Source organism: Taudactylus pleione, unplaced genomic scaffold, assembly GCF_031769625.1.
Source record: "Taudactylus pleione unplaced genomic scaffold, aTauple2 ptg000179l, whole genome shotgun sequence".
Taxonomy (NCBI): domain Eukaryota; kingdom Metazoa; phylum Chordata; class Amphibia; order Anura; family Myobatrachidae; genus Taudactylus; species Taudactylus pleione.
The window spans coordinates 24908492-24980580 of NW_028284581.1; the positions used below are offsets into that span (position 1 = coordinate 24908492).

Consider the following 72089-nt stretch of genomic DNA (forward strand, 5'->3'; position numbering starts at 1 on the left):
AGATGCTGGGGATAAATGAAGAGGAAGATACAAGTGAGAATGATAATAAACAGGAATATTGACAGGTCCAACCAGCGCCCCCTGCCCTGCGGTGCCCTGTGCCATGGCACTGGTCGCACTACCCTAGTTACGGCCCTGATTATTACTATATATATGCGATACAGAGGTGTAAAAAAAAGTTCTGAAGATCTACACTTATGGCTTATGTGTATGTACTGTAGTAAGAGAGCTCATGTGAAATGTTTTATAACTAACATGTTACAGCTGCAATATCACACATTCCTTCTTGGAAATTAGCAGCAAGACCTGCTCAGAATTCAGATCTGAACTCCTAATCAGCTTTTCCTAGCTAAGCTGTTTAGCCACTTATTTTGTGAGGTATTTCACGCTGTGGTTGATCTTAATCCTGTGTTTTATTAGTTTTTGTTTAACCTGTTAAACCATCTACGTTCAGAGAATTTATTTAATTTTTAGTTGTTATTTAAAAGCAAGTACATTGCTCATAAAATCATAGATGACAACCTTTACTGTACCAGGGTGATATTGCAGTCTGGATTGAAACTCCCCACACCCCATATAAGTTGTCCATTAGCCAGATATCCTTCTATCAAAATATTCATGCTAATTTGGATGGAATTTGTGTCCAATTGAAAGCACAAAATAATCTCCGAAATAAGGCGCATTTCTGGCATATCGCAAGATGCATAGAATTTCGCAAAGGTAGCATACTTACCTACTTAGTGATAGTAGTAAATGCTAAAATTACAGTACAAAAGTCATATACAATATAGGGGTGTGCACCGGCCACTTTTCGTGTTTTGTGTTTTGGTTTTGGATCTGGATCTTTCTTCGTGTTTTGGATCTGGATTGGTTTTGCCAAAACCACCCTTCCGTGTTTTGGGTTCTGGGTTTTGTGTTTTGGATCTGTATTTTTTTGAAAAAAAGCATAAAAACAGCTAAAATCACAGAATTTGTAGGTTTTTCTGCTCCTATGCTATTATTAACCTCAATAACCTTAATTTCCACTCATTTTCAGTCTATTCTGAATACCTCACACCTCACAATAGTGTTTTTATGTCCAAAAGGTTGCACCGAGGTAGCTGGATGACTATGCTAAGCGACACGAGTGGGCGGCACAAACACGTGACCCATCTAGGCGTGAAACTGCAGTGGCAGACAGGATGGCATTGAAAAACTAGGCCCCAAACTGTACATAATGCAAAGAAAAAAAAGAGGTGCAAGATGGAATTGTCCTTGGGCCCTCCCACCCACCCTTATGTTGTATAAACAGGACATGCACACTTTAACAAACCAATCATTTCAGCGCCAGGGTCTGCCACACAACTGTGGCTGAAATGATTGGTTCGTTTGGGCCCCCACAAAACAAGCTGGCAATTAATCTGTCCCTGCACAAACTGGCTCTACGGAGGCAAGATGTCATCCTCATCCTCCTCATCCACCGGTTCCTCACCCTCTTCAGTGTGTACATCCTCATCCTCACAGAGTATTAATTCGTCCCTGCTGGAACCACAGGTCCCTCTGTACGTTCTGGAGGCTGGTCTCCCTGGAAGAGTTGATAATTCATTTTATGAACATCATCTTCTCCACATTTTGTGGAAGCAACCTCCTACGCCTTTCGATGACAAGGTTCCCGGCTGCACTAAACACTCTTTCGGAGTACACACTGGAGGGGGGGCAACTCAGGTAAAATAGAGCCAGTTTGTACAGGGACCTCCAAATTGCTTCTTTTTCCTGCCAGTACAGGTACGGACTGTCTGACATGCCTACTTGGATGCTGTCACCGATGTAATCCTTTAACAGACAGACGCACGCTTGTCGCTGCTGCTTTGAGGATTCAAGTGCGGCTACAGCCCACACAATTCACAAAGACAGAAAAAAGAAGAAGAATATTTTTATTGTTTGTGTAGCACACTTTGAGGGTGTCACCACCCTTTAACAGACAGACGCACGCTTGTCGCTGCTGCTTTGAGGATGCAAGTGCGGCTACAGCCCACACAATTCACTAAGACAGAAAAAAGAAGAAGAATATTTTTATTGTTTGTGTAGCACACTTTGAGGGTGTCACCACCCTTTAACAGACAGACGCACGCTTGTCGCTGCTGCTTTAAGGATGCAGGTGCGGCTACAGCCCACACATTTCACAAAGACCGAAAAAAAAAGAACAATATTTTAATTGTTTGTGTAGCACACTTTGAGGGTGTCACCACCCTTTAACAGACAGACGCACGCTTGTCGCTGCTGCTTTAAGGATGCAGGTGCGGCTACAGCCCACACAATTCACAAAGACAGAAAAAAGAAGAATATTTTTATTGTTTGTGTAGCACACTTTGAGGGTGTCACCACCCTTTAACAGACAGACGCATGCTTGTCGCTGCTGCTTTGAGGATGCAAGTGCGGCTACATCGCACACAAGTCACAAAACATTAAAAAAATAGTTTTTTATTTTTTGGAGCACTTTGAGAGTTACACCACCCTTTAACAGACAGACGCACGCTTGTCGCTGCTGCTTTAAGGATGCAGGTGCGGCTACAGCCCACACATTTCACAAAGACCGGAAAAAAAAGAACAATATTTTAATTGTTTGTGTAGAACACTTTGAGGGTGTCACCACCCTTTAACAGACAGACGCACGCTTGTCACTGCTGCTTTAAGGATGCAGGTGCGGCTACAGCCCACACAATTCACATAGACAGAAAAAAGAAGAATATTTTGATTGTTTGTGTAGCACACTTTGAGGGTGTCACCACCCTTTAACAGACAGACGCATGCTTGTCGCTGCTGCTTTAAGGATGCAGGTGCGGCTACAGCCCACACATTTCACAAAGACCGAAAAAAAAAGAACAATATTTTAATTGTTTGTGTAGCACACTTTGAGGGTGTCACCACCCTTTAACAGACAGACGCACGCTTGTCGCTGCTGCTTTAAGGATGCAGGTGCGGCTACAGCCCACACAATTCACAAAGACAGAAAAAAGAACAATATTTTAATTGTTTGTGTAGCACACTTTGAGGGTGTCACCACCCTTTAACAGACAGACGCACGCTTGTCGCTGCTGCTTTAAGGATGCAGGTGCGGCTACAGCCCACACAATTCACAAAGACAGAAAAAAGAAGAATATTTTTATTGTTTGTGTAGCACACTTTGAGGGTGTCACCACCCTTTAACAGACAGACGCACGCTTGTCGCTGCTGCTTTAAGGATGCAGGTGCGGCTACAGCCCACACATTTCACAAAGACCGAAAAAAAAAGAACAATATTTTAATTGTTTGTGTAGCACACTTTGAGGGTGTCACCACCCTTTAACAGACAGACGCACGCTTGTCGCTGCTGCTTTAAGGATGCAGGTGCGGCTACAGCCCACACAATTCACAAAGACAGAAAAAAGAAGAATATTTTTATTGTTTGTGTAGCACACTTTGAGGGTGTCACCACCCTTTAACAGACAGACGCACGCTTGTCGCTGCTGCTTTAAGGATGCAGGTGCGGCTACAGCCCACACAATTCACAAAGACAGAAAAAAGAAGAATATTTTTATTGTTTGTGTAGCACACTTTGAGGGTGTCACCACCCTTTAACAGACAGACGCACGCTTGTCGCTGCTGCTTTGAGGATGCAGGTGGAATCTAGACGGGATTTGGAACCGAGGACACACTACCTCCATCAATTGTCTAAATCCCACTGCACTAATGTCGGATACCGGACGCACGTCTAACACCAACATAGCAGTCAAGGCCTCAGTTATACGTTTTGCTTCAGGATGACTGCTGTCGTACTTCATCCTCATCGCTAGGGACTGTTGGAGGGTCAATTGTTTAGTAAAAGTAGTGATGTTCCTACTTCCTCTCTGGGATGATGAACAACTCCCAGCAGCAGCAACAGCACTAGGAGGAAGTGGTTCTTGATCTTTCCCTATTTTATTTTTATCGGAGAAAGTTTGGTCCTCCATTTATGTTATATTGATATATATACGTGCGGCTAAAGCGCACACAAACACAGAAAATATTTTTTTATTTTTGCTGGAGAGTAGTGCACTTTGTGGGTTACACCACCCTTTAAGAAATGAGCCAGCCGGCTCTTTACTTATGGGACACAGGCGCACGCTTGGCGCTGCTCCTTTGTTGATGCACGTGCAGCCACAGTGCACACAATTCGCAAACACAGAAAATATATATTTTTTTGGTTTGGAGTGTACTTTGGGGGTTACAGAACCCTTTAATGGTCAAGCCAGCCGGCCCTTTACTTATGACACAGGCGCACGCTTGGCACTACTTTGTTGATGCACGTGCGGCTACTGCGCACACAATTCACAAACACAGAAAATAATTTTTTTTTTGGTTTGGACTGGAGTGTACTTTGGGGGTTACAGCACCCTTTAACGGTCAAGCCAGCCGGCCCTTTACTTATGACACAGGCGCACGCTTGGCACTACTTTGTTGATGCACATGCGGCTACTGCGCACACAATTCACAAACACAGAAAATAATTTTTTTTTTGGTTTGGACTGGAGTGTACTTTGGGGGTTACAGCACCCTTTAACGGTCAAGCCAGCCGGCCCTTTACTTATGACACAGGCGCACGCTTGGCACTACTTTGTTGATGCACGTGCGGCTACTGCGCACACAATTCACAAACACAGAAAATAATTTTTTTTTTGGTTTGGACTGGAGTGTACTTTCGGGGGTTACAGCACCCTTAACGGTCAAGCCAGCCGGCCCTTTACTTATGACACAGGCGCACGCTTGGCACTACTTTGTTGATGCACGTGCGGCTACTGCGCACACAATTCACAAACACAGAAAATAATTTTTTTTTTGGTTTGGACTGGAGTGTACTTTCGGGGGTTACAGCACCCTTAACGGTCAAGCCAGCCGGCCCATTACTTATGACACAGGCGCACGCTTGGCACTACTTTGTTGATGCACGTGCGGCTACTGCGCACACAATTCACAAACACAGAAAACAATTTATTTTTTGGTTTGGACTGGAGTGTACTTTCGGGGGTTACAGCACCCTTAACGGTCAAGCCAGCCGGCCCTTTACTTATGACACAGGCGCACGCTTGGCACTACTTTGTTGATGCACGTGCGGCTACTGCGCACACAATTCACAAACACAGAAAATAATTTTTTTTTTGGTTTGGACTGGAGTGTACATTTGGGGGTTACAGCACCCTTTAACGGTCAAGCCAGCCAGCCCTTTACTTATGACACAGGCGCACGCTTGGCACTACTTTGTTGATGCACGTGCGGCTACTGCGCACACAATTCACAAACACAGAAAATATATTATTTTTTTAGCACTTGGGGGGAGCACCCCTGATGGACAGAGCACCCCCTGGACAACACTACAGCACCCCTTTAGGACTGGGACACTGCACAGGACTTTGGAGTCGACACAGCCCCTATGGAGAACTGACTGCACAACACAGTCCAGCCAGCTCCTATGGACTTTGAAGTAGTGGACACAGCCCCTATTAACAACAGCAGCACAGCACAACACAGCCAGCCCCTATGGACTTTGAAGTAGTGGACAACAGCAGCACTACACTACACTACACTACACTACACAGCCCTAACTCCCACCCTCCCTCTTCACTGTCCACAGCCGAGTGAGAAAATGGCGCCGACGCGGGTACCTTATATAGGATCCAAAACCCGCGAGACTCGGAAGGCGGGATGATGACGTTTTGCCTCGATTTCAGATCCGAGTCAGGCGGGAAAAGTCGAGCCTGATTCAGATCGGACTCGGATCGGGGGGGCTCGGGGGGGTTTGGATTTCAGAAATCCGAACCCGCTCACCCCTAATACAATATAGAGGTGGCGTCATGAGGGTGTGTGGGCCGCACCCGAATGCCATCCTCAGAAGGGTGACACCAAAGAGCCGGCTCCTCTGCAGTGACAGGAGCCGAGTGCTGCAGTGTGACATTTTCCTGCAGTACCCATCTCCTGTAATAGAAGAGGAGCTGACAATGCAGACTGCCCAGTCTCCGGAGGCAGCCCAGCATCTCCGGTGATGCTGGGCTGCCCCCGAGTGATGTTACCAGGATCCCCTGAGAGGCCACGCCCCTTTATTTAGGCCACACACCCTTTTGGCCAGGCGCACAGAGGTATCCTGAGAGCGCACTGGGTGTCACCAGACCCAGTGATGCCTCTAATATAGTACACACAAGGGCAGTGTTATTAATAAATAAGTCACATTTACCATGTAAAAATAAATTAGAAAAAAACTAAATTCAAATATTAAGTTCAAATCAATAAACACATCTGTCTCTTACCCCTTTGAAAGCTCAAATGGGGATCTGCTTTAAATCTGTGGCCCAATTGCAAATATCACTGTATTAATGCAAATATATTATAGTAGTCCCATACTATAGTATTAACATAAATTGGAGGGTTCAGGCACATTCAGCCATTTAGAAGTGACTGCTGACCTTTATTATCATCAGTTTGCATGCAGAACTAATGGACGAGCACCCACAGGTGATCCGCCTTCAAAGAGAAGTAAATGTGTCTTTCTTGTTACCAGCACGGGATGCATTTTGCATGAATATACCTTTACTGCAGAGGTTCCCAAACTCTGCCGTTACAGTCCACATGTTAAGGATATCCATGCTTGAGTACAGGTGACTTAATTAGTCAGTCAATTTGATTTAACCATCTGGACTTAAGCATGGATTTCCTTAAAAACTGGAATGTAATGGCGAAGTTCGGGAGCTTCTGCCTCACTTTTCTTAGGCAAAGTCTACACGTCCTTTCCATCCCCTGTTCCACCATCATCAGACCCTCCAACATGACCCGTTATATTAGGTAGAAAATGCTCTGCTCCTGGACTTCTGTGACACCCATGAAACAGTCACCTTTAGGACTGTGAGGGGTTAATTCAACCTGGGGTCAGGAAGGAGTTAATACAGACTCCCTCCAGCACATGTGATAGCGGGCACTGATTGGAGGAGCCCGTCCAGTCTCTTTAAGAGAGGGGCGTGGCCAGGTATGCGCGCCAGGGAGAGAAGTGTGTGTGTGAGCAGCACGTGGTGAAGGAGCAGAGACCGCCGAGCTGTTAGGCGTCGGGAAGTGTGACGTGCAGCACAAGGACAGAAGGCAGAGACCACCATGCTGCAAGGCACCAGTGAAGTGTGGAGCAGCCAAGCCGGGAGAGCGGATGCAAATGACCTGCCGAAGGTAGAATGGGTCAGGTGAGCCACGGCAGTGGGAAGTTGGGACCAAGGGCAGCATCGGGCAGCAGTTGAAAAGATATATAGCCCTGTACCCAAAGTAACTGCAGGTGTGGTGAGTTGGAAACTGATTGCACCACAGGCAAAGCAACACTGACCTTTAGTACTAGTGGATTTATCCATAACTCTTTGCAAAACAGCTGAATCTTAAGGTGTCCATACATCTACGATGGATCGCCGCGATGCAGGGATGCGATCGTAAATTTCCGATCGCCCACCATCGATGTTCTGCGATCCATCGCCGGATCGCAGATGTTAAATGTCCGAGATTTGACTATTGCAATCATTTTTGATCGCGATCATCAAATCGACAAAATCCAACATGTTGGATTTTTGCGATGCCGAGTTGCAGCATCGCGGGATCGCGGCAATCCATCGCAGATGTATGGGGCCCATTAGTGTTATCATCACTTCCATTGTACACAAGCTACCTGCCTCACTGGCCAAACTTTACTATTGTTAACCTTGCATGTTTTCCGGATCACGCAAGGACTGTTTTATTCACAGCACCAGTAATTCTTTGATACTTGAGAGTTGAAGTATACTCATACTTGCCAACTCTCCCTCATTGTCAGGGAGACTCCCTGAAATAGTAGCAATCTCCCTGTCTCCATGAAGAGTCTAGTAATCTCCCTGATTGCACCTTACCCCCATTACGAAGCTGTTATATTACAAAAAACAGAGATGTATACATTCAAATGGGATCATTAGTATAATTTCCCTGCTTTGGTTATAAGGCACAATGATCCCTATGGCTATATGCATTTTCTGAAAAGTATCAGTGTGTTTCCATCAACAAGTAGATCTTACTAACTGCTTTGGGGCTCATTTACATTTGGATGTAAGTCAGGTTTATGACACGCCCCTCAGTTGTAGCAGTACACGCCCACTTTACCACCACACTCATAGGTGCTGCTTTCAGAATCTCCCTGAAATGTTTTATTCAAAAGTAGGCAAGTATGAGTATACTACTTAATGGAGATAATATAACCCCCTGATTGCCAGTGAATTAAGGGCCTGATTTAGACCCGCTCGCGAGCGCAGGACGCTCGCAAGCGGGTCGATGGTGCCCTACTGCGCATGCGCACGACGGAGGGAGCTCTGTCGTGCGCATGCATGAGACCCGGCTAGCGACGGGGTAGCCATCGCTCCGGGTCTCGCACCAAAGGGGGCGTGCTGTCGATGTTGATTGACAGCATGCTCCCTTTGGTGGGTGTGCCGGGGGCGTTGCTGCCAGACGGAGGCGTTCCCATGGGAACGCCTACCGTCTGAAGCCGGCCCCACTGACATCAGTAGTGATGTCAGTGGGAGTGATTTTGGCTCTGATAGAGCCAAAATCACTCCAGGGCTTGCGGCAGCGAGACCCTACTGCAGGGTCTCCGTCGCCAGCCCGATGGTCTTGACCATCGCGACCATCATCATGGACGCTCGCTATAGCTGTGGGTGGTCACCCACAGCTATGCGAGCGTCCAAGAGGCCGCTCCATTTTCAGGTAGGAGGGCCCTGATTCAGAGCGAGCTCTCTGGTCAGAGCGTCCGGCTCTGAATCAGGCCCTAAGTGTGCCTATAGAGAGGAAAGTTGTATCAGCATCCTGTGGCTGAATTGCTGTACTGCGTGCAGGACTTCCATGTACATATTCCCGATTCTTTACTACCAGATTTGATACTAACAAAAGCCACACTTAGGGGCATATTCAATTGTGTGCGAGAATACCAAAAAACCCGCACCTGCTAGGTTTTTCCTGCAGGTGTGGGTTTTTCGCTATTCTATTAGGTGCGTGGTTTTTTAAAAAACAAGCACCGGGAGGTTTTTTTTCACGCACCTCCTGAGCAAGCGTGATTTTCCCTAAAATCGATGATTTAAGGAAAAATCACAGGGACTTGCTCTGATACCCCTGCGGCACCCCCCAGAGGACTAATTAAGCAATTGGAAGTATCCAATTAGCTTAATTAGTCCTTAATTACTCACCTTCCTCGGCGCTGTCTTCTGCATCTTCTTCTGCATCCAGCGTCAGGAGCCGACTCTTCTTCAGCAGGGTGAGTATGTCAGTGTGTGTGCTGTATGTAAGTGTGTATAGGTGAGTGTGTCTGTGTGCATGAGTGTGTGTGTGTGGCCCCCCGGAATGGGCGCTGGGAGAACTACATCTCCCAGCAGCCCTTGTTCCTCCCATCTGCCCCCGGGACTCCCAGCAGCCCCCTCTCCAGTAAGAAGAGAGAGGAGATGCCACTGGGAGCCGCGGAGACCCGGGCAGGTAAGTGACCTTTTTTTAAAAAAAAAAAAAAAATTTACGCGGCGCGGGGTTTTCATCAATGAAAACCCCACGGCCACTGTTTTTTTTTTATTGAATCCCGAGGATATCGGGAGCGCGCATACCTGCGGGATTCAGAAAATTAGCCGTGAGGGGCGCGAGGTTTTAGCCTCGCTAAACCTCGCGCCCAATTGAATATACCCCTTAGTGGGACTAGTACCATGGTAAAAGCAAACTGATCTATAAGAGCTCCACCGGCTGCAGCAGCGAAGACTGGTAGGATAGGCTCTGATTCAGACCCGCACGCTGCCGCTGGCACCTCGCAGGGTCTGTGGGCGTTTTCTCTTTTTTTTTCTCTGGCCTCCCACAGCTTGTGCGAGCGGCTAGGAGGCCGTCACGATAATTACGACCATCGGCCTTGCGACGAGACCCTGTGGTAGGGTCTCGGCTACCACAAGGCCGAGTGGACTTCCTGCTCTAATAGAGCAGAAAGTCCACTACTGACATCAGTAGTGATGTGAGTAAGGCCTCCCAACAAATGCCAGGTGTTCCTAAGGGAACATCTGTGTTTGTGCAGCCACCCCCCCTCCCCGCCTACAAAACGGGACGAGCTGTCACTCACCATCGACAGCTGCCGTCTTGTAGCAAGCCCATAGCGACTGAGCTGCAGTCGCTGGACGGGGCTCGCGCATGAGCACGCCTAACGCGGCACATGCGCAGTGGGGTAACATCGAGCCACTTGCGAGCAGCTCTGAATCAGGCCCATAGTGTAACGTGCTTAAACTCATATGAACATTTGGGTTATTAGCAAGTTCAGTACAGTCATTATTGCAGAACTGATTTCTTGTAGTGTGTAGCTGTGTGAAATAGGGCTATTTAATGAGTACTGCATTCAACTGTGAATAATAATGTGAAAGTTGCCTTATATTGTATAGTCAACTGCCTTAGTAACATTATGCAAATTTCTGTATTATCATGCAAGTATTTTGCTTAATATGCGTAATCTGTGTTTTCCCCACTGAAATTGCATTAAGGAGGTTGCCTCATTGGGTGAGGCGTGTTATTTATGAAAGTTCCCTGCTGACCCTCTAATAAACCTGTGTTCACCAAAGACAAACTGCCTTGTCACCTTTTCATGTGCTTCCATTAAGGTGCCCATACATCTGCGACGGATCGTCGCGATGCAGGGCTGTGATTGGAAATTTCCGATCACCCACCATCGATGTTCTGCGATCCATCACCGGATCGCAGACATTTCACATGTTAAATGTCCGTGATTTGACAATTGCGATCATTTGTTGATCGTAATCGTCAAATCGCCGAAAATCCAACATGTTGGATTTCTGCGATCCTGCGATGCCGGGTTGCAGCATCGCGGGATCACGGCAATCCGTCGCAGATGTATGGGGCCCATTACTCTCACCTCTCCGCAAGTTGAATGAAGACCGAACCATAACACACAAGGTAAACTCTTTACTTTAATTGCAAGTTGGGGTTGCCACACTTCCTTAATTTATGATTGCAGCTACCTGTGTTAAAACACATTTCTCATCAATTATCTAGTTCAACACAGGTGACTGCAATTATAAATTTGGTAGGAAGTCCAGGAGTAGAGCATTTTCTACCTGGTGGAAGGGGTCATGTTGGAGGGTAGGCATCATAAGTGCAACTAATCGCAAGTGCAAAATGCATTTTAGTTAGAATAGTGGTTCTTAAACTCAGTCCTAGGACCCCACACAGTGCACAGTTCCGAGGTCACCCAGCTGGTGCACAGGTGTATCCATTACTCACTGACACATTTAAAAGATCCACAGGTGGAGCTAATTATTTCACTCGTGATTCTGTGAGGAGACCAGGAAAACAAGACCTGTTTGGGGTACTGAGGACCGAGTTTGAGAGCCTGTGAGTTAGAACATTAAAGAATTTTTGTTGTGCATATGTTGTAAAAAAAAAATACAAATTCTGAGGGAAAAATGTGCAAATTATATATGCATCGAATGGCACAAATCCACTAGGCGGTATTAATGAGCGAATGCACGATTACGATGTCGTAATCGTGCAATTGCTCATTAATCGTGCACTATAATGTCGGTCGTTTCCGACATCAATAATCGCCTGAACATGCTGGTCAATCTGCCGATAACGACAGAGTGGCCATGTTCGGGGATGAGGGAGGGTGCCTAAACTGATGGACTAATCGTTCAGTGAAGGCACTGCAGGGGATGGGGAACGACTATACGATTACGATATTTCCCTGGTCGCCTAGTGGCTGTGCGACTTAACTCTACATGTTCTTGCTTATATCAGTATAGAGCTGAAGATGGCATTAATAATCTGCAAAATGTATGTTGTACTTGGGTCCAGGCCTCAGTAGGGGCCCAGGAGTGGAGGGGAGGCATTATCCCACCCTTCAACGATAGCATGATCAAAGCACCCAAAGCAGTGGTAAGCACCATAGTAATGTATCCAGCACCCAGGCTTGCCCAAAGCCTCAGCAGCTCTTTACATACTCATGTAATAAAGGATATTCTATCCTCATTATGCCTATTTAGTAACATTATTTTTACTAAAATAAAGTGAAAAAGGGTGTTTTCCCACCCTTTTCACATTATTTTAGTATCACCTAAATTTACTAAAGGGCAATTGGAGTAGAATTTTACGAATTCTACTCCAAATCCTAATTATCACATATTTTTAGTAAGCAGATCACATTTCCCATAATTGTAATGGGAAATGTGATCTGGCCACTTACTAAAAATATATTGTGAAAAAATTCCGAGGGAAGCCCTGTGATAATAATGCCACCTGGAGATGGTGTTTTCCATGGTTTCCTCTGGTTCCCCGACTCTTGCTCTGCTCTAACAGGCAGGGCAGAGCCGAGAGCCGGCCCCAATGATCAGCTATGTTGTCTAAACAGACCACACGCTGATCACTGCAACAAAAAAAAAAACTTACCTGAGTCCAGGGCAGGTGATTTGAGCTCCGGTCAGCTGGTCTCCTGGCTCCTGCACTGCTACCCTGCTCCCCTGCTCAGCTGCTGCATTAAACAGCTGACCGTGTCACAATGCAGGATGGGAGACCAGCTGACCGGAGCCCTGGAGGGAGGACATCAACGGAGCAGCGATGACCTGACCGGAGGTAAGTGAAAGTAAGGGGGTGGGTGTAGCGGCGCATGCACAGCACCTTCTCACTGTGTTTTTTCCAAAAATTCAGTGAAAAGATTACGGTGGGGATTCGGAGGGATAGAGCTTTATCGCAAGCTCTGTCCCTACGAGGGATTTTTAATAAATTCCTTTGATATTTCCTGAATTCACAATGCGAATTCGGTCAGAAATATCACACTATAAAATCTGCATTTTAAATGCGGATTGTTGTAAATAGGGCACTATATGTTTTTCTGGGGCCAGAGTCTAGTCCAGTGTTTTCCAACTCCAGTCCTCAGAGACTTTAACAGTGTATGTCATATGCTGGCCATACACGGTGCGATGCACCGTGTAGTGCGACTGCCGATCCGTCAGCAGACAGATCGCGCTGTCACTGCCGGCATTCGTGCGGTCCCCGCAGACCGCACGATATGCCGGCTCCTGCCTCCACCATTTGAATGGGATCGTATATCACATCCCAGGTCAGATGGTTTTGCAGGAAGACCTGGGGATGCCATGTACGACCCCATGGGATCGCGCAGCACGATATCCGGTATGATATTGTGCCCATACACGGCACGATATAGCACCTAAATAGTGCCGATCCGTCGGATCGGCGCGTATATCGTGCCGTGTATGGCCACCTTTACAGATCTCATCAGTATCACAATTGAAATTATGAACACCACCTGTGGATCTTTTTTTTTATTCAAAGCATGTTATTGAAATACCTAAAAAAAAAAAAAATTACATAAATGTATTTAACATTACAAGCAAAAAGATCTCTCTGAATATAAGGAACATTTTTTTTACAATATATGAGGCATCATTACCATCAGGTCTCCTGTTCTGTATTAATGGTTGTCGACTGGATCAACTTACAGGTGTTGCAGCTAACTTCCAAAGACCACCATTCCAGGTAAGTGTACTGTCAAACCACCTCTTCTGTGAACTTAACTCCTGGCATGATTGACTTGCTGCTGATATTTCCAGCTTCAGTTTTCGGATGACTGATAACATGGTTTAGTGTAGCAATAGGGGAAAATCCACTGATTAATTCACTGTGCTGGGTAGATCGAAGCACTCTACCTTTTCAATGAAGCTGAATCTGTTGAAGTTCACATTTCTCTGCATGTATCCATTGCAGTTTCATCAGAGGGAAGGATCTCCAATGAGTAGAATTATTTCAGTTTGAAAGTCAAGTAATGGTAGGAAATGTCACAATGGTTTCAAATGCACATGGTGAATAGCTACATCTACATCTGGTATAGGAATTTCAGATCTATAATCTGGGATCTGGTTTCATTTGATAATAGTTCAGAAGAAAAGGCACGTTTGTCTGTCTATAGACTCAACTTAGTAGGCGGTTGCACTCCTTCCCATTGTCTCAATGATCCCTACACAAGTCTTTAGGGACACAAAAGGAAAAATTACAAGTGCACAACTCCAACATTACTAATTACATATATACATTTTGCAATAAATAGAGGTTTTAGCATAATCATGGCCAAGGTTATGGGCCTACCCACCACGTACAGGTAACCTCTTAGGGTAGGTCCCTAACATACTGGGACTAAAGTCCAGGGTGTGGAACACCCCCAAATTAGCCCAGCTGAGCCACCCCAGGGCATCACTCTAGTGAGAAAGGTTAAGTGTACAAGAGTGTTAGATAGATAGGAGCAGCTACTGCATATGTCAGAAGTGAGGTGAAAAATACATGTGTGAAAATGTTACATATGTCTAACCTTCACTAGAGCCTGCTAAAGTTCATTTGGGGAGTGACACGCACGGAAGATCCAGAGCAACTGCATATTCTATCCCACGGCAGGTAAACTCTCTGGAACTTTACAGACCCAAAAGAACAGGTATTTACATTCCGCTGTACACACCAGGCTATACCTTGTGGATGCTCATCTAGATAGACATTTGTGCAAACTACTACGCCGCTAAGAAGTCCTAAGAATCAATTTTATATACGTGCACACACAAATATTACATTGAGTTACCACTTACTACAAATAGGGGAAGTAAAACGCTTAGGCAGGTTCCCTTAATACTATAATATTACCTTCATTGAGCTTGAAGCTACAGAAGAGATTAATCTCTCCAAGTAGAATTTTATGTTTTATGTTGTTATATGTACGTGCCTTGTTGTATACCAGTATTAGATCACTTTTTCTATTAAGTAATTTTTATAATTGGCCTTTGCATAATTTATCTATACTGTAGTGCTTACAGCAATACCTTACTGGGACTACCTATGCACATTGGAATTGACCTCTGGAAAACAGTGGATGAGGTTTTACTACAGGGACATCGCAATACTGGTGAGGACATATTACTTACAATTGGATCGTTTCCACCCTCCACCTATAATTACGGGACATTTTCCTCCAGCGGTGCCCCAGTTTTTGTGGATTATGCCCCCACGCCAAAAGGAGCTATAGGTACCAAACTATCCTGTCCCAATCCAGCCCAGTGTTATTAATCGGAACAAGCAACAGTGACTTTTATTTCTGCAAATAACATGCACTTGTTTTTCCACCCTTTGGTTCTGAAAGTTCACAGCCGATACCATTTTATATCTGTAAAAAATGTTTGTGTTTGTATGTATATAATTTTTTTTTTTTCAAAATCTCTTTATTGAGTTTTCAAAAGTGATATACACAGATTTTTTCAAAAACGTAAATCATCTCTTCTACTAAGTAACTCTTGACAGATATACCATGAAAGAGTAAATTGGTTACAAAAATTTTGGCATATTGTGAGTAAAGAAACACGTTTAACTTTATATATAAAGAAAAAAAAATAGCAATATAGATTGGTACGTGCCTTATAAAAGAGATATTATGGAAATAGAGTGACCAATCTGTTATTATCAGAGTAATACTAATAGGGAGATATTTAACATTAAACATTAGATAATAGACATAGGGGAAACACAATAGGGAGGGAAAGGGGAAGGAAAATAGTAATACGTGTACAGAATTTCTAGGTTTTGAGATGTATTCAGTGATCATCAACCAGACTTTTAGTCTTATGAGAGTGGAGGCTTAAAATCAAACTAACAACTGGTTCTTCGGTGTCCCCCAGTAGAGAGCAAACTGTGCGGAAACATGTGATCTCGGGTTCCCAATAATTCAGAAGGTCATACATAAATATATATTCAAACAATACAGATATATATCTACCTTGTTTTTTTTTTGATAATAAATTGACCCAAAGTTTATGATAACTTCTTAAGGAGGAACCAATCAGTTTTTTCAAAAATTTTATTTGTGTCTGCACCTCAAGATCTAAAGATTCCACAAATCTCCCCCATTTGCGGTAGAATTTAATCACTCCCGTTTCTATATTTGGGAGAGTAGAATATCTGTCGTAATACTTTAATTTTAGCAGTAAATCTCTTACTTCTTGGATAGTGGGCTTAGAATGTGTGGTCCAGTGTCTTAAGATGACCTTCTTAGCCACAGTAATAGGTACAGTGAGGAAAGGGGTTAGTGATTGAATGTCGGGATTAGTCTCCCATCCAGCAAAGTTTGCAAATAGTAGGGCTAATGCATCTAGAGTGAGGTTAAGATGTAATTTATTGTTTAACTCTATCATTAGATTATTCCAAAACTTCTTAATCACTCCGCATTCCCACATGCAGTGAATAAAGGTGGCATTTGAATGTTTGCATTTACTGCAGGACCCTGATTCTGAGACCCCCATGTGCTTATGTTGAGAGGGGGCAATATATGCTCTGTTTAGGGTTTTGAGATGTACTTCTTGTAATAGGGAAGAACCTAAGGTGCGCATGGTGGATTCAAAATTATAGAATAGTTCTTTCTCTGTATTTATAGAGGGGAAGTCTGCTTGCCAGGATTTCAACGTTTTTGACCAAATTGCTTTGTCTTTCGGTGAGATTAATTCCCTATATAGAAATTTTGTTCTATAGGAGGATTTTGAGACCCGGGAAACTAGCAACATCAGAAGATCTTGTGAATGATTTAACATCATGGGAGGCGGCAATGAATGTATGTATATCATTTTTAAAATATATAATTTTTATTAAATACTTTTTGAACTAAAATTATTATGTATGTATGTATTATGATTTAAACGGATTGGTGCATCCGGCAAGATATTAATTGTAACCTCAGCGCTGCTATTCTATATATCTTAATTTCCCGAGATTGTTTACCTCTATTAAATCTGACCTCAGTAACTGGAATAAGTTATTTAGTTCCTGGATTGGTCGTATGGCTTCAATAAAAATTACTGTATTACCCTGACTATTGTACTTATGGCAGACGCTCCCAATACATATTCCCACTAGGATACCAAGAAATCTTCAGATAGAGATCTCACACTTTATCTGGGCAGGTAAACTACCCATGGTTAAAATGCGTCTATTACAAAAGCATTGTTCTTCTGGTGGTCTAGGTGCCCCTGACCTCATCAAATACTATTGAGCGACTCAACTTACCCCATGCATTCTTTGGCATGCTCCCCCAAATCAAAGAATTTGGACACATATTGAAGCAAATACCCTTTCAATATACTCCCCTTATAGCCTTCTCTGGTGTTCTCCCTGCCATTGTCCACCCACTATTACAATTCTCCATACTGTACGTTTCACTCTTTCTACTTGGGATGTTTGTTCTTGACTATACAATCTCTGCTCTTCTCACCCGCTGTTAGGGCCTGATTCAGAGCCGCTCGTAAGCGGCCGATCGTTCGCTCCGAGCAGTTTGCCCAACTGCGCATGCGTACGGATCGTTATACGCATGCGCGAACCAGTCAATGCGGTCGAAATTCATGTGTGAATGCCTGATAATTTGAGTGACAGGAGTAGGCCTATGTGGGTGGTAACGGGGGAAGGTGCTTGAAAACGGGGAGTGGAGATCCGAACGCAGGCGTGCTTAAAGGTCAAAACGGGCATTTTATGGGTGTGCATAATTAAAACAGCAGCGTCATTGACCACGTCACTGGGTTATTTTATAGCCAGAACTGCTCGCAAAATTGTGGTAGCAAAAACCAACCCCAAGAATAGCGAGCAGTTCATACCCTGGTCGATGTACTCGATTAATCTAATAAATAGCGGACATGACGTAGGATGCGAGCGGCCAGGGGGCGTATTTTTTCAAAAAACGACCGCAAGTTTTGTTCGCTCATTCAGACCTAGAGGCGTGAACAGACCGCAAAGAGCGAATGGTTGATTTGAATAGCCACCCCTATTTTCTGGACGAGGGAGTGCTAATTGCGTCCGGCTCTGAATCAGGCCCTTAGTCCCTCTATGGAATAACCCAGATTCCCTCCTGGAATGAATCATCGTTCATTTCACTTTTGGACCAAACCCAACATTCTTTTTCCATTGGATTGGTCTCCTCTACAAACTTTCCCAGAATTGTTTGATCTTCAATCCCAATTTTCTCTTCCTCATAAGGTATTTTACCAATTTCTTCAAATTCGTCACTTCTGTCAGACTACGAAAAAGTCAAATCCAGATGTAGATAAAACTCCCATAGAATCCCTTTGCCAACACCATCATGCCACTAGAGGTCTCATTTCTACAATATATCAAATACTTCTGTCGCATAATCAACCTCAGCAGGAAGCCCATGAGATAGCTTGGGAGAGAGATGTAGGCGAGACTCTGACCCCCAATGAGTGGTCTGACATTAGAGCTGCAATTTCCAAAAGTTCAATCTCAGTAAGAATCAAGGAGAACTCCTATAAATTATATTTTCGATGGTATTTAGTTCCTACCCTTTTACCCTCAATATATCCTACTTCCTCTGCGCTTTGTTGGAGGCTGTCAGGACAATCAGGAACCCTGTTTCATATTTGGTGGTCATGTCCTCATGTGCAACAATTTTGGCAAGATATTCACAAACTGATTAGAGAGGTGACCGGTATTCAAATCCCAAACACCCCTCTATATACCCTTCTTTCTTGCCCCATCCCGAGTGCTACAAGTACTTAGTAGTTGATTAAACATATTTTGAACACCGCTAAGTGTATGATAGCAGCCCAATGGAAGTCTGCTACAGCCCCCTCTCCAATTGCTACCATTAATGCTATTTGGACTACTTATAGGATGGAACATATTTCCTCAACTTGAAATGACACCCCTGACCACTTCATAAAAGTCTGGACCCCATGGACCTCTTTTTATAAGGCTGAACCTCCACTTACAACCATTTAATCCTACTCCCAGATATAGGCTTTCTTTTCTTCTTCTCTTCCTAATAGATTTATTCAGGTTTGACTGGCGCAACCCTTCTTTCCTTATCCACTCCCCTTTTCTTTTCCTTTCTTCCCTCTCTCTTTCTACCTCTCACATTCCTTTATTTACTCTGATGTTTTTTTGTAAATTGCATTTTTCGCACTTATTGTAATATATTAAGACCTATTTGTTGTCTTTTCAGGCACTTTGCTTGATGCTCATATATACGCTATCTCAATATTTATTGTTTTATTTTATGTACGACTTAAATGTAACCTAAAAATCCTTCATAAAAAGATTTAAAAAAAAAAAAAACAGAAAAAAGAAGTGTAGTACAAGATATTATAAAAGTAGGTGTAGTACACTAGTAGAACCACAAGGTGGTGGAGTTGTTATACAATAGACAAACAGAATAGTATACCGAATGTATTCAGTAAGTTCCTGACGTAGATTATGTTATGATACAAAATAAGTATGCATGGATGTGCTTAGAGTGAATGAATATTAATTAGGTATTGTCAGGATTCTGCCTGGGATTGGCTGTTACTTACCACAGCCATCTTGGCTGAATCACCTGATAGATCCTTATCCAGTTGTAGCTGGGGGTATAAACAGGACTCCAGGCTGGGCCAGATTAACAATGGGGCGGATGGAGCTACAGCTCCAGGCCTCCAAATAAAAATAGGCCCATCATCATGACAGCATGATGTTGACTGACCATCTGCAAAAATTGTATTTCTATTTACCTCACAAAATACAGCATTTTTTTCTTTTACATATTTACGGAGACATTGGTGTTGAGATTGTAGAGGGTGTATATTCCCATGTGGCTCTGGCCACACCACACAGCCCTGGTCACACCTCATCTGCTTCTCTTAATAGGCCCTTGATCATTTTCAGCTCCAGGCCCATGTGGCCCTCAATCCGGCCCTGACTCCAGGTGAACAGGTAATTGCCTGATCAATTTCGCTAATCCCAGATGGTTGCTGTTTGCTTCGTTCCAGGCTTCACATGCAATCTTCCAGAGACTCTCCCAAGTGGTATTTCCTGTGTATATTCTGGACATATTCTAGTGATTATTTACAAGTGCTATATCCTTGTGCATCAGTGCGACAGAACATCGTTACCTGTGTGCTATTTACAAGTGTCATATTTTGGTGCAGCAGTGAGTCAGTACACCTTGTCTGTCTGCAACTCCAAGTGCCACCTCTTGTTGCACCGGTGCGTCAGAAGTTGCACATTGTGTATTTTGTGCTCAACTCTGTGTACAGACACGTCATCCAAACTGGTGCAATCATCACTCTCCTTCAGTGACAACAGTATAGCCTTAATTTCCCTCATATTAGCAGCAGATCCTCACTTCCCTTCAGTGTTATCTACACAGCCTACTCCTCAGTGGGATTCTCTTTCTCTGATCTCTCACAGTGCCTCTTCAGGAAGCTTTCCTAGTGTGCTTCTTTGTACAATTTCTACAGAGATTATTTAAGCAGTGGGCCATAGCGGTGTGTCTTTATCTATTCCCACTCGCATCGGATCCCTGACCAGGGGACAGCGATCTGCTTGCCCATATCCTGCTTGGAAGCGTCACTGGTGAACACCTCCCAGCAGGTTAGACACCGCACCCTTGGTCTGGGGGTAAGTGGATAAAATCACCTGGTAGGGGAGAAAGGATTAGTGTGAGGTAACAGATACTGGGATATAGTGGGAGGATAACTGCGGTCACCGAAGAGCACTTCTTCAATTATAAAGGATCTGTCCGCAGTCCTGAGCTTAATAGACAGAGTAGTAAGGTTAGTCCATCTCTGATATGAAACAGATGTTTGTGGATGCTGCTTGCCTCTTCTCCAAAGTTTCAGCTGGCTCGTCTGCTGCGCTGTGGAACTAGGGATCGGCTTTAGAGTGTCTGAGTCAGATGGTCCAGCTTGTTTCTGCACAGCTTTGGGCCGGTGAGATGTGCAGGGTTGACGCAGATGAGGCATCTCAGGTCCAGATAAATGCAGAAGACCCCAGGTCTAACTGAATGTAGCGGCTCCTGGCAGACAGATTTCGGTGAGTACGGAGGGACACTTCACTGGCAGATCCCAGTCTACAGGACGTAGTCACCGTTAAGGGTTCAGCTGTGTTTAATGGTGAACGGTATAGTGGCTGTGTGCCTCTGGGAGTCGCGCGTCTTTAAAGGTCACCGGCAGGTCGCGTAGCTTTAGCCCAGATCGCGGTATATACTTGAAGCACAGCCCCGTCATGCAGGTGTATCCAGGGATCGGTGCTTTGCTGTTTTCACTGTGTTTTGTTTGCCTCAGAGGGTAAGGGAGGAAAGAGAAGGCACCAGAAAAAAGTATCCAGAGGTTAGGCCGTGACATGGCGTCAGTTTGCCATTAGGCCTCAAATTTTGCAGGCTGGATTCCGGTGGAAGTACAAGTCGGCGCACCTAGATATTGAGCTCAAAGGAGAGAGTTGTTTTTCCTCTAAGTGATGCTGTATATTTAGTCTCTGTGAGGACGGTTTTACTCAAAGATGAGCTTAGATTCAGCAGGGGGGGGGAGACGGAGGGGAAATAAAATGTGGCCATCACGATGCTCCACCCACCGGATGTCTCCAGAAGTAGTTTTGATATAAAATATGAGTATTAAATACATTTGTATAAGAATGTCAATAGATATCATTTATGCTGCATAAACATGGTCAGATTTTCTTAAAGATCTGAACGATAACGATTGTAAAAATAGTTCAATCGTTCATATTGTTGACATGTTGGGTATGCATCGACCAACTATGCACGTTCCCGCAAGTTAGGTAACGATATCTGACATCGACTGTGTTTACTGCAAGATTTGGACGATTTCATTCATTTTAATTAATGTCATAAATCGTTCATCATTGATAAAATCATTCAAATCGTTGATGAAATCGTTCGTTATTGTTCAACAAAATCGATGATCTGACAAATCTTACCGTGTGTATGCACCATTAGAGTGGTCTAGGTTGCTGCATCCAAACTCTAATTATGCCACTAAAGGTCCCCATACATCAGAGATTGATTGCAGCAATCGTGCAATCTGTAATCGATTGAAAAAAAGAAAGATTTTTATACACAATTGATTGCAAATTGCATGATTGCTGCAATCAATTGCTGATGTATGGGGGCCTTTAGACTATAATGTAGATAACTAAGATAAACAAAGCTCCATGTTGAATCTAGCTCCGATTCAGTTTTGGTTGAATTGTTATTTGATATATGAAAAATGTAAACTTCATTGCTGCTTGTGAGTAGACTGTCTGAAACCAATGATTATTAATTGGCTGGTATCTATTGGTTTAATTGAGATTTCTATAAATAACCTTAAATATGATGGAACACCTAAGGGAAATATATGATATATAAAAAGAAATGAAATAATTCTTTAAACTGGTTTAGAGAGACTATTCTGACTCAGTAACCAGGCTGTAAGTGTAAGGCCCCTGAGATAATCCCTCTGTGTATATCTGTATTGAACCAGTACTTACACCAAGAGACTTTGGCCCTGATTCAGACCCACTTGCAAGCGGCTGTCCGCTCGCAAGTGGGTCGATGTTGTGCACTGCGCATGCGCACAACGGCGGGAGCTCCGTCGTGCGCATGCGCCAGACGCGACGAGCGAAGGAAAGTCCTTCGCTCGTTGTGTCTGATCAAAGGGGGCGTGCTGTCGATGTTGATTGACAGCACGCCCCCTTTGGTGGGCGTGCCGGAGGCGTGCCTCCCTGACGGGGGCGTTCCCAAGGGAACGCATACCGTCAGAAGCCGGCCCACTGACATCACTAGTGATGTCAGTGGGAATGATTTTGGCTCTGATAGAGCCAAAATCACTCCGGGCCTTGCGGTTGAAAACCTCAACCGCAGGCTCCGGCTCGCAGTTTCGATGGTCGCGATGGTCAAGACCATCGCGGCCATCAAACTGCACGCTCGTATAGGCTGTGGGTGGTGACCCACAGCTATACAAGCGTCCAGGGGGACGCTCCATAGTTATGGAGGACGGCCCTCATTCAGAGCGTGCGCTCTGCTCAGAGCGTACGGCTCTGAATGAGGGCCCTTGTCAGACAGTGTCAACTCAACTAGTAAGGCACGTATGAAGAATCCAGATGAGGGTTTATTTCAAGCTGATATTCTTGTAATTATGCATAACATAGTAGGTGAAAAGATGATAATTTGCCAGAACTCAACAAGAAGCAACTGAAAGCTAAAATGGCAGACACACACAGCTACAGACAGGAAGAAAGGAGGGGTAATGACATCAGATCTTATCTACAGAAAACCAGGAAGGACAAGTTTAACAAGATGCAAAGCCTTGCAATGGTAACATGACAATAACTAACAGCATATGAAACACATATACAGTATATCGTGGGACATGACAAAGACCAACACGCAGCTAAAGACTAGACCAGTGGTGGCCAACCAGTCGGAGGCAAAGAGCCAAAATAATATATGTAGTCAATAGAAAGAGCCGATAGCATGCGCGTGCCTACGGTGCGTGGGCAAAAAAAGGGGCATGGCCTGTCCCAAGGCCACGCCCCATTTTGGGGCGCACACCTTTGGTATGACATTTGCAGGAGCATGACCTTGTCACACCCCCATTTTTAGTCATGCTGGGGGTGAGCCCAGGACATTAAAAATAAACATTTTATATAATCTTCCCAATTTACATTTTTCACTGTTGAAGTGAAAGAAAAAGCCAGAGCAACATAGGAAACATTGAAATAGCCATGTTCACATAAAATACATATTGAAATCCAGAACCACATACAATACATTGAGAATGCCAGTGCCCATTATGCTGTGCCCCCTGTAGTTGTGCCCCATATGCAATGCCCCCAGTAGTTGTGCCCCTTCTGCAATGCCCCCTGTAGCTGTGCCCATTAAGCAATGCCCCCAGTAGTTGAGGCCCTTATGCAATGCCCCTGTAGCTGTGCCAATTATGCAATCCCCCCTTTAGCTGTGCCCATTATGCAATCCCCCCTTTAGCTGTGCCCATTAAGCAATGCCTCCAGTAGTTGTGGCCCTTATGCAATGCCCCCTGTACTGTGTCCATTATGCAATGCCCCCCAGTAGTTGCCCCTTCTGCAATTCCCCCTGTATCCGTGCCGCCAGCACTAGCTATGAAGAAACTTACCTCTGTGCTGGCACCGCTCCACGATGTCAGGGCTCCCAAGTCCCGATGTTCCGTCGCTGTTTCTGCCGCCGCGCCGTCGCTGCTGCTTCTTCTTCTGCCGCCTGGTGGATCTAACTGGATCCAGCAGACACGCGGGCTCCTCACATCACGGGTGATGTCGACGTCACCCGCGCACTGCATTACTGGGAGCGCTGACCTCTGAAGCAATCAGAGGCTTCTTTAGCCTCTGATGGCTTTAGAGACCAGCGTTCCCAGTAACAATGGGGGTCTGCCGAGCCACGAGCCGCATTAGAAGCTCAGAAGAGCCTCATGCGACTCGACAGCCGGGGGTTGGCCACCGCTGGTTCACAGCACGGGTTGAAGGACCCATATAGACGGCTGATGAGTGTTGGAGCTTGCCATGGTGGTGCAGCATATATCATGTGGTACCCAGTCCACAGCGTATAACTACATGGTACGAGCAATACATGCAAAGTGCCTTATGTTTTACACTTTTCTCTTTAATTTAATTAGATCATTGTCTCTGCATGTCCCGTTTTTAGTATGGTACGTTAAGCAAATATTTATCAAAGCGGTTCACTGCAACAAGAGAATATTATAAATGTGGATTTTCCACCAATTATATTTCATTTTGACTATAATCAAAGCAGAGCAAACCCCCACTCCTCTCCGTTTTCTGCCCTTACCGGATAGATGACCATCTCACTCTCCTCTCCCTCAGGGACAGAAGCAGCTTTTGTCAATCTCTGTCACTGCACCAGTACTGAGGCAAATCTGTGCCCACCAAGAACTGCTGCTAATATGCAGCTCCTCCTCCTCAGCTCTTCACACAGGTATTCCACACGCGCACACACACAGGTATACCACACGCACGCACGCACGCACACACACACACACACACACACACACACACACACACACACACACACACACACACACACGTATACCACACGCACACACACAGGTATACCACACGCACACACACACAGGTATACCACACTCACACACACACAGGTATACCACACTCACACACACACAGGTATACCACACTCACACACAGGTATACCACACTCACACACACGCGAATCATCATGTGGAATCCTATTTGGTTAGGGAAGGGGAGTAGGGGAGGCAGCAGAGGCTGAGCTTGGGAGCTACACTGCTGCAGTGTAAGCTAGCAGTTTAGCTCTCTCAGGTTGGCAGCTGCAGGCGTTAACGGGCATGTAAATCTGGCGTTCCTGCAGTGCAGACAGTGAGAATTACAGGCGATCTGCTAATGAGTGGTCCAGTGCACACCTGGACCACCCCTTAGTTTCGTCTATGGGACCAACTGGAAGGGCCTCTCAAATATGCTAAAGGTAATGCCAGAACGTGTGGCTTTACAGTAGCCCTGAGCAGAGGCCTATCAAATATGACAAGCCTCATTTTACAAGTCCCTATACATTGCGCACAGTAGTAGTGCCCCCTATGCAATGCCCACAGTAGTAGTGCCCCCTATGCAATGCCCACAGTAGTAGTGCCCCCATGCAATGCCCACAGTAGTAGTGTCTCCTTACATATGACACACACAGCAGCACTTCTGCCCCGCTTCTGCCGCTGACATCTCTTCCAACACCCACTCTGGGAGTATAGAAAAAGGCAATTGGTGACATATCTCCCCAGGAAATCTTTCAGGATATTTCCCCATCACATTAGCAAAGAGATGGGACTTAAAGCCATTTACCTCTATTCTTAGGGACTATAACATTAAATACAGGTAGGACTACCCATTCTCCATCTTGATAACCAGGGTGTGTCTTTTATACATGAACCAACTTCATATTTTTAGAACCAAAAAGGTCACAGAATAACCTGGCTGGATAAAAGAAAAGGAAGCTACAAGTGAGAATGATTACAAACAGAAAATTGACGGGCCCAAGCAGTGCCCCCTGTCCTTTGGTGCCCTGTGCCGTGGCGCATGCCACATTACTCTAGTTACGGCCCTGGTAACCATGGAGAACAGTTAGGACGGGATGCATCAATGAGAAAAATGTGGTCAAACCCCGAAAATACGGGTTTGACTGCATTTCTCATATGCACCAAGCCCCGGAGTGCGATGCGCTCCAGGGCTTGGTTGCGGCGGTATCTTCCTGATGGCATTACCCATAGAAGCCTATGAGCTTCTGTTGGTAATGAGTTGAGAGAGGAATCCAATTGAATCCCTCCCAGCACCCTCCGCGGCGAGTGCGATGCATCCTGCCCTTAGGGGCCCATTTATCAAAGATAATTTGAGGTAAATTCCCCGAAAACACCTGTTTTCGGGGGTTTACCTCAAATACTAAGTATCCCCCCGGATGTATAAAGGAGGGAATGCAGCAGGTATCTCCGATACCTGCTGCGATCCCTCCATTGCCGCCAGCAGCCGCCTCCCCCATAGGTTTCTATAGAGAATGCGATGCTGCCAAATGTATCAATATCGGAATGCGAAGCATTCCCAATATTGATCCAGCAGCTAACGCCATCTGAAGATAGCGTTAGCCGTTGTAGTCTATAGGGACTTACCGCATTTCAGCCAGCGGAGGGATCTCCCAAATCCCCCCGCCGGCAATGGGCGCCGTTCATGTGCAGATCGCGGGATTGCGCATGCGCAGCAGTCCCGCATGCACTCTGGCCACATCGCAGGGACGGGCTCCTTTCGGAGCCAGTCTCCCTGCATGTGCCGGTACATACATTCAGCCGGTATGATTGCATTTTGCAATGCGATCATGGGCGGTACTGGATGCCCTGATCACATTGCATAATGCAATCATTAATAAATGGGCCCTTAGTGTCCTCTTTCTCTCCAGCACTCTTCCTGGGGTTTCAGGTGCCATGAGTTCTTATAATTGTGGGAGCTATTCTGCAGCCTCTTGCTAAATGGTGGGTCAGAGTAAAAATGCCTATCTCCTCTGCGCTAGTCATATTGTCCATCTTGCTGACTCGGACTGTTTTGAATACTGTTGATTTATGTTCATCAGACCTTGGCCTTCACTTATTTATTCTGTAGCCCTCCTGCTGTTCCATCCACTGTCAGCACTTTCACATCAATAATATTTGATTGAAATTTTTTAGTGGGGGTACAGAAAGAAAAAAAAAGGTGAGGGGAGGGGGGCATGGCCGAAGCAAGCAGCCGGAGCTACTGACATGGACTACTCCCATTATTCTAGCTGCCACCAATCCTACTCTAGAATTGACTATATACTTATTGGCCATCGCCACCTCCATCTGGCCCAGGCTACCTCGATAGGAGTAACTACATGGTCAGATCATGCCCCTATTAGTGTTGACCTCTCTCTCGCTCCTTCTAGCCCTATCTTTAGAGCATGGCGTTTCAATGAATCATTGCTGACTGACGACTATTGTAGAGTGCAGCTTTTAGAGGCACTAGACGTCTATATTGAATGTAATGATAATCCTGATACCTCTAATCTTACCATATGCAGGGGCTGGTTGGCAACTTTCAGCCTGGGGGGCAAACACAAGCAAGTGGCCTCTGCTTTTCTATCAGCACACTGTGAAACATTCCAGAACTTGGCCCAGATAGGGTAATGCCATCTACATATGGCATTATCCTATAGTAGCCCATGGGGTACAATTTAGCAAATTCTTCTAGAGCGCGGTGCTCCGGATCTGATGGCTGCGCATGCACAGTGTTGTGCGCCGTGGACCTGAACCAAGAAGCAGTGTGATAGTATTACACTATGACACTGCTTCCAGCTCTTTAACAGGACAGGCTCTTATCGGAGCCCATCTCTTGGCAAGAGAAGTTTAGTAAATGTATGTGAAAATATTAATATACACATTACAAATTTGGCCAAAAAATATTTATCACATCCAATTTAAAAATGTGGATTGTGATAAATATGCCCCTTAGTAATAGAAAATTGTGCTTACCCGCTCTCCTTAGGTTCAGTTTTGTGGCGTTGAACGCGATTGATCCTCCATCCATCCACACTAAGGGCCATAAACAATTAGCTGCGAAAAAAGTGAAAACTTAACGTCGGAGAAGTTTTTGCACAATTCACGTGCATTGGTGCAATATATTTGCGTCTTTTTTTCTATGCGTGCTCCCATTTTTCGCACTACAAAGACATGAAAATGCATTTGCACGACAAACTAGCGAAAAGTACAGATGAATTTGGGGAAATCTGTATGTACCCCATAAAAATCCTAAATGACATAGGAAATCAATATATAAGTGTATTAGTCACCCTAAGAAAAGTATTTGGAGTTCTTAAACTGAGTTAAATGGCTGTTTTATGCATATTTGTATAACATTGGAAAAATAACACAAGTTTTTTGGGCCAAAATAAATGCTGCACTTAAATTAGGTATACATGAAAATGGGTGCAAGTATATTTTGCGTCCTAAAGGTGCGTGGAAAAATACACCTGGTGCAGCCACCTACAATGTTTAAAATACATGTCCCATCCATAGAGCCCCCCAAAATATCTGACCTTTTACTTGAAATCCATTTTCCAACACTTTTAATATTTCACCCCAAAATGATGTCATTATTGGCCAAATTAAGCCAATTAAAAATATATTTTTGCCTAAGTTGCCATTAGGGACATAGGGGTCCCCACATTTTTAACCAAAAACAGGAATTTTGCACATTTTTTCACCTGCCCTGAACCCTGAGAGGGTGAAAAGTTTTTTTTTTTTGTCTATGGAGTTTTTGCACATGAAAAAAACTTTGGCAATAGGATTACACGATACGCACTTTTGTGCAAAAACTTTGTACCTGTGAACACTTATCACCAAAACATGGCTTTTCGTGGCTAATTGGATATGGACTTAATTCTGAATGCAGCCACCAGCCATGCTGTAAGGGGAAAAGGGCACACATGCGGGGAGGGAGCATAGGCACATGTGAGTAAAGAGGGCAGAGGCACAGATGGGAAGGGTTGTGTAGCAGAAATTTTTTTCAGACAATAATGAGAGAGACTGAAGGGGAAAAGGGGACAGTGGGAGAGACGGGAGAGGGAAAGCGGACAGTGATTGACACTGCAGGGGAGAATGGGTCAGTGAGAGACGGCAAGGGAAAAAGGTGTGGGGTCTATTTACTAAGCAGTGTTAGGAGACAGAGTCAAAAGTGATAAGGTGACGGCCAATCAGCTCCCAACTGCCATCTCACAGGCTGTGTTTGAAAAATGACAGTTAGGAGCTGATTGGCTGGCACCTTATCACTTTTCACTCTTTCTCCTAACACTGCTTAGTAAATAGACCCCACAGTGAGAGACGGCAGGGCATAAGGGGACGGGGGAGATACTTCAGGGGAGAAAGGGACAGTGAGACAGATTGCAGGGTAGAATTAGCCAGTGAGAAAGATTGCGGGAAAGAAGGGGACAGTGAGAGAGAGAGACTGCAGGGGCGAAAGGAACTGCAGGGGAGAAAGGGACAATGAAAGAGACTGCAGGGGAGAAGGGGACAGTGAGAGACTGCAGGGGAGAAGGTGATAGTGAGACAGATTACAGAGAGAGAGAGAGAGAGAGAGAGAGAGAGAGACTGCAGGGGAGAAGGGGACAGCGAGACAGATTGCAGGGGAGAAAGGGACAGTGAGAGAGACTGCAGGGGAGACAGGGACAGAGAGAGACTGCAAAGGAAAAGGAGTACCTCTGTGGTGTGGTGTGCTCCGCAACTACAAGGCCAGCCTTCTTCTGTGCCATGCCAATGAAAGCAGGGATTTGGAGGAAGGAAGAGAAGAGAGGAAGAGAGCTGGGAGCCGGGATACTGCAGAGCCGAGGAAGTGATGCTGATCTGGTGGGGTGGGCTGAGGGAAACATGTCTGAGAGGAGTTTCCCAGGGCAGGTTCCTCCATCATAATCCAGCCCTTTCTGTAATGATCCCAGCTACTGCAGACTAGCTTCACTGTGCCACAGCCTGACACTGACAGCCAGACGGGGCAACTTTCCTGGCTGTCAGGCATAGTACACAGACAGTGCTGCTGCGGCCCTAGTTCTGCACAATTGTACTGGCCTGGGTGGCAGATGGCACCCTGCCCCCCCAGCCCAGCCCACCACTGACCATATGGGAGGCACATAAGTGTGTCCTGAGGGGAAAATGTATCCAATTAGGCTCTTTTTTAAAGAAACGTGTTGGCCAAATAAACTCCCTGTTGCAAACAATTCATAAGCTGGAATCTGTTAGAGACACCCTTTTCCTTACTGGAACTGGAGGAAGTCATCAAGACTACCCCTTCTGGTAAGAGCCCTGGCCCCGATGGCTTTACCATTAATTACTATAAAGCCTTCCGGGACAAACTAGCCCCCCTGCTCCTGAAAGCTTTTAACAATATCTCAGACAATTCACCCTTTTCTAAACAATCTATGGTATGAATTCCTAATGATCTATACACCCTAAATGTCGCTATTTAGCGTTATAAGTCGCACAAGAAATAATTGCTTTCCAGACTTTGATTGTGGTTCCAAAGCACAAAAAGATATTATTCAACAAAAAGCATATAGTTACACTCTGTGATCTAAATACAATTAGCGCAAACAAATTATACAATCACTAGGTACAGTCGAATACATACGCATGCGCTCTGGATCCAGATTTCCGGCATCAAAGGTGAAGCCTCCGTCAATAGCAAGAAAATGATGACTAACAGATTCAGAGTGCCTGTATATGTACCCTCACAGAGGTAGGCAATACAATAGAACAAGTTGGCATAATCCCATTGGTTCTTCTTCCTGGTTCTTCTGTTACGATACAGTTCATAGGTCAGTTTGCATTGTAATAGTTCAGCTTCCAACAGTTCTTTGTGTCCGTTTTCCCACCAAAGAACAAGTCTAAACTGGCTACATTACAGAGTACAGTTCAATGCCTCTCTCTCTATGATCCATAATTCCCAGATGCATGTTGCGATTTCCTTGCCGATGGAACCGGAGATCTGCAAACAAACAGTGGATCAGAATGGCACCAAACACAGTCTGTTTATCATGTACTAAACCCTAGATATCAAAATACCTGCATTTCACAATAGATTTGATAACATATAAAAACCTTTAATATCAACCTTAATGCTAGGGAACCTTTCTATGTAAGTGTGCAATACATAAGTGTAAGGATATTAAGAAAAGACGCTAGTTAGCGTTGTGTGTCTACGTGTTTGTGGAGTGCACCGTGGCACGTGTTTTGCATATTATATGTTTTAGTAAATGTATGTATTTATATAATGAGGACTTTTAATAGTGTTCTATTGCATGGGAATCACACAACGCTAAATAATAACATCGCCAAATGTACTGGTATTATGTGAGATTTGCTAAAATGGCGTTGGGCAGCCATTCGCAAAATGGCGTCTTGTTGCCATTCGCAAAATGGCATCGTGCAGATTTTAATTTTAACAGATACTGTCTCAGCCAATTATCCGGCTTAGACAGTCCACCCTTTGATAGCCAACAACATGCTATCACACTCTGATTTTAAAATTTTAATTTAGGCTTACACTATGAGATATTATTTTATGTTATATTATGGGATGGCACAATGTGGTTCTTAAACCATCAATAATGTGTCTCTGGGAGGGACATAAAACTACCCTTATATGCACACCGCGGATCTTGGGAGATCATGGGAAAGATGTGGGGATGCACCTAACCTATAAAGGAAGTCTTGAAGGTGATAGGGACTTACATTATTTAGGATGTTTAAAATAACATTTAATAATACATTTCATGCATGGCTAAAAATTATACATCATCTGATGGTACACTCTAGTTCAGGGTTGTAATGCAGTCCTACATTTACCTCAGTATTCATATTGTTACTACTAACCACCATCATAATTTCATTCCTTCGATTTACCTTATCTTCACATTTTCCATATTTCAACACAGTAAGAACACATTTGACACATAAGCCAATTACTATGATGACAGCCAATATGAGGATCAGGAGTTTACCTATGCTAGCAACTATTTCCTGGACCCACTCTCCTAGACCGGAGAACCATTTCACTGGGTTCAACCAAGAAACTCAGTCCTCTACTTTCTCCTCTACTTCAGCCACTGAAGCATTATGGTTCTTCTGAAATTCCCATTTTAACTGCAGAATTTCGTCCATCTTCCGGTCTATCACCTCCTTGGGGTCATTTGTATTATTCGTGATGTACGTGCAACACTTTTTACCAAATTGGGTGGCTAAGGTCACACAGTACCCTCCAATGACAGCTGTTGAATAATTTAATACTAATGTGTGTTGCACCAGTTCTTTCTTGTAGGCCTGTAACTCCTTACCTGTCTACCTAAACGTGTCATCATACATCTCGGTGATATTATCTATTAATTTAGCAAGGTCTTGAATATCTCTGAAATTGAGTGTACCTCGGGCGATCCTGGTGGGATCCAATGTGACTAAAACTTGAAAGCCAGTTGTCTCACTAATCAATTGTGTGGCTTTATGTACATCACCAGGTATCATATTTCTTTTGTCTCTGTGTTCATACTGTGTACTGTGTGTGAAGATATGGTGATGGTGTGTTTTTATGAATACCAAGCATTTCACCATGTGTAAGGGTCATAACCTCTGGGAGTACTCTTCCCAGATAACACAAACCTTCGGAACTCGGAGAGAGACACTTATATGCTTTCCTTCCACATAGAAAATATACATAATCGGGGAGAACATAAGGAATAAAATGCATCATGATAATCCAACACATTTCCCTAACAAATGATTCTATTTCAGGTTCTCCCATCAGGCCAGTACATGTTTCTGGTTGTATAACCCTGGCACAGTACCCTTCTGGTATTCTACCAACCATTTCTTTGATGTCACTTAGTGTGTACCGATACCAGAAGTGTCTCCCATTTGACCTAATTGTGCTTAACAGTTCAAAATTTATAGGCTCATAATCTGCTCTTAGTGAGAAGGTCATCGTCTGGTTATTCCTAGTCACCTCCCAACTTCCTGGTTTATTGGAGTTGGTGATGTTCAAACATAAAAGTGATTTATCTACTTGGTACTGGTGGAGTTTAAAATGAGGTGGCTTGGTGTTAAGAAATTTTCCATCCAGCGTCTTCCCTTGTTGTAATTCTAAAACCTCAGAGATATTTAATGGAAACTGCACTAACACTTTATTATGCTGACCCTGAGGCACATGAGAACACACCCAACAGTCAGTCTGGTTTAAAACTTTGCCCACCATAGTATGATAATCCTCTAAAGGATACCCACCCCAATACTGGTTATACTTGGTTGGCACTGCTGTATGCAATTCTCATCAACTAAGGACCCACAAACTCACAAATACAATAATCCTCAGACAATAGACCTTCACATGGTCTCCGAGTTTCCAGAATAACAGATCTCTTAATTACTGTACTGGATTTGGTCAGATACCGCCCTTGTGACTGTATTGCTCTTTTTCCCAACTCCACTCCATCGATATCACCCTCAGCTCCACTCTCTGTCCTCTGTTACAGAAACCAGAGATCCAGAAACAACTCAGGATGATGAAAACACAAAGATAACCACAGCAGACCACTCCATTGCTGAAAACAATGATTTACAATATTCTTTAGCTCAGGTATCTCACTGTAACCTTTAACCCTCCCGGCACAGACTCGCAATTGACAGGTCTACGTTATCGGTCTCAATTCCGCCTTATCTCTTCACTGGTTGGTTGACCTTCTTACAGTCAGTGGAATGGACCCAGGTATCTCTCTCCCACTTTCAAGGATGTTGTACTCGTCAGCAACACTTGATACGGACCTTCCCACCAATCGGTCAAACAACCTGAACACAAGAAATTTTTGATCATAACAAATTCTCCAGGTTCAACATCATGACAGTTTGTTTCTGGCATATCATGTGACAACAATTTCAGTTTCTGCTGTTGCTGCTTTAACTGTTACGCATTGTTATAAGATACCTTACAGTAACCTCGTTGTTACTTTTCAAATCTTCCTGCGGACTTACAATCAAATGAGGTTGCCTACCAAACAGTATTTCAAAGGGGGGACAGATTGAGAGGGGATCTAGGGGTTGTTCTGATACTATGAATGACAAGTGGTAGTGCTTCTGGCCACCCCAGTCCAGTTTCTGCCATGATTAAATTATTTTTAATAGTAAAGTTCATCCTCTCCACCTTGGCACTGGCTTGCAGTCGGTAGGGGGTGTGAAGTCGTGTAATTGTAGCATTACTGCCTCACAGCACTGAGGTCATGGGGTCAATTCCCACTACGGCCCTAACTGTGTGGAGTTTGTATATTCTCCCTGTGCTTGCGTGGGTTTCCTCCGAGGTTCTACGGTTTCCTCCCACACTCCAAAAATATACTGGTAGGTTAATTGGCTCCCAACAAAAATTAACCCTAGCGTGTATGTGTGTTAGCATGTGATAGGGAATATAGAGTGTAAGCTCCACTGGGGCAGGGACTGATGTGAATGGCCAAATATTCTCTGTAAAGCGCTGCAGAATATGTGTGCGCTATAAAAGTAACTGGTAATAAATAAAAATAAATAAATAATAATTAATACCCATCAGCTTACACATGTTTTGGAAGACATCACCTGTGAAATGAGTACCCCTATCACTCTCAATAATCCTAGGGATACCGTATCTGCATACAAACTCCTGAACAATCTTCTTAGCAGTAAACGCAGCAGTATTAGTGGCAGCTGGGTATGCCTCAACCCAATTAGAAAACACATCAGTGCACACTAATGCATACTTAAGATTACTGCAGGGTGGTAATTGGATTAAATCAATTTGTATTACCTGAAAAGGTCCATCGGTTGAAGGAGTGTGGGATGGCTCGGTAGGGATTGTATTCCCAATGTTTTTTCTCAAGATGATCAAACAGGACATTGCTCTCTTCTCCGCTTGGGAAGCAAAACCTGGTGCACACCAGTATGCTTTCACCAACTTGCGCATACCTTGTTTTCCCAAGTGAGTCAGACCGTGCGCTGCCTCAGCCAGGCTTGGGTAGTATGCCTTGGGAGCCAAAGGCTTACCTTGTCCATCTCTCCAGAGTCCAGAGGACTCTTGCCCACATCCCTTGATCCCTTGGACCTCCAGACTGCCTTTTCCTGAATGAAACACAAATTTTGCATCCCAATTAATTTCTGCATATCTATCATTTGAAACATCATTTGGTTAATTGGCATGTTCACTTTTAACCCTGCTGCCCATTTGGCAGCTTTGTTTGCCCTGTTATTGCCCAGTGACACTGGATCGTCCTCGCATGTATGGGCTTTACACTTAATTACGGCCACTGCCTTAGGCAGTTGGATCGCTGTCAATAGTCCTTTTATATGTCTGGAATGTGCGACTGGTGTGCCTGATGCGGTCATAAAATTTCTCAGACACCATAGAGCACCAAAATCATGTACTACCCCGAAGGTGTACCTAGAGTCAGTGTAGATATTTGCATTTTTGTCATTTGCTAATTCACATGCTGTTCTTAGTGCCACCAGCTCTGCCACTTGGGCCGAGTGAGGTGGACCAAGAGGTTCAGCTCCTATGATGTCCTCATCATTTACAACAGCATAACCTGTACATAACTCTCCAGTGTCAGTCTGTCTATGACAACTCCCATCCATGTAAAATGTCACATCTACCTTTTCTAAAGGTGTATCCCGTATGTCAGGTCTTGCAGTAAAGGTCTGATTTAAATATTCCATATAATCATGTGCATCGGTATACCTGCAGAACTCACCTTTCACCAGCGACTCACCTCTCACCACCCTTTGTGCATCCTGAGGCACATATGGCAAATATGTTGCTGGGTTTAACATACTGCACAGTTTAATGGTGATGTTTGCAGGTGCTATTAGGGCTAGCTCCCATTTGGTGAACCTAGCTGAGGAGACATGTCTGGTTTGGGCAGAAGTTAGCAAAGCAGATACAGCATGAGGTTTATAGACAATCATATCATGGCCTAATACTACATCCTCACTCTTACTGACCAATAGAGCAGTTGCTGCTACACTTCTTAAACACGTTGGGAGTGATCTTGCCACAGTGTCCAATTGTGCACTGTAGTATGCTACGGGCCTACTGGTATCACTATGTTTTTGTGTGAGGAGCTTCCATACAGTACAAATCAAACAGTTTTTCATAATCAGGTATTCCTAATGAAGATGCTCTTGTCAGACTATTCTTAAGGTTAAGGAAAGCCTGCTCTGTTTCCTCTGTGTACACGACACGATCAGGCTTTGAGGAAGAGACTAAGGGCTTTATTCAGAGGCGGCTGTACGGTCTACGACCGCACGGCCACCTCGATGTTTGTCCAGTGCGCATGCGCACGAGGGAGCTGGCTTGTTCGTGCGCATGCATGAGACCCGCTACGACCGACAGCGCCGGTCGTAGCGTGTCTCTTTCCAAAGGGGGCGAGCTGTCGATGTTGATTGACAGCTTGCCCCATTTGGAAGGCGGGCCGGGGGGGTGGCAGCCCAAATGGAGGCGTTCCCATGGAAACGCCTGCCGTTTGGGGGAGGCCCCACTGACATCACTAGTGATGTCAGTGGAGAGCTTCCGGCTCCGACATCAGGGGTACAATAAAGGACACATCCCATTTTATATAACAAATTCCTTCCCAGTAGGTTAGTAGGGGCCGCTGCTGCCAGGAAGAAAGAATGCCTGGTATGCAATGGTCTGATAGTAACCTCTGCAGGTTTGATTAAAGGATAATGTTGCACTTTACCTGTTACACCCATTGCTGGTACTGTTTCGCTGGTCACTTGTAAATTGGATGGAGATTTTATCACTGATCTGGTCGCCCCTGTTTCTACAAGAAAAGAATGTTTAGTACCAGCTACATCGATTAACATTACAGGTTCTTCTCTAACATCCCCAGTTAACCTGACTGACTGTAGACTACAGGTGTGACCTGACCCCTAGAGCTGACTATCTTCTTCCAGCAAAGCATTCACTGCTGCAACGTGAGCAGGTGATGGCTGGAATTGTCCTGTCTGTTGTGGGTGCCCCTTCTGTAGGTATGTTGGTGTTCCCTGGTTTGGTGATTCCCATTTCTTAGCCTTACAGAACTTACTTACATGGCCCTCCTGGATAAACGTATAACACCTTCGTAGTTGACGTGTTGTGAAAGGTTGTTGTTGTGTGGGTTGGGGAATGAGGAAAGATTGTGGTTGTGTATAGGGATAAGGGTTTGGAGGTTGTATGGGATGAGTGTATTGTGGCTGGGTGTGATAAGAATGCTGCGGTGTTATTTGCATTTCTTCCAGAGCTTGGATACTAACAGCCATTAGTTTCTTGCTCTGCATTTCTCTCTTCAAGATGTTTTTATCATGTTCAATTGTAGATTTCCTGAGTGTGTCCACTGTAACTCCCCTCCACCCAGGAAGTGAGGTCTGAACCCTGGATTTTAGAGTGTCCTTAAGACCATCCATTAGCACTGTGATTGTCTTTTCCCTTTTATGTCCTCTATACCTGTGTATTGGGTAATAGTCTGCAGCGCTCTGGTAAAATAATCTGCTACAGACTCACTCTCTTTCTTCTTAATCGTGAAGATTTTACTCCAGTTAACAATTAAAGGAAAAAAATACAGCCAATTGGGTAACAATGTGGGTTATATTGTCCTGATTACCTGCATCTGTTAATACACAGGCCGTGATAAACTGTGTTTTGTGGAAGGCATGCCCGTAATACCACTCTCCAATCTTTATTGGTTGGCTCATGAGCATTACCTAAATACTTTACAAATCTCTGGCACTTTGCTAGTTCTTTCCTAGGGTCAGGGAAATCTGTCATTATGGAACGTAGTTCTGCTCTCTTCCATGGACAATGCATTGTTACATCCCTTGTATCTACTACACCATGCGTGTCCGGATTTCCATTGGGAACAGTTATTGTCCGGACGGGATGGATGCCTGCCATAATGCTACCTTTGGCCTGATTACTTAGTCGAGGGTTCAGCCTACTACTACTGGTATTAGTAGTCTCCGCTACTGTTAAAGCGGGGGTTAATACTTCCTACACTGGTGGGGCTACCTCCATTTCTGGTACTATCGGGGCAGCTACCTGTGCTTGCTGTGGTGGTACATTTAACATTTGTGCAACATGGGAGAGAGCGGACATCACAACAGGTTCATCATCTACATCATAAACCTGTTCCTTATAGTTACTTAGAAGAGGGTACAAATTACTTGTTACATTTTTATGAGTTTTTACATCGACTACCTACACCCCCATCCGCATAGGCCGGTGGTGGTGTGCGTGCACTACTGACATTACCTTCTGCAATGCTACCTTGCTGTGCATGTGTGCTACTTTGCGGTGTGCACGCAACGCTATTTGCGTGCGAGCTCCCTTGCATTGTGCACGAGACGCTAGTTTGCGTCGCATGCACACCGCTAAGCCACACATTCCCCTCGTGCTGCCACAACTTCAAGCAATCATTAAACTTTACTCTTTTCTTCAGAGACTTCACTAAACATATACTGTCTCTGAGATTGTTCAGAACCTCCGAATTGAAGCTACCAATCTTAGGAAAAGGTGTTCTGCATTTCTTGGTCATTTTGACCCATATGTCGCAATACGCTACTGGCCCAGTAGTTTTTACTGCCCCGTCAGGTACCTACTGAGTTTATACCGAGGTTTAACGGACAGTAACCTCCACTTACACTTAGGCTTAACAAACAGTAGCCTCTACTCTGCAATCACACGTTTCAATTATACACTCCTATTCTACGCAGAAAATGAAAACCTTTTTCCCTTAATATGGCAGTATAATTCAAAGGTTTTAACAAGCAATCACGCTATACATACAATGACCATTGAACATGTGGCAGCAATACAGGAAATACGCGTACGCTATTGTGCGACTTCCCCTTTTAACACTAACCTTTATCAACGAAGGAAAACAAACTTTTTCCTTCCTTGTCCCTGGATTCTAATCAGCGCTCCTTGAACTAACACAATAACGGATAGCGGTCTCTCAGCAACAAAGTGGTAGCAGGTATTCTAAGGCACAATGCATTCTTTTCTGCGTGTGGCGTCTCCACCCTTTGCTGAGAGATCGATAACCGTGTGTTACCATGTGAAATGGTAGCGTGATCTCACTCTACGAGCCCCCAACTATGAATTCCTAATGATCTATACATCCTAAATGTCGCTATTTAGCGTTATAAGTCGCACAAGAAATAATTGCTTACCAGACTTTGATTGTGGTTCCAAAGCACAAAAAGATATTATTCAACAAAAAGCATATAGTTACTTGCTGTGATCTAAATACAATTAGCGCAAACAAATTATACAATCACTAGGTACAGTCAAATACATACGCATGCGCTCTGGATCCAGATTTCCGGCATCAAAGGTGAAGCCTCCGTCAATAGCAAGAAAATGATGACTAACTAACAGATTCAGGGGCCTATTCATTAAACGTAAAAATTCAATGGAGATAATTAGCTTTAGAACTCTCATGGAGTTCTAGCTAACTATAGGTGGAATTCATCATTCCACCTCTCCATAAGTATCTATTCCGAAAAGCTGTCATTTTTGCGATGACAGCTTTTCGGGAAATAGATACTTTTCCCTCTCTACACTACCTTATTGCGTCTGGAAACAGTGCTGCGCATGCGCTGTTACATCTGTAAAACCAGCGCATGCGCAGCACTGCCTACAGATGCGGTAAGTTTCGTACCCCCCCTCCGACCCTCCCCACCCCCCTCCCCCCACCTTCCCCCCCGCCCCCCCCCCCGACTTACCTGTCCGCGCAGCAGCCTCCGGCTCCGTCCTGCTGGTCTGTCATGTGGTTTCCCTGCAGACCACATGACAGATTAGAAAAAAATAATAATTTTTTTTTTCTTTTTCTAAACTTTCTTGTGCTCTGCTGGGGAGCACACATGACAGACCAGCCTCCGGAGCCTGAGGGCGGAGCAGAGCGCCGGAGGGACTCGTCGGGGGACCTGCACACGCTGATACAGGTTAGTGGATTCTGCTATTCGCCACCTCACAGTGGCGAATAGTAACTGCATCAAATTCCGAAAATTTATAATTTTCGGAATTTGATGAATACCATAATTTCCACATCCCCATACTAATGTATGGGGAGTGTGGAAATTAACGCAGGGGGACTTAGCAAGGAGATATCTGTGATATCTCCTGTGTTAAGTCTGTTCATGAATACCAAAATAACGTTATTTAAGGAAAATGTCCTTAAAAACGTTATTTTAGTGTTGATGAATAGGCCCCTCAGAGTGCCTGTATATGTACCCTCACAGAGATAGGCAATACAATAGAACAAGTTGGCATAATACCATTGGTTCTTCTTCCTGGTTCTTCTGTTACGATACAGTTCATAGGTCAGTTTGCATTGTAATAGTTCAGCCTCCAACAGTTCTTTGTGTCTGTTTTCCCGCCAAAGAACAATGGCACCAAACACGGTCTGTTTATCATGTACTAAACTCTAGATCTCAAAATACCTGCATTTCACAATAGATTTGATAACATATAAAAACCTTTAATATCAACCTTAATGCTAGGGAACCTTTCTATGTAAGTGTGCAATACATAAGTGTAAGGATATTAAGAAAAGACGCTAGTTAGCGTTGTGCGTCTACGTGTTTGTGTGGCACGTGTTTTGCAGGGTTGATCATATTATATGTTTTAGTAAATGTATTTATATAATGAGGACTTTTAATAGTGTTCTATTGCGTGGGAATCGCACGACGCTAAATAACAACATCGCCATATGTACTGATATTGTGTGAGATTCGCTAAAATGGCGTCTTGTTGCCATTCGCAAAATGGCGTTGTGCAAATTTTAATTTTAAGATTCTGTCTCAGCCAATTATCCGGCTTTGACAGTGGAGGCACATATCACAGTAATTCTTAAAGAAGGTAAGGACCCCTCTCTCTGTCCCAGCTATCGACCAATTTCCCTTCTTAACGTTGACGTCAAACTAATTCGCAAAGCTTCTTGCACACAGACTAAAACATTCCCTACCTTCTCTTGTTCATAGCGACCAGGTGGGGTTTGTCCTGGGACATGAGGCCAGAGATAACACCTCCAAACTAATAGCTCTTATCCACCATATTTCCTCAACGCATACCCCAGCTATTTGTCTACCGACACCGAGAAGGCGTTCATTCACGTTGATTGAGACTTTATGACAGGAGTTTTGAGGCAATTGGGATTGGGCCCTGTTTGTCTTCAACGTATCCTTGCCTTATATAGGTCTCCATCTGCGAGAATCAGAATTAATGGCTCCCTCTCAAATTCTTTCCCCATAGCAAATGGAACCAGACAGGGCTGCCCTTTATCTCCCCTGATTTTTTTGCTTTGTATGGAGGCCCTGGCACGATCCATATCTCTTAACTCAGATATATCGGGTTTCAGGGTGGGCAGAGAGGAATATAAATTGGCTCTATTTGCCGACGATTTATAGGCCACAATTACGAACTCTCTAGTTTCACTTCCAAATTTATTAGAGGAGTTTAAGACCTTTGGGGACCTTTCTAACTTTAAAATTAACTACTCGAAATCAGTTGCTTTAAACATTACTGCCCCTTCCCAGATGGTAGCTGGTCTTAAATTATCATTCCCCTTTGCTTGGCATACAACTCATTTAAAATATCTCGGTGTTACCTTAACTAGAAACCTTACACACCTATTTGTCTAATAGGGGGACAAAATTAGATTCAAACTCCGCTCAGACTTGCAGATATGGAAAACCAAATCTTTGTCATGGTTTTAAAGACTAGGTGTGTTGAAGATTAACTTCTTACCTAGGATCCTATACCTCCTACAAATTCTCCCAATCAAACTATCACCTAAGTGGATACTAGATGTCCAAACTCCAATTAGAGATTTCATATGGAAGGGAAGTAGACCCCGTTTGAGGTTGGATCTTATGTCCCATCACAAAGATAGAGGCGGCATTTCCCTATCAAATATTAAAAGATATCATCAAGCATGCCTCCTACACCACATTTTAGAATGGACTAGATCTGACTCCCCTAAACAATGGATACGTATAGAACAACAGGCACTTGAGATCCCCCTGTCGATAGCTCCGTGGCTTCCGGTCCTCCCCAATCTCATGCACCCCTCCTGTTGGTGGAACATGAGGAGATCCCCATCGATATTCACTACTAATTCCCCTCTAACATCGTTCCTCTATAATGATAGTTTCCCTCCGGGGATGGACCATATTGCCTTCCATTCTTGGTTGAGGGCAGGCCTTTTCAGAGTTGGACAATTGGTTAGCAATGGTAGCATATTATCCTTTGCAGAGGTATGTGAGAGATGGAAGCTGCAGGCTAATGAATACTGATGCTATTTCCAGGTTCGTCACTTCTTACACTCCTTGGGAACACCCAAGACTTTAAGTAGGAATTATACTCCTTTTGAGCGGCTGTGCACAAGTCCCACTCCCCCCACCCATACTATTTCATTACTCTACAGCTCTCTCTCCTCAGATGCTGGCATCTCCCTCCCCAGCTTTACTGAGCATTGGAACCGTTACCTCGGTTCCAGTCTAGATTAAACTCAATGGAGAAAAATATTTGCACTAGCACACACTTGCTCCAAGAGTATCACCATTGTTGAGACTCAGTACAAGCTCATCTCAATATGGTACAGATGCCCAGATATTCTTTCTAAAATGGGGATTGGGGTGCCCAATATATGTTGGCGCTGCTCGAATGCCCCGGGTAACCCTTTTCATATCTGGTTATAATGCCCACTTCTCCGGCCCTATTGGTCAGAAGTGATTCGCCTCTCGGCCATAATTCTTGGTGAACCAGTTCCCACAGACCCTCTGTTTTGGTTATTCCATCTGTCGTCCAGGACCCTCTCAAGGTACAAAAGGTCTTTATTATGTCACTTGAATAACGCTGCAAAGGCTGTTATTCCGGTGAGATGGCGCTCCTCTTCTCCTCCCGTGGTGACTGACTGGTTCACGAGAATACATTTATATATGGAGATGGACGATTTGATAACCTCCGCTGATTGCGATTACGAACCCTTTAGGGGATACCTGGTTTCGCTGGATGGACTTTAAGGACTCTGTGTCCTATAAAACCATTCTCTCTAGCCCACCTATACCTGTGTAAGTTATATCTAACGCCCTGCCTGGGCCCTATGTGACCTAGCGGAGCCAATATACATCTTTAAAATTGTTGTGGCCTTGTTGTTGATCTACGTTCCAATTATGCAGCAACTTTCTCTTTCCTCTCCTCTTCCATATTCTCCCTCTCTTTTTCTTTCTCTCTACATATATCTTTAATTCTTTGACTCCTTCTTTTTTCTTTTTGTATAATTTAGTATCTTCCCTTCCCCCTTTTTACCTACTGTAATTGTCTTGTCTCTCCCCTAAATGTCATAGTATCTAATTCATGTCTTAATACGCAATATCTTTATTTTTATTATAGAGGTTTTTTATATTATGATCAGGAAATTTTGTCCTCTTAAGATCTGACTGAAACCTCATTTTGCAGGTACATTTTGTATTACCAATTTTGAAATTGTTCTTTTTTTTTTTCTTTTTTATGTCTGTAATGATTTGGTACTATTATCTAATAAAAACAATTTGATATAAAAAGGGTAGGGGACAATTGGGGAAAAATACAAAGCACAACTTTAAACAATGTAAATAATACAAATCTATAAAACAATATACAGGTCTAGACTAATCAATAAATAAGAAGAAACACAAATACTACCTTGGCATAACTTCCAAAAATGAATTAGAAATTGAAGGTTCATTCAGGGTAAATTGTAAAGGGTCCGACAAGGGCGGGTTGGTCAAAAAGACAGCACCCTCTCCATCAGTTACGTATTCATGCCAATCCATCCACTTCATTATCGAAAAGGAAGCAGAAGTAGAGTATGGCATACATTCTGTTTCCATCAATAAATAAAAATGGACCTTATGGAACACCTTAATAACTAGGAGGAAGAGGCTGTTTCCAGCATTGGGCAAGCGCAGCGCGGGCTGAAGTACAAATTTGACCAAGTATATATCGTTGATGTGATGGAATGGAAGCAGGGTATATATGTAATAATGTCAAAAATGGGGAGGGAGATAGAGATAACCCTAAAACCTTCTGAATTAAAGAAAATACATCTAGCCAGTAAGTACGTAGGAGAGGACGAGGACAAGTCCAAAATACATGATAAATAAAGCCCACTTCACCACAATTGCACCAATAAGAATGTAGTTTAGTAACTTGACATGCATTTCAGTATGGTTCAAACAGCAGGACATTTGGAAAGAAGTAGAATAGATAAACTCCCATTGAGAATCAGAAATAGAGTGACCTAAGTCTTTCTCCCATCTTATCTGTGCTGCGGATTTAAGAGAAGGACATAGCCCAATGAGAAATTTACACCAAAATGAAACCACCTCTAGACCCGCACTTTTACAATTGATAGAAAAGTGCTTGGGGAGGAGGACGAATCAAGCCACCCGAACCAGGTAGTTTCTGAAACCAATGGCGGATTTGCATATAATGGAATGACGGGATTGCAGATGGGAAAACTAGATAGACTACCTTCCATAAGATCTCCCAATTTACATATACCATGGCTTAACCAAACCGACACAGTAAGAGTATGAATTAATTTAGCTATTGCTGTGATTGAAAGTCCCTGGGACAGAAGTGAAAATCAGGTATCCGAGCAGTTAATTTATGCCAAATATATAGTTAGGCCTTTATAGAAGGCAACAATGAAGAACCAGATGGGCACATAGATCTGGGGGTCCAAAGTAAATCCACTAAAGGAAATTTCGAATAGCTATGATGTTCTAGGAGACGCAGCAATTAACAGAGGGAGAATGAAACCAGTCTTGAAGAGTAAGTAGTAAGCAAGCTTCTTGACACAAAACTAAATCTGGTAGACCTAAACCCCCACGTTCCCTAGAGAGAATCATTCGAGAACGAGCTAGTTTGCAAGGGTGATTCCAAGATAACGAGACATTAAGAGATGACATGTATCTAAATTTTTACTAGGAAACAGAAAAGGGATCGTACAAAACATATACATTCATTTCGGTAATAAAGACATTTAAAAGCAGCCAAGTGTCCAAGCCAAGAAATCTCATAAGACGTACAAGATTTAAAAAAATTGGACAGGCAATCAATTAGGGCGGGCATATTAACATCAAAAACCGATGCAGAGGAAGGTGGGATATGCATTCCAAGATAGTGAATAGAGGATGTACACCCTAAGGTAGAATGGAGAGATGAAATATTGGAAGGTATAAGATTAATAGGTAAAGCATCAGACTTAGACGTATTGAGCTTATAGTAGGAAGCAGCACTATATGCATCCAACACTGAATGGAGATGCGGCAACGAATGGAAAGGGTCTGTAACAAAATGGGGGATGTCGTCTGCGATTAGACAAAGTTTATGTGACGTAGCCTCAACCTTAACACCAGGAAACGCAGCATCTGCTCTTAATTTACCGCAAGCAGTGCAATGGCCAAAACATATATCAAGGGGGAAATCTTGTTGCGCACCATTAGTTATAGGGAATGTATCCGACAGAAAACCATTGGCAAAGACCCTAGCCAAAGGAAAGCTATATAAAGCTAAAATAGATGTGAGAATGCGATCCTTAAAACCAAACTTAGAAAGGACATCCTGCATATATAGCCAACTAAGGCCATCAAATCCTTTTTCAGCACAAATGATCAGAAAAAGTCAAAGAAGTCATTAATGAATCCGTCAGGGCCGGGGGCTTTACCACGCGGGAGCGAGCGAATAACCACCTCCAAAGGGGACCATGGGACATTTAATTCCAATAACTGATCGGCCGTCAAAGAGGGAAGACCAATGTCCGACAGAAAAGAAGCAATAGTAGAAGACGAGGGTTGAGGGGTAGAAATATCAGAGGACAGATTATATAGTTGAAAATAATAATTAGCAAACAAATTATTAATATCGGATGGATTAACTATTTTAGCACCTATAAAAGGAAAAAAACATGTTTAATTCTATGGCCTGTATTCAATTAGCCGTGAAAAGCCGAGCCGCAATGTTTTTGCCGCCTTCGCCTGTTTTGAGGAAAAACTTTTACATTGCACGCTCCCGCTTATCTCTGTATTTAATTCCAAAAGGTGTGAAAAGGCAAACAGGCGAAATCGTCAGAAAGCAGAACTGGCAAAGTCCCTAAGATTTTGGGGAAATGAGTCTGTACCCCTGAAAAAGCTGCACTGACATTAGAAATCAATATAGAAGTGTCCTAATAGCTCTAATGAAAGTGTTTTGTGTTCTTAAAGTGTCATTGGCTGTTATATGCTTATATGCATAAATGTTAAAAAATGATAGAAAGCAATTTCTTTTGGGAAAAATAAGTACTGAGGTCAAATTTGGGGTACATGAAAATGGGTACTAGCATATTTCGATGTCTCCAAAGTGAAGATGACAAAAAATCTTAAATACACCTGCAGCAGCCTCGTGCAATCCCCAAAACACCAGTCCCATCCATATAGCCCCCCAAAGTACCAGGCCCCCCACTTTTAACCTATTTTCTAACACTTTTTTAATTTTCTCCCCATAAATGACATGTCATTTTTGGGGTCTTCTTAAAATATTTTTTAAGTTTTTGGACTGATTAGTCATTAGGGGGGGGGGGGGTGGGGTGTCCAATGGGTTCTGGACCAAATCGCAACATATGCACCCCAAAATATAGATTATACACTTACAATTCGCCTGCCTATACATAGAAAATACTTTTCTCCTGTTTTTTTCCGCATAGGCGAAGTCTCCTGGAATTGAATACGGAGAGACTTTGAAAACTGGCGAAAAGGTCCAAGGGGTCTATTTACTAAGCAGTGTTAGGAGACAGAGTGAAAAGTTATAAGGTGCCAGCCAATCAGCTCCCAAATGTCACTTTTCAAACACAGCCTGTGAGATGGCAGTTAGAAGCTGATTGGCTGGCACCTTATCACTTTTCGCTCTGTCTCATAACACTGCTTAGTAATGAGACCACCAAATCTGCAAAAACTTTTCTCCAAACGGCACTTTTCGCTGCTAATTGAATGTGGCCCTATGTCGAGCATGCTGAGTTCGAAGTTTACGAGCTAAGAGTCACGATTACCCATCAGGTACAATTTTTGGCGTAAACTATTTAATGCAACTTGGGTACGCGCCATAAGTAATTTCTGAAGTTGGCTTCTAACAGCGGACAATTCTTTACACAATTCTTTAGAAGGGTTTGACTTGTTACGGGACTCCAAATCACCAAGTTTAGCCTCCAAACTCATCTGCAATTGAATATTCTGATGTTTAAGTCTAGCACCTGCTTGAATGGCAGAACCCCGTACAACGGCCTTAAGGGCACACCAAAGCATAAAATTAGGTATCCAGGGTAACATTAGACTCTACATAACACTTGACACTATCTGCTATATGTTGTATAGCAACAAGAAAGTGGGGAGAAAGCCTCCAGGGACGAGGGGGGTAAATGTTGACAGGACAGACTCCAATTCCACAGTAATGGAGCGTGGTCAGACCACGTAATAGGTAAAATATCCAATGACTCAGAAATTTGTAAAGTCCATTTGTCTGTCAATAAAAGATCAATATGGGAATAAGAATTGTGGACAGAAGAAAAATAAGTATAATCCCATCCTGAGGGGAAAGATGTTCTCCAAACATCATATAGATCAAATTCCGCCAACAGGGTACGAAATGCAAGGTGGGGACCAGAAGAGGAAGCGTTAGAGAGCGGACGTAATTTATCTATTCTAGGGTCTAAAACCAAATTAAAGTCACCCAACATTATTAGGGAGCCTCGTTTAATTTTTTGAATGGCTAAACATAGTTTTCAAAGAAATGGAACCTGGTTGGAGTTAGTGGCATAAACCGAGACAAAAGTTACCCATTTATCATCTAATCGACCCACCAAGCTAAGGTATCGTCCACTTTTATCTGACACAGAGGAATTTAAAACAAAAGAAACTGATTTACCAAATAAAATGGTGACTCCATTGTGTTTAAAGGGGCCATTAGCAAAATAACCTATGGGGTATCTATGATGCATAAGGGCAGGTGGGTTTTTAGCATTAAAATGCATTTCCTGGAGGGCCACTATATCTGCTTTGTGCTTATAGAATGTGGGCAGTGCAAGTATACGCTTATTGGGAGAGCTTAATCCTTTAACATTTAATGGAAAAATGTGAACCATCACACTGGATAAAAAATAACAAAAATTCTAATAAACTGAGACAAATATGACAAATATTTGTTGTATCACTTTGTACATTGGCACAAAAATTCCCCAAAAATATAGGAAAAAAAACAAAATCACCTGGTATATTGGGTTAACAGTTACTGCAAGGGAAAAGAAAACAGCAGTAACAACAAAGTGAGAGGGGGTAGGCCTTAATGCTGCCACCCATGTCCTAAAAACAGAAAAATAATCAAATAACCCAATCATCACACAGTATAGAAAAACATTAAGAAAGGCATTAATATCAAATAGCGTAGCATTAATGTAACAGTGTTTCAATAACTCACAAAACCAAAATCTAAATATAGGTCAGTCCTGGGACAGAATAGAGTTCAGCTAGGCCAGACCATCAAGGACCAGATAAATGAAAAAAAAAAAAAAAAAAATTGTAAAAAGTCCATTCAAGAAGAAATCAGGAGTACTGAGGAATACAAAACTTAGAAGATCCAGTAATAGACGCAGGGATTTCAGGTGGAAGACCATTCAGGTCAGGGTGGAGACTGTTTCCAAGGAGCACTTAGTAGCTTAACTGAAATGTCCCATTACAAGAGAAGTTTGGCTCCGGCCACTAAATCCGAAATCACATAAGATGATGCATCATAGGTTATGATCAATTTAACCGGAAAACCCCATCTGTATTGGATCTCATGAGTACGCAAAGCAAAGGTAATAGGGGCCAGAGACCTGCGCTTGGAAATAGTTGCAGCTGAGAAATCTGGAAATAGCTGTAAGCTGCCCAAAACATCAGAGTCCTCAGCTGATCTAGCTGCCCGGAGAATATGTTCTTTAATCGAGAAAAAATTAACCTGTAGGAAAGTATCTCCAGGTAGTGAGTGATCTGGAGACTGACCGAGGTCTAGGGAGACTGTGTATACAGTCTATAAGAAGAGTCTTATCCTCTACATCAGGGAGGAGTTTGCGAAATAGTGACAAAGCATAGTCCTATAGTTCAGCGTTAGTCTGGGATGCCCCGTTTTTTATATACCAATATCTGCCATTTTAATCTTGAGTGATTCGAACTCCATTTGCTGTTGATCATGTGCTGCAATGAGATTATGCGACATCACTAATTCCTATATTTTGCGCTCAAAATGATCTGTACAAGAGCAGATGGCCGAAATCTGTGATTTAACTTCTCAGAGAGCCGCTGTAAGGCCAGAAGTCAGGTCAGATTTAAAGGCCGTTAATACTTGGCATAGAATCTTAATAGTAAGCAGAGCTGTAGAATCAGGATCGACACAAGAACCCAGCAGTAAATTGGAAGTGGTTCCCGAGCCTGTCCCAGATGGTGAGGACTGGAAGGAACCATTTTTTGGAGAATTAGATGGGTGCGACCCCTTTTGATTGGAGAAAGTCACCGGTGGAGGCAAATTAACTTTAGCTTTTTTCTGAGGCATCGCAAAGTAAATGCTTATATTACATGAATAGGAAAACAAAACCAGAAATACACCGTCTTCCTGGAGCAATACGGGGCGGGATACATCGTAAAAGGCGTGAGATGATTAGGTAATACAATCCTATGAGCACATGGGTGGAACGAGCACAAAAATATTGATCACATCTGTAGCAGAAGACTTTAGCAGAGCTTCATCCACTTAATATTGCTCCAATAGATATGTTGCAATTTGAAGATTTACCACTAGATGGCACTGAATACACTTCCAAAGCAGCAGTAAACAGAAAGGAAGCTTTTTTTCAAACCCAACAGCGGAGAAAATATATATTCTGTGTAGGTACAGGAGTAAAAGAAGTACATACGGTATATATATTTATATGTATATACACACACACATTTTAAGAGTTATGGCATAACATACCTTTGTTAACTCTTTTTGTTCTAGGTCTATAGCGTCCACAGGAATTACCTTGGAGGTATGTGATTGGAGTGATCCAGGCACCAAATAGTTACAAGCTTCAGCTCCCAGGATGCACTGAGTCCTCCTCCATATATACCCCGCCTCTGGTTACAAGCATTTAGTTTGTTACCAAGCCTAAGGCAGGAAAAGGAAAAGATGAGAGGAAAGGACAATTGTACCTCAGAAACACTCTCTCTAAGAAGAGGGAATCATAGAAATACAAAAGAAAAAAGATTGCCCAATAACAGCAGGTGCATTAGGGTAGTTGTCCTGTGGACCCTATGGACCTTGAAGAAAAAGAGTTAAAAGGTATGTTATACCAAAGCTCTTATTTTCTTCTTCGGGGTCCATAGGGACCACAGGAATTACCTTGGGGATGTCCCAAAGCAGTTCCCTTAAGGGTGAGGACGCTCCTGTTTAGTAGAAAGGAGAATCTGACGCCCAAAGGAGGCATTCTGAAAGGCAAATGTTGGAAAAAAATTTTTTAACTCTGCGCTGTTATATGTAAAGCAGCTCAATAGTAGGAGATGAACTATTTATATAAAAAATGAGCGCTATATGGAACTAATGTTATAAATTAGTGAAACCTGCAAAAAGATTTTAGGTTAGTGTTATGTTTATAGCTCCTTTGTGGAGAATTACGTATGGTGGGTCCCGTTCCAAAGTCACTTTGCCTTGTGATTGAAATAAACTAGCTTTCCCTACCTTACCCTTTCTTAGATCTCAGATTCCTCCATCCTCTCTTCAGGGAGTTAGTCCGGGCTGTGGTAGGGAGCTGGTTGCTCGAGCCTGGGCTTGGCTCTTGCTCCATGTGAACAGTTGGCGTCTGGTCAGGAGCGGCCACAGATGATGACGTCAGCGGGTTAGCGACAGGCAGAGTGAGCGGCCATGCGGCCGGAGTTTCCAATGTTCGGGGACTGCCACCAGTTGCAACAATGATGGGGTGCACAGTAAAGAGCCGGTACAGGGTGCTCCGACACAAAAAGAAAATCCTATTTCCTAATGAAGTTGGTGCGATCCACGTAAATACTTTGGGCGCGTACAACATCCAGAGAAGCTCCACCTGCAGAGCGGCCTGAAGGCTAGAACCATAATTTCTTTATTTATATGAAAGTGGGACACTACCTTAGGAAAGTAACCCGCCCTGGTACGAAGAACAGCTCTATCCTGATGAGAAATCAAAAAAGGGAGAGCAACAAGATAGGGCTGCCAAAACAGAGACCCTGCGGGCAGAGGAGATAGCAAGAAGAAAAACTGTCTTTGCTGTCAACCACTTAAGATCTACTGATTTCAGGGGTTCGAATGGGGGAGCCTGTAGAGCTCTGAGAACCAAAGACAAATCCCACGGAGCTAACGGAGGGACAAAGGGAGGCTGAACCCTCAGAACACCCTTAAAAAATGTCCTAACATCAGGCAGTGGGGCGTTTCTTCGCTGAAACCAAACAGAGTGCCGATGCCTGAACTCTGAGTGGCCAGACATAGACCCCGGTCTAACCCAGACTCAAGAGACCTTAAAACTTCAGGATCATTATTTTCTATGTTTACACCACTGAAAATACGAGTGCCAAACTCTGTAATAAATGCGGGCAGAGGAAGGTTTCCGCACCCTAAGCACTGTCTAAATTACAGAACTGGTAAAAGCCCTGGCTCTTAAGATGGAAGATTCAAGAGCCACGCCGTCAAAGACAGATGAGGAAGGTCCAGATACAGGCAGGGACCCCGTGTTAACAGGTCCGGCCTTAGTGGAAGAGGCCATGGAGTGTCTATGGAGAGACTCTGAAGGTCGGTGAACCAATGGCGTCTGGGCCAAGCAGAGGCTATCAGTATTACTGTTCCGCCCTCCTGCTTGAATTTCCTGATGACCCTTGGGAGAATGGAGGAAAAATATATGCTACCTTGAAGTTCCACTTCACTGCTAGAGCGTCCACAAACTCGGCTGCGGGATCCCTGGTTCTGTACCCGTACCTGGTGACCCTGTGTTTGTGGCCGGAGACCATGAGGTCTACTTCTGGAAGTCCCCATCTGTCCACTATGCTCTGAAAAACCTGTGGATGCTGAGCCCACTTTCCGGCATGTATATCCTGCCGACTTAAGAAGTCTGCTTTCCAGTTGAGGACTCCTTGTATAAATATTGCTGGAAGATGACGTTCTGCCCAGACCAGAATGTTTGACACTTCCGCCATTGCAGCCCGACTTCGTGGGCCTCCCTGATGGTTGACATAGGCTACTACGGTGGCGTCATCGGACTGTACCTTGACAGGCCTGCCCTTCAGTATATCCTGTGCCTGAATGAGTGCTCTGAACACTGCATGCAGTTCCAGGATGTTTATGGACTGGAAACCTCTCTGATTTGGCAAACTCAGCCTTCACAACCTTCTGGCATTTAAACACCGGACCCTTCCTAAGCTCTGGCTCCTCACTCTCTATGTTTAACACAGCTTTGACCACCCTAATCAAGGAGGGAACATCTGCTGTAGGAAAATGGTCCTTCTCTCCTGAGAGAGACTCTTGGGAGGAGCCCTGTATGTCCTCACACTCATCAGAAGATGTATCAGAGTCTGCAGGCTGGACGGAGTTATAGGAGGAAGCCGCCCGCCTTCTGTTTTTTAAGCTGCAGCGGCCTAGCTCCTTGCAGTGTTTGCTGAACTGCAGCAGGGGACAAAGCCATACTCTGACCTGAGTGGGCATAAATATCCATCCAGGACGGATGCATAAATATAGTAGGTTGTAGTTGCTGAGGGTACCCCATAGTAGGGGCCGGCATAGGAGCAGATAACCGGTTTACAACCTGCGCCATGATCTGGGAAACGGAAGCCCCAAGGGGGTTCCTGCCTAGGAGCTGGTAGATTTGACTGATGCAGTGAATCCTTATAACAGTGACCACATAGTCCATTCTGTATGAAATCCTGAGGGGACAAACCCGCCTGACAGGCCATACATGATACAAGCACAGGGCTTTCGCCTCCTGTTTTTCACTTTCTTTGGACATAATAATATCTCTAATGTTATGCAATGTAATATAATACAATGTGACAGTGTTTCACACCAAAAATAACCCACACACCAGGGCTTTTGAGGAGAGACAGCAGTGATAGTTATAACTGACAGGTATTCAGGAATAAAAAAGGCAGTATAACACACAGCAAATTTATACAAGTCACATACAATGGAAAAAAAAATCATATATATATATATATATATATATATATATATATGTGTGCAATGAGCTCTTAGTCAACTACAAACAGCACACAAGGCTAAGTAGGATATTGAGCTCTGTATAACCTGGCCACCCAAGGAGAGGTATACAAGAAGACTGACCAAACCTCCTGAGATCTGCAGCCACTGAAAGCGCCTGAGAGTGGTCTCTGTCTGTCTCATATACAGGGAGGAGCAACCAGACGCGGGAAACCTGGACTCTGGACCAGCATCTGTGTTTTTTATTTTCCTCAGCCTCCTCAGATTATATTTATATCAAACTCTGAAAGCAGGGTGGACTGAGAGAATGGTGCAGTCCATTTATATGCTTAAACGGCTGATGCCTTATTCGCCTTATTATAACCAGGGCCGGCCCTAGCCCAAATTTTCTGGTAAGCGAGTATATTTTTTGGCGCCCCCCTATGCAGTGCCCCTTTTACAGTGCCACCGGTAGTGGTCCCCCTTGTGCCCCCAGTAATATTCCCCTTATATAGTGCCCCCAGTAGTAGTCCCCCTATGCAGTGCCCCCAGTAGTGGTACCCCCTATGCAGTGCACCCAGTAGTGGTCCCCAGTAGTATTCCCCTTATATAGTGCTCCAGTAGTACTCCCCCCCCTATGCAGTGCACCCGGTAGTGGTCCCCCCTGTGCAGTGCGCCCCCAGTAGTATTCCCCTTATATAGTGCCCCAGTAGTACTCCCCCCCTATGCAGTGCCCCCAGTAGTGGTACCCCCTATGCAGTGCCCCTTTTACAGTGTACCCGGTAGTGGTCCCCCCTGTGCAGTGCGCCCCCAGTAGTATTCCCCTTATATAGTGCCCCAGTAGTACTCCCCCCTCTATGCAGTGCCCCCAGTAGTGGTACCCCCTGTGCAGTGCTCCTCCGTCCACCGCTTTGCATTATGGGAGTGACGTCACTCCCATTACCCACTGCGGGAGCCGGAAGATGTCCAGCTCTGGCAGTGGGAGCAGCAGCCGATGAGAGTCTGTCTGACTCTCATCAGCTGCTAAAGCAAATACACAGCAGCTGCGTACCATGCGTAACGGGAGAACCGGCCCTGCCTGTAACATCTGCAGAAAGGTAGATGCTAAAAGCCAGATTCTGAACTGAGTGGACATAACCCTCCATCCAGGAGGGATGTATGAGAGGAGGAACCATAGCAGGCTGTAATTACTGTAGGAATCCCAAGTGGGAGGCAGTGTGATAAGCGATCCACTAACTGCGTCACAACCTGAGACCAGAGGAGCATTCAAGGTGACCCCTGAACAGGTGCTGGCAAGGAGGACTGTTGTGGTGTATAACAATCAACACACAGTCCATCCTGTATGAAACCTGAGAGGCCAACTGCACAGGGTTTACGTGAAACCAGCCCAGGGACAACAGTCTTCTAATTTCCTAGACCTGGGAAATATTTGCAAGTAACCTTCCACAAGTGTAGGGTTAACAATGCCAAGGGACCCCCTTCACAGAAAAAAAAATGTGAAGCACTCTCTAACCCCTTACACCGGCAGTTTGGGGGTTATGAAGAACCAATATGTAAAAACTTTTTCAACAGTAGCATAAGTCACATAAAATCTTTGCAAAAGGGAATTAAAATCAATTACGTAAACACATCAGTTTGGTAAGATCTACATGCATATATATATATATATAATTATATTTGCAAAAGGGCATTAAAATCAACTACCTAAACTCATTAGTTTGGTAGGATCCACCTGTATATAAAATTTAGCAAATAGGCACTAAATCGCAGTCATACTGGTAGGATATAAGGTGCAATGCAAACATATAGGCACTGAATTGCAAGCAACAAAAGTTGGTAGGATTCCAGTGTTATATACAGTACCTTCCTAGGAAAAGGGTATAGAGTGACCAATTCTCCCCTCAGCCAGCACTCAACTGCAGCTGAGCTTACCAAATTAATTAGGAGAGAGGGGGATGGGCAGCCCAGTCTTCACAAGTATATGTGAAGTACAACTTAACCCCTCACCTGCAGCTTGGGGTTAATTGGAGCACTTCCCTTATGCTGGACAAACACTATACAATTTTCTGTCAGATATCTGTAGAAATCTGGCTGGTTGGAATGAAACCTGGTAATGTATGGGAGCAAATGACAGTCCATCATATGGTTTTAAACACGGAAAAAAAAAAATATATGTGTTCAAATTGGTTAAATTCTTGTGTTTTAACTAGGGATGTGCGCCGGCCCATTTTTGCCGGATTTGGATTTGGTTCTAATTCGTCGTCCGGCTTTGGATTTGGATTTGCCAAACTGCGGTGACTGGCTTTGGATTTGGATTTGGATTTGGATTTGGATTTTTTTACAAAAATTGACAAAAAAAGCTAAACTCACATAAATTGGTCTTTTTTTTCTTCCTAGAGTATTATTAACCTCAATAACATTAATTTCCAGTCAATTTAGACCATATAACAGCTCATAATATTGTTTTCAACATTATTGGCCAAAGGTTGCAGTGAGCTGACTGGTTCCTAAGCGACAGAGCAGCGGCACAGACACCACAGTATAAAGTACATCTATGACACATTGCCACACAGCAGTGGCAGAAATGAAAAGTAGTGCACCCACCCAGTGGGGTACGGCCAGCAGAGTCACAGTACTTGTTAAAATAGTGGGCTACGGCCCAAGGAGTCACAGTGCACAATCTTATTCACATTACACCGCACGTAGGGCCTGATTCACATTACACCATAAAGTAGTGTCTCTTATTTATGTTACGACACACAGTAGTGCCCCTTTTACACAATGACCACAGTAGTGACCCTTTTACACAATGCCCACAGTAGTGCCCCTTTTACACAATGCCCACAGTAGCGGTGTTCTTTACACAATGCCCCCAGCAGTGGTGCCCCCTATGCAGTCCCCTTAGTAGTAGGGTCCCCTATGCGGTGCCCCCAGTAGAATGCCCCCCAGTAGTATGCCCCCCATTAGCAGGCCCCCCCAGTAGTATGCCCCCCATTAGCATGCCACCCAGTAGTATGCCCCCCTTTAGCAGCCCCCCCAGTAGTATGCCCCCCATTAGCAGCCCCCCCAGTAGTATGGCCCCCCAGTAGTATGGCCCCCCCAGTAGTATGCCCCCCCCAGTAGTAGGCTGCCCCCAGTAGCAGGCCCCCCTCAGTAGTAGGCTGCCCCAGTAGTAGCCCCCCCTGTAGTATGGCCCCCCCTGTAGTATGGCCCCCCAGTAGTATTAAGCCCCCCCAGTAGTATCCCCCCCCAGTAGTAGTAAGCCCCCCCCAGTAGTATGGCCCCCCCAGTAGCAGGCCCCTCAGTAGTATGGCACCCCCAGTAGCAGACCCCCCCAGTAGCAAACCCCCCCAGTAGTATAGCCCCCCCCAGTAGCAGGCCCCTCAGTAGTATGGACGCCCAGCGCCCAGTAGCAGACCCCCCCCAGTAGTATAGCCCCCCCCCAGTAGCAGGCCCCTCAATAGTATGGACCCCCAGTAGCAGACCCCCCCAGTAGTATAGCCCTCCCAGTAGCAGACCCCCCCAGTAGTATAGCCCTCCCCAGTAGCAGACCCCCCTAGTAGCGCCCCCGGACCTTTGACAAGTAAAATAAATAAATAAATAAAACTTACCTGATTCCCCGCTCCCGCGCCGTCCGCTCTGCTGTCATACGCTGCGGAGGGAGCCGGAAGACGGAGCTCATGTGTGAGCTCCAGCCGGCTCCCTTCATACAGCAGCCAATGAGAGTCTGTGTGACTCTCATTGGCTGCTGTGACAAACACACAGTTGCCGCTGGCGGCTGTGTGTCTGTGTCTGTGTAGGGCAGAGCGCTATCACTGCGCTCTGCCCTACACGCGAGGAGACCTGATGTCGGATTCTCTAGTGAGAATCCGACATCAGGCGGCCGCCATTCGTCCCCGAACGGGGATCCGAGTCAGGCGGTGAACACCCGAACAGGGTTCGGGTGGACTCGGATCCCCAATGTTCGGAGCAGTTCGGATTCCACAGAATCCGAACCGCTCATCTCTAGTTTTAACCAATCTGTCTGAACGACCATTTTTGTCTGTTTTCCAGTGTTTGTGAGCAAATGGTCGATTGTCATTTGCTCCCATACATTACCAGATTTTAATTTCAACTAGCCAGATTGAACAGATATCTGATAATTGTAGAGTTTATGCCCAGCAATAGTCATATAAAGGCAACAATGTAATGTGACCACAAATCTCTAGTAATTGTGAAGTACAGTTATAACTGACAGTTTTTCAGAAAAATAAAGGCAGTATAACACAGCAAAACTTAATGCATTTAAGCAATATATTTGCAATAGTCTCTTAATAAACTACAAAAAGCACAAACAGTTTAGTAGGATATTGAGCTCTGTATAACCTGGCCACCAAAGAAGAGGCATACAGGGCCATAATCTGGGAAAAAGAAGTCCAAGGGGGTTCCTGCCCAGGAGCTGGCAGGCTGGACTATTGTGGTGACTCCTTGTAACTGTGACCACATAATCTATTCTGTATGAAATTCTGAGGGGATATATTGCGCATATATATAATATATATTTATATATGTGTATATATATATATATATATATAAACACACTAGGGGTGAGCGGGTTCGGATTTCTGAAATCCGAACCCCACCGAGCCCCCCCGATCCGAGTCCGATCCGAGTCAGGCTCGACTTTTCCCGCCTGACTCGGATCTGAAATCGAGGCAAAACGTCATCATCCCGCCTTCCAAGTCTCGCGGGTTTTGGATCCTATATAAGGTACCCGCGTCGGCGCCATTTTCTCACTCGGCTGTGGACAGTGAAGAGGGAGGGTGGGAGTTAGGGCTGGCTGGGCTGTGTAGTGTAGTGTAGTGTAGTGCTGCTGTTGTCCACTACTTCAAAGTCCATAGGGGCTGGCTGTGTTGTGCTGTGCTGCTGTTGTTAATAGGGGCTGTGTCCACTACTTCAAAGTCCATAGGGGCTGGCTGGACTGCAGTCAGTTCTCCATAGGGGCTGTGTCCACTCCAAAGTCCTGTGCAGTGTCCCAGTCCTAAAGGGGTGCTGTAGTGTTGTCCAGGGGGTGCTCTGTCCATCAGGGGTGCTCCCCCCAAGTGCTAAAAAAATAATATATTTTCTGTGTTTGTGAATTGTGTGCGCAGAAGCCGCACGTTAATCAACAAACTAGTGCCAAGCGTGCGCCTGTGTCATAAGTAAAGGGCCGGCTGGCTTGACCGTTAAAGGGTGCTGTAACCCCCAAAGTACACTCCAGTCCAAACCAAAAAAAAATATATTTTCTGTTTGTGAATTGTGTGCGCAGTAGCCGCACGTGCATCAACAAAGTAGTGCCAAGCGTGCGCCTGTGTCATAAGTAAAGGGCCGGCTGGCTTGACCGTTAAAGGGTGCTGTAACCCCCAAAGTACACTCCAGTCCAAACCAAAAAAAAAATTATTTTCTGTGTTAGTGAATTGTGTGCGCAGTAGCCGCACGTGCATCAACAAAGTAGTGCCAAGCGTGCGCCTGTGTCATAAGTAAAGGGCTGGCTGGCTTGACCGTTAAAGGGTGCTGTAACCCCCAAAGTACACTCCAGTCCAAACCAAAAAAAAAATTATTTTCTGTGTTTGTGAATTGTGTGCGCAGTAGCCGCACGTGCATCAACAAAGGAGCAGCGCCAAGCGTGCGCCTGTGTCATAAGTAAAGGGCCGGCTGGCTTGACCGTTAAAGGGTGCTGTAAACCCCCAAAGTACACTCCAGTCCAAACCAAAAAAAAAAATATTTTCTGTGTTTGTGAATTGTGTGCGCAGTAGCCGCACGTGCATCAACAAAGTAGTGCCAAGCGTGCGCCTGTGTCATAAGTAAAGGTCCGGCTGGCTTGACCGTTAAAGGGTGCTGTAACCCCCAAAGTACACTCCAGTCCAAACAAAAAAAATATATATTTTCTGTGTTTGTGAATTGTGTGCGCAGTAGCTGCACGTGCATCAGCAAAGTAGTGCCAAGCGTGCGCCTGTGTCATAAGTAAAGGGCCGGCTGGCTTGACCGTTAAAGGGTGCTGTAACCCCCAAAGTACACTCCAGTCCAAACCAAAAAAAAAAATATTTTCTGTGTTTGTGAATTGTGTGCGCAGTAGCCGCACGTGCATCAACAAAGGAGCAGCGCCAAGCGTGCGCCTGTGTCCCATAAGTAAAGAGCCGGCTGGCTCATTTCTTAAAGGCTGGTGTAACCCACAAAGTGCACTACTCTCCAGCAAAAATAAAGAAATATTTTCTGTGTTTAGCCGCACGTATATATCAAATCGATATAACATAAATGGAGGACCAAACTTTCTCCGATAAAAATAAAATAGAGAAAGATCAAGAACCACTTCCTCCTAGTGCTGAAGCTGCTGCCACTAGTCATGACATAGATGATAACATGCCATCAACGTCGTCTGCCAAGGCCGATGCCCAATGTCATAATAGAAGGCACATACAATCCCAAATGACAAAGTTCAGGAAAATGACCTTGAAAAAAACATTTAAATCAGCTGAAGAGAAACGTAAACTTGCCAATATGCCATTTACGACACGGAGTGGCAAGGAACGGCTAAGGTCGATCCCTAGTATGTTCATGACTAGTGGTTCAGCTTCACATGACGATGGAAGCCCTCCTCCCACTAAAAAAATCAAATGAGTTAAGCTGGCAAAAGCACAGCGAAGAACTGTGCTTTCTAAGAAGATATCACAAATCCCCAAGGAGAGTCCAAGTGTGGTGGTGGTTGCGATGCCTGACCTTCCCAGCACTGGACGGGAAGAGGTGGCTCTTTCCACCATCTGCACGCCCCCTGCAAGTGCTGAAAGGAGCACCCACAGTCCACTTGCTGATATGCAAATTGAAGATGTCACTGTTGAAGTACAACAGGATGAGGATACTGGTGTAGCTGGCGCTGAGGAGGAAGTTGGCGAGGAGGATTCTGATGGTGATGTGGTTTGTTTAAATCAGGCTCCGGGGGAGACAGTTGTTGTCCGTGGGATGAAAAAGCCCATCACGGTCATGCCTGGGCAGAAGACCAAACATTCCACCTCTTTGGTCTGGCAATATTTCTATCCAAATCCGGACAACAACTGTCTTGCCATATGTACCTTATGTAAAGGTGGAATAAGTAGGGGTAGGGACGTTAACCACCTAGGAACATCCTCCCTTATACGGCACCTGCAGCGCGTTCATAATAAGTTACTGTCAAGTTCAGAAACTTTGGCTAAGACCGTAAGCAGTCCAGGAACACCTAAATCCCGTTGTCCTGTTGTATCCAAGCGCCTGCAAACCACACCGTCAACTCCCTCCTCGTCAATTTCCTCCTTAGTCAGGATCGGAAGTAGTCCTGCAGGCCATGTCACTGGCATGACTGACTCTCCTATCCCGGATTCCTCCGGAGGATCCTGCATTGCTACGCCTCCTGCTGTTGCTGCTGCTGGGAGTCGTTCATCATCCCAGAGAGGAAGTAGGAACACCACTACTTTTACTAAACAATTGACCCTCCAACAGTCCTTAGCGAGGAGGATGAAGTACGACAGCAGTCATCCTGAAGCAAAACGTATAACTGAGGCCTTAACTGCTATGTTGGTGTTAGACGTGCGTCCGGTATCTGCCATTAGTGCAGTGGGATTTAGACAATTGCTGGAGGTAGTGTGTCCCCGGTTCCAAATCCCGTCTAGATTCCACTTCACTAGGCAGGCGATACCGAGACTGTACAGAAACGTCAGAAAAAGTGTCCTCAGTGTCCTGAAAAATGCGGTTGTACCCAATGTCCACTTAACCACGGACATGTGGACAAGTGGAACAGGGCAGACTAAGGACTATATGACTGTGACAGCCCACTGGGTAGATGTATCACCTTACGCAGCAACAGCAGCAGCGTCACCAGTCGCAGCATCTCAGAAACGCCAGCTCGTTCCAAGGCAGGCTACGCTGTGTATCACCGGTTTCAGTAAGAGGCACACCGCCGACAACCTCTTAGAGAAACTGAGGGAAATCATCGCCCAGTGGCTTACCCCACTTAGACTCTCCTGGGGATTTGTGATATCTGACAACGCCACCAATATTGTGCGGGCATTACATCTGGGCAAATTCCAGCACGTCCCATGTTTTGCTCACACAATAAACTTGGTGGTGCAGAATTTTCTGAAAAGCGACAGGGGCGTGCAGGAGACGCTTTGGGTGGCCCGAAAAATTTCAGGCCACTTTCGCCATTCAGCGACTGCATGCTGAAGACTGGAGTGCCAGCAAACACTCTTGAACCTGCCCCGCCATCACCTGAAGCAAGAGGTTGTGACACGGTGGAACTCAACCCTCTATATGCTTCAGAGGATGGAGGAGCAGCAAAAGGCCATTCAAGCCTATACATCCACCTATGACATAGGCAAAGGAGGGGGTATGCACCTGACTCAAGCGCAGTGGAGAATGATTTCCGTGTTGTGCAAGGTTCTCCAGCCCTTCGAACTTGCCACACGTGAAGTCAGTTCAGACACTGCCAGCTTGAGTCAGGTCATTCCCCTCATCAGGCTTTTGCAGAAGCAGCTGGAGAAAGTGAAGGAGGAGCTAAGACGGAGCGATTCCGCTCGGCATGTGGGACTTGTGGATGAAGCCCTTCATTCGCTTTGCCAGGATTCCAGGGTGGTCTTACTGTTGAAATCAGACCACTACATTTTGGCCACCGTGCTCGATCCTAGGTTTAAAGCCTATGTGGTGTCTCTCTTTCCGGCCGACACAAGCCTGCAGAGGTGCAAAGACCTGCTGGTGAACACACTGTCAGCTGAAGCGGAACGTGACACGTCAACAGCTCCTTCTTCATTTTCTCCCGCACTGGGGCTGCCAGGAAAAAACTTAGGTATCCTAAGCAACCCGCTGGCGGTGATGCAGGGCAGGCAGGACCAAGTTTGGACATCTGGTCCGGACTGAAGGACCTGGCAACAATTTCTGACATGTCTACTGTCACTGCATATGATACTGTCACCATTGACAGAATGGTGGAGGATTACATCGGTGACAGCATCCAAGTAGGCATGTCAGACAGTCCATACCTGTACTGGCAGGAAAAAGAGGCAATTTGGAGGCCCCTGTACAAACTGGCTCTATTTTACCTGAGTTGCCTCCCCTCCAGTGTGTACTCCGAAAGAGTGTTTAGTGCAGCCGGGAACCTTGTCAGCGAAAGGCGTAGGAGGTTGCTTCCACAGAATGTGGAGAAGATGATGTTCATCAAAATGAATTATCAGCTCTTCCAGGGAGACCAGCCTCCAGAACGTACAGAGGGACCTGTGGTGGTGGATTCAAGTGGGGACGAGTTAATACTTTGTGAGGATGAGGATGTACACACTGAAGAGGATGAGGAATCGGTGGATGAGGAGGATGAGGATGACATCTTACCTCCGTAGAGCCAGTTTGTGCAGGGACACATTAATTGCCAGCTTGTTTTGTGGGGGCCCAAATGAACCAATCATTTCAGCCACAGTTGTGTGGCAGACCCTGGCGCTGAAATGATTGGTTTGTTAAAGTGTGCATGTCCTGTTTATACAACATAAGGGTGGGTGGGAGGGCCCAAGGACAATTCCATCTTGCACCTCTTTTTTTTCTTTGCACTATGTACAGTTTGGGGCCTAGTTTTTCAAACTGCCATCCTGTCTGCCACTACAGTATCACGCCTAGATGGGTCACGTGTTTGTGCCGCCCACTCGTGTCGCTTAGCATAGTCATCCAGCTACCTCGGTGCAACCTTTTGGACATAAAAACACTATTGTGAGGTGTGAGGTGTTCAGAATAGACTGGAAATGAGTGGAAATTAAGGTTATTGAGGTTAATAATAGCATAGGGGCAGAAAAACCTACAAATTCTGTGATTTTAGCTGTTTTTATGCTTTTTAAAAAAAAAATACAGATCCAAAACACAAAACCCAGAACCCAAAACACGGAAGGGTGGTTTTGGCAAAACCAATCCAGATCCAAAACACGAAGAAAGATCCAGATCCAAAACCAAAACACGAAAAGTGGCCGGTGCACACCCCTAAAACACACACATACATTACATATATATATATATATATATATATATATATATATATGTATATATATATAGCTCTTAGTCAACTACGAACAGCACACAAGGCTGAGTAGGATATCTAGCTCTGTATAACCTGGCCATCCAAGGAGAGGTATACAGGGAGACTAACCAAGCCTCCTGAGATCTGCAGGCACCGAGAGCACCATATAACAGGGAGGCAGGTAGAAGCAACCCAGACGGAGGAAATCTCGTCTCTGGACCAGTGTCTGGGTTGGAGGTGGGCTTACTTCCCCCAGGCTGTATGGATCCCCCAAGCTCACTGGCCTATACATGGCCGCCACCATTATCATCCCCGGCTGTCAGGAGAATCTCATGTCCCGGTGGTCTAGTTGGGGAAGCAGTTTACCTGGTTCCTTACAACAATGGCCTCCGACAGGTCTCCACTGCCGGAGGTACAGACTGCCATGTGGTTCCCCGCCATCAGTGGCCTGCGGGGAGCCACCTTACCTCCATCCCTGATCTCTCTGGCTGCAGTCCTGGGCTCAGCGCTCACTCCGCTGACGCCCGCCGAAATCACCAGTATCCTGGGGTAGGCAGAGCAACAGCACGAGCATCCATTCGGATGTCTAGTGCTGCTTACTCATAGGAGAAAAAAAAATTGCTTGGGACTGAAGCAGTCCCTGGGCCCTGTTTACCAGGTGCAATCCTGCGCACCAAATAAAAAACTAAATGCCTGTAGCCAGGGGCAGGGTATATATGGAGGAGGACCCAGTGCATCCTGTGAGATAATGCTTGTAACTTTTTGGTGCCTAGATCACTCCAACCACATACCCCAAGTTAATTCCTGTGGACTTTATGGACCCCAAAGAAGAAATATATAGTCGAGAACAAGCAAATGGTTGAGGCAAAATGGAGTAATAACATTTTCCAAACCCTTAGGGCTTGCTAGGGTGATTCTGTGATGTAGTACAGAGGCTGGGTCCAAGGACATACAGCAGACAGAAAAGGAGAGTCTCCAACACTGGATTCTGAAGGAAGGAGGCAGGGGTCAGAAGACAATGTACCGCTAAGCAGTAGCACTCACCCAGGGTTCTAGCTGACAAGCAGGAGCAGGCTGAGTCAAGTACAGCAGGGAGCAATTTGGCCAGCTTACAACAGGAGATGTGTCAGCGGCCAGAGACACACCCACAGCGGCCACTGAGGGAAGCAGGACTCAGATGTGCAGCCCAGCGAATTCGGTGAGGAGAACTGTGGCGGGTGTGCTGAGAAGAGCCGTGCCAAGATCCCAAGCACTGTCACTGAGAGGCCAAGAGCAGTAAGATAGCCACAACGTGCAGCAGGGAGGCCACAGTCGAGGGGGGGGGAATCCTTTCCATGGTCAGAAATGCACCTGTAGCTCTGCTGGATTGCTCAATAGGCAGCCCACAAGTCTGGCAATGTTTGAGGGGTTAGCTCAGAGCCCAAATGCAGGACAGGTAGGAAACCCTCAGGGAAGCCACGAAGTAGAGGAGCTCCACTAAGGTGAGTCCTCCACTAAGTTTAAATCCTGGGGACATCAGAGTACTCTTAAGAATGTAAAGCATTCATGGAAAGGTAGCTGCTAATGGTAAAAATCTTTCCAAGGAGTTTTAAGACCCTTTCACCTCCCTGTAGCTATTGCCATACCACTTACCTAATTCTTACATTTTAATACTCTTCCTGACACCTCCCCTACAACATTTCTATAAGGCAGTCTTGAAAGAGATAAGATAGTGCACCTGAAAAAGGGCCATGGCCTCATGGGGAAGAGATAGGGGAGGCCAGGAGATGCTGGGGATAAAAGAAAAGGAAGCTACAAGTGAGAATGATAATAAACAGGAAAACTGACAGGTCCAAACAGCAACCCCTGCCCTGCGGTGCCCTGTGCCATGGCACAGATCGCACTACCCTAGTTACGGCCCTGCTGCAGCCTATTCACAGAATGGAGTGGTCACTTGTGTCCCAAGCACCCAAACCTCTATCAAGCTCCTTATACAAAAGTGCATGATTACAGTGGAAGATTTGTGAGGGAGGTGGTGCACTCTGTGATCACTTGAGGCCAGTATAAGGTCAGAGCCCTGCAGGCCAGCTATGCAACACTGCCTGAGAGCACTGTAATCAAGGTTGGTGATTTCACATGATAATATTGCCACCTTGATACTCCCCTGTCATTGCAAGCCTCTTTTTTTAAGTCAATTGTGAAGTGTGGCTGACCTGTGACTTATCCACAATTTAGGGTATTTAGGGTTCACGCTACCTTTTGTAACCTGCTTGTCCTAACTGGTAAACATATTAGCCCACATAGAAATACCCCTACTAAATATATCTTTCAGACCTATTATATCCAAGTCAACAAGTCAGAGAAATAGAGAGCCATACCCCCATACTGCAGGGCACTTGTTGAATGTAGGTAACATCAGGGCAACTTTTTGCACAAACCTACAAATTTGGGGAGTAAAGCAGCAATTATATTGCACTGTCTGCCATAACTGTTATCATTTTCAAAACTTCCCACATTTCTGTTTGGTCCCCTAACAGATTCCTATACCACACTCCTGTATACCACAGTTATTTCTGGTATCAATTCTTTAATAAATAGATCAATATTTTGATCTCCCTATATGTGACCACAGGTGGCTTTAGTGATACTTTCATATAAAGTATGAGAGGCTGCAGGCCGCAGGCTGCTGGTGCATAATATTAATAAGTGCATAATTTTACAAGTGCACTGTATCCATATTTTGGCGTTAAACCGGAATTTATTAGATTTTATCTTCTGCTGTTATCGATTGTGAACTGACCCCGCCTTTCTCCTCCATCTCCAGGTATATCTAAAACCAAACATTGCTGGAAGTATATTCTGATGTTTGCAGTTATCTACTGATTACTAGGTATATCTAAAACCAAACATTGCTGGAAGTATATTCTGATGTTTGCAGTTATCTACTGATTACTAGGTATATCTATCTAAATTCCATCACTGCTGCAGTATGTCTCTTTCTAAACTATCTGCACAGTGTATTACTAACTAGACCAAGGTCCTCTTAGCTTTGTGGTATTCATTGTTTGTTTGTGTTAGGAATTTTATTACTTGCCATTTTAGTGGGTGGGTTTTGGGGGTTGATTGCAATCATTGCATACACATGTCAGCATTCACTATTTAACTTTCATTGAGAGGCTGCAGGTGCATAATATTAATAAGTGCATAATTTTACAAGTGCACTGTATCCATATTTTGGCGTAAAACCGAAGTCAAACAGAATGAGACTACTCTAACCTGAACCCACCCAAAAAACCTGACCATCTGGACAAAGTATAAACAAGATATGTAACTTCTCAATCTCTTCTCTACAAGCAACTGCTGTCTGCTCAACCTGGACAATAATCACTGGACTCTGTTTGCTCACTCTAAGAACTTTACTTGCTAATATTTGGGCTGGCTCTCTGATTTCACAAATATTTTACAGCATAATGGGGGAGATGTATGAAGCCCAGAAGCGGTATCAGCGCACGTTATGTGCGCTGATACCGCTTCTCCCCGATGTATGATCGGGGGTCTGGCCGGTAAATGACAGGGGCGCTATGCGCCCCTGTCATTATCGGCGCTGCTATCTACAAGATAGCAGCGCCGATAGCCTGGGCTATGTACGAACGGTCATAACGCATGACCGTTCGGCCGGCTGTAGTTGTCGTTATCGACAGCTACAACCTGGTGCTGCCCTATCTCCACAGCAGGGACAGCGCTGTCCCTGCTGTGGCGGCTGCCGGCTCCAGGGCTCCACGTGGGGATCTCGCGATACTTGCGAGATCCCGCGCATGCTCAGTGGAGCCGGCCGGGGCAGAGACACAGCGCATCAGCACTAGGCTGATGCGCTGCTGTCTCTAGCGGGTAGCGCCAGAGGGGGGAGTTATCACTCCCCCTCTCTGGCCGATGAGATGTTTATACATCTCATCGGTAGTGCTTCCTGCTTCGCCTCGGTAAAGAGGCGAAGCGGGAAGCGTTATAGCGGCACGTTCAGTGCCGCTATAATACATCTACCCCAATGTACTGTATCTGTGCTAATTCAGTTTATCTCTACCTTAATTATTTGCCAAGCCTGTCATCTGTCTTCTAACACAGTTTACTTTAATAATCCATTTTTTCCCTACTAAATCTCCATTTTTCCTTCCCTCAATTATATCCTTTTATCAATACAAAAATACACCTTCTTCCATTGTACTTTTACTTGATTCTCTGCAAATCTTCTGCACTTTCTCTTACATATATACTCTCTTCCTACATCTACATTGCCTCCCCAAATTCTACCCAGCCACACCATGACCATGTTTTCATCCAATTCCTCCTCCACTCAGTGTATACCCGATCCACTGCTTTGCCCCCTTCTTCCACCTTTATAATTTCCCCCTTATCTCCTCCACCTCCTCCTTCCTTTATCTCCCCTCCTCTGTCTGCCTTCCTCCCTCTCCTCTCCCATTACTCCACATTTGTTCTCTTCTACCCCACCTGGGTCCTACTACCCCACCGCTAATCCCTCCTCCAAGCCTCCTCTCCATGCCATGCCACCCCACCTCCACCCACATCTCATTAAACTCCCTCCCTGCCCACCTCCTTCAGGTTCTCTTCCCAACACTGGTGCCTGCACAATCTCTCCACTATATTCATTTCGATCACCCAAATTAATCTCATCTTCTCGTCACAGCAACCCTGATAATCTTATTCACATCTCTCCCATAAACACTGTCTCTCTATCTTTTGCCATCTGGAATGCCAGATCAGTCTGTAATAAACTGGTTCCCACCCATGACCTTTTCATTTCCAAAAACTTGCATCTCCTAGCCATTACTGAAACCTGGATTTCACCCTCTGACACCACATCCCCTGCAGCTCTCTCTTCTGGGGGCCTCACCTTCTCTCACACCCCTCGCCCCGGGGTCACCATGGTGGTGGTGTGGGGGTCCTTCTATCCCCAGGTTATTCCTACCAACTCCTACCCTCTGAACCATCTCTTACATTCTCTACATTTGAGAATGTAAGTACAACTTACATGCTATTCGCCTCTTCCAACCAGTACACCTGCGAGTAGCTGTCATTTACCGTCCCCCTGGCCCTCCCTCTAAGTTCCTAGACAACTTTGCTTCCTGGCTCCCTCACTTTCTCTCCTCTGACCTCCCCTCCATTATCCTTGGTGACTTCAATATTCCAATTGATATCCCCACAGAATCCTCTGCCTCCAAACTCCTTACCCTCACATCTTCATTTGGTCTCTCACAATGGACCTCCTCACCCTCACATGTGAGTGGGCACTCACTTGATTTAGTCTTCACTCACGGCTGTAATATTTCTAATTTTTTCAACTCCCCATTCCCTCTCTCTGATCATCATCTTCTCTCTTTTAACCTCTCTCTCCCTCTTCTCCTCTACCTCCGAAGGCCACCATCACTAAGCGTAACATTGAGGCTATCAATGCTGTTTATCTATCTTCCCTGCTTGACTCTCTTCTCTCACCTATCCTCTCTCTCTCCTGCCCTGAACAAGCTGCTTCCCTATACAATGCCTCCCTCACTTCTGCTCTGGATTCTGTTGCACCGGCAATCACTACTCACCCTCGCAGATCCACACTACAACCCTGGCATTCCAAATGCACCAGATATCTGCAAAAGTGTTCAAGAACTGCCGAGCGACAGTGGAGAAGATCACGCTCTAAGGCAGATTTTCTCCACTTCAAATTTATGCTCTCATCCTACAGTGTTGCCCTTTCCCTATCTAAACAGTCCTATTTCAAAAACCTAATTTCCTCCCAGTCCTCAAATCCTCAGCATCTCTTCACCACCCTCAACTCCCTCCTCTGTCCACCACCTCCCCGCCTCCCCTCCTCACTCACTGCCATTGACTTTGCTACCTACTTTACATCCAAAATCGATTCCATACATCAGGACATCACATCCCACCAGTCCCCCTGCTCTACACTTTCTTCTTTCCCTGATCACCCATCTCCATCCATTTCACCGACTCTGACAGCCTTCTCCCCTGTATCTGGAGAGGAAGTCATGGCTCTCATCCGGTCCTCCCCCCTTTCTACCTCCCCCTTGACCCTATCCCTTCACGTCTCCTCTGCTACCTCTCTCCTTGTGCCTGTTCCCATCTTGCCCACCTCCTCAATCTCTCCCTCTCATCTGGCACTGTCCCATCTGCATTCAAACATGCGATAGTCTCCCCCATTCTTAAAAAACACCCTTGATCCCAACACTCTCTCCAAGTACCGTCCCATCTCTCTCCTCCCTTTTGCCTCCAAGATCCTTGAGCGTGTTGTTTACAAACGCCTTACCACCTTTCTTTCCTCCCACTCCCTCCTTGATCCTTTTCAGTCTGGCTTCCGTTCTCTCCACTCCACTGAAACTGCCCTCACAAAAGTCAGCAATGACCTCCTTGCTGCCAAATCCAAGGGCCACTACTCTCTGCTTATTCTCCTTGACCTCTCTGCTGCCTTCGACACTGTTGACCACCCTCTCCTGCTGCAAATCTTTCACTCCCTTGGTTTACGTGAGACTTCTCTCTCCTGGCTGTCGTCCTACCTCTCAGGCCGGTCCTTCTCTGTCTCTTCTCATGACTCCTCTTCCCCACCACAGCCTCTTACAGTAGGTGTTCCCCAAGGTTCCGTTCTTGGACCTCTACTATTCTCCCTCTATACGTCCTCTCTAGGTGAACTCTTCAGCTCATTTGACCTCCATTATCATCTCTATGCTGATGATACTTAGATCTACCTTTCCTCCCCTGACCTCTCCCCCTCTCTCCTCACTCTTATCTCCAGCTGTCTCTCTGCTATTTCTTCCTGGATGTCCCAGCGATTTCTTAAACTTAATATGTCTAAGACTGAGCTGATCATTTTTACACCCTCCAACATAACCTCACTTCCCACTATTTCTTTAAGAATTGATGGCACAACTATCTCTTCTAGCCCCAAAGTGCGCTGTCTTGGAGTTATCCTGGACTCCTCCCTCTCCTACAAACCACATATCCAGAGCCTCTCACAGTCCTGTCGCTTCCATCTCAAAAATATTTCCAAGATTAGACCCTTTCTCACCCAGGATGCCACCAAAACACTCATACACTCACTGGTCATATCCAGATTGGACTACTGTAACCTTCTCCTATCTGGCCTCCCCAATTCCCATCTCTCACCTCTCCAGTCTGTCCTCAATGCTGCTGCTCGACTCATCTTCCTCTCCAAACGCTCTACATCTGCCTCCCCTCTCCTACAAGCCCTCCACTGGCTCCCCTTCCCTTTTAGAACCCAATTCAAGGTTCTCACACTTGCTTACAAAGCCCTCACCCATTCCTCTCCCATTTACATCTCTGACCTCATCTCCCTCCACTCTCCTGGCCGCCCCTTCGATCAACCAATGCACACCGCCTCTCATGCCAACTGATTACTTCCTCCCACTCCCACCTCCAAGATTTTGCCCGTGCTGCTCCCGATCTTTGGAACTCTCTCCCTCTCCCCATCAGACTCTCCTCCTCTTTACAATCCTTCAAATGGGCTCTCAAGACCCACTACTTCATCAAAGCCTTCCAGCTCCCATCCTAACTTGCTGCAACATGCTCCTTCCTCCGTTTAACCCATCTGTGTCACACCTGTTTGTCTGCCCCTACCCTTTAGAATATAAGCTCTTACGAGCAGGGCCTCTACCCTCTTGTGCTTCTCCTTACTTTACTTTCGCCTACTTCTTACCCCCCTCCAGGGCACCTAACACTTGGTTGCTTACACTCTGTTGCACATCTAGGTGTTATGGTCACTTATGTATCAATGTATATTATCCATGTCCTTGTCCTATTTTGTACTGTAAGTCAGTTGTCAAATTATTTGTTTATGTACTTTGTAAGGCGCTGCAGAACACTTGTGGCGCCATATAAATAAAGGATAATAATAATATTAATAATTCAGTGGCTCTCAACCTAAAACCTCATGTTTCCTAACAGGTCATGTTTTGAGGATTTCTGTCTGTGGAAGCAGATGGGATCACTGGCAGATCTCTCAGAGGCAATGAAAGCATTGGGCTCCAGGTGCCAGCTGTCAGAGGGCATAAGAGGCACAGATAAAACCTGCAGCGGTGTAGGCAGTGGTTATAGATTAATCTATCTGTGGGGTCCAAGGGGCTGCTGTCACTTGCCGATGGCTGCCTGGTACAATAAAGTTTTTTCTATTGCGACACATCACGCATGATATGACATCCTGCCATGCTGCACCACTGACAGAAGAGCAGGAGCAGCCACCCACAAGACATCAAGAAGGTAAGTGTCTGTGGGCTGCAGCTGGAGGGATGCCAGGGCTGGAGCTGGAGAAAGAGTAGGGGACTGACTGGAGAGACACAGCAGGGCTAGAGAGACATAAGGGGGCTGACTGGAGAAACAAAATGGGGCTTGCTAGAGATACAAGGGGACTAGCTGGAGAGACACTGGGGTGGCTGGAGAGACAAGGGAGCTGACTGGAGAGACTGGGGGCTAAAAAGACATAAGGGGCTAACTGGAGAGACATGGGGGATGGAGAGACAGAAGGGGGTTGGTAGGTGAGACAGAATGGGGCTGGCTGGAGAGACATGGGGGGCTGACTGGAGACACACTGGGGTAGCTAGAGAGACAAGGTGGCTGGCTGGAGATACAAGGGGTTTGAATGGAGAGAGACTGGGGGGCTGGAAATATACTGGGGGTGGAGAGACAGAAGGGGGCAAGCTGGAGCTGGAGACACTAGGGGCTGGATAGACCAGAGGGAGCTGGCTTGAGAAACACTGGGGGGCTGGAGAGACAGAAGGGGGCTGGCTGGACAGACACTGGGGCACCTGGGAAGACAACGGGGCTGGCTATT

General features: G+C 45.0%; 1 long non-coding RNA gene across 1 annotated transcript; it reads right to left on the minus strand.

Moving 5' to 3' along the window:
- Positions 1-13847: 13847 nt before the first annotated feature.
- On the minus strand, positions 13848-55131 carry LOC148519957 (uncharacterized). The gene is made up of 3 exons (XR_015878895.1): positions 55078-55131; positions 27918-27998; positions 13848-14051 (listed from the first exon to the last, which is right to left on the minus strand). It is a non-coding gene; the product is annotated as an uncharacterized LOC148519957 (long non-coding RNA).
- Between the last annotated feature and the right edge of the window lie 16958 nt (positions 55132-72089).